The sequence below is a fragment of the Aulonocara sp. 'chitande type north' Nkhata Bay genome, linkage group LG16 (assembly GCF_057382095.1).
Source record: "Aulonocara sp. 'chitande type north' Nkhata Bay isolate Kocher_YH1m ecotype deep benthic linkage group LG16, A_spYH_male_GT1.1, whole genome shotgun sequence".
In the NCBI taxonomy this organism is placed as follows: Eukaryota; Metazoa; Chordata; class Actinopteri; order Cichliformes; family Cichlidae; genus Aulonocara; species Aulonocara sp. 'chitande type north' Nkhata Bay.
This window is the reverse complement of record NC_141359.1, coordinates 13,212,234-13,274,056: the sequence shown is the minus strand read 5'-3', so window position 1 is coordinate 13,274,056 and position 61,823 is coordinate 13,212,234. Positions and strand designations below refer to the sequence as shown.

The following is a 61,823-nucleotide window of genomic DNA, read 5'->3' as shown; positions in this document are numbered from 1 at the left end:
AGTAAGGTACGTTGCTTTTGTGTTTCAGATATGAGAAATAATACGCCTTGCTTTTATTTACAGGTCATTCTCGATAACGCCTAAAATCACACTTGGTTAAATCGAAACAAAGTACAGGTGAGCTCAGATTGGTTTTAGTTCAGTTTTAGTTGACTTTCATTTTGTAATAGCCTGATGGATGGATGAAATGATGGATACTGATTTCCAAAGAATGTTACCAGAAAACCTCTAATATAACCCTGCTTACAGTAGGTCAGCAGCAGTCTTTGACATTTTAAGGCTTTGTCACCAAACTCATCTTGGACCTCTGCTGCCCTCTGCTGACAAACCACCACACTGTGCGCACCTCTGTTTCCCACTGAAGCGGCACACAGTGAACATTAAAGATTGAGGATATAGCTGGAGCTTACCCTGCACACTAAATATTACAGACATGTTTTGGAGATTAAAACACTTCATGTCATGGTAGCATTCCCACCGACTCCTTTGGTCTGTAGTTCTTTGTAGTCCCTCACCTGTCCGCCACATTCACACAGCCACCACAGCATTCTCCACAAATACACATCATCATTTAATGGAACAGGAATTTTCAGTCACACTTAGGAAAATGATTTAATGTTGTTTTTTTTTCCCCCCCCAAAACATCAAAATGCCAAGGAGCCACTGACTCACCAAATTGCTTCCTTAGGAGCTGTTATAATATTAAAAAATAATTTAAAAATAAATAAATAACTCTATTCTTAGGCCAGGAGAAGTACTCAGAAGTATTACACAAATTTAACCTAACCCAGTCTTCAGATGTTTTGAGAATACAGGCACTGTTTTCATGGAATAGAGTGCCACATAATGAGGAATTATGATGATTTTAAAGAAAGAATACAGCATCACTGATACATTACCAGAACACATCAGAGAGTTACTGCTGATGCTGTATTGGACTGCATTATATTTAAAGATGCTTCTGATTACAGGAATACGGCACAACCAGACTGTGTGGGATAATGTACAGGAACATCTGTGCTGCGTATGGGAGAAGTCCCCAAGTCCTGATGGGACACACCTTGGAAGGTGGTTGAGAACAACAGGGCTAAGTTCCTGTGGGACTTCCTGTTCCAGACAGACAACCAGCTGGTGGCCAGCCAACCAGACTGGCTGACACGCAACAGAACACCGCAGTTATGATAGATGTGGCAATCCCAGTGGACAGCAACATCAGGAAGAAGGAGCATGAGAAAACAGAGAAGTACCAGGGGCTGAAAGAACATCTGGAGCAGATGTGGAAGGTAAAGGCCAAAGTGGCCCCAGTGGTAATAGGAACATTAGGAGCTGTAACCAGCAGAGTACAGGCACAACATCAGAAGAGCGCAGTCCCAGGAATAGCTAACATACAGCACGGAACCCTCAAACTCCCAGGCCTCTGTCATCGCCGTGTCTGCATCGTTTCTCTCCATTCTCTCCCCGTATCCGAAATGTACAATACATAGATTTAATATATTTAATAATTTATATTTATTCATTTAATAATTCACAATACAAAATTGAGATATTAAAGGTTTTTCAAGAGATCCCTAAAGTGAACAAAGTTGCTTGAATAACCTCAGAGTCCCTTGATGCTTGCTTAATGACAGCTTTCTCTGTTTCTCAATCATCAAGTTTTAAGTTTATGCACAAGAAAACCTTGAGCAGGTTTAGCTGAAACACAACCAAGCTATATGGCACACAGCCCAAACAGCACATGATGTGGCTGTGTGCACTCCACACAGCGTGTGCAGAGATGAGTTCTTGGCTAATTGTGACAAACCAACCACAAGAAGGCAACAGAAACTAAAGAATACAACATGACGGTTGCATGCATCACCTATGATAATGCTGCTGAATCTTTTAAAGACAGAGGAAAACAAAGTCATAAAAATACAAGGCAATAGCAGTGCCGTTGAGAAGGAGATAAAATGACTATGCTGAGAGACTCCTGAGTATCCTAGATAATTCGTTTTTTTCATTCAGCAGTGATTTGGGGAATTTTTCAAAGATAGATAGAGCAAGTATAAAGCTGTTCTGTGTCTTTGTGCAGCCAGATGCATTCTTTGGATGCACCTCACGCTCTACTTAGCTTTGTGTAAAGTAAGATGACGGTTAAACTTGAAAACTCAGTGTACACACCCTGGTATTATATAATACTATGCTGATAAGAAATATGCTGATAAGCCTTTGGCCAGACAGTTACAGCACCACAGTCAGGGACATCTGTGCTTTTACAACTACTGCAAAGCATAAAGGACTAAAAAGAAGACACACAGAGCCACGGAACTGTAATGGGTTTTTAAATTTCCTAGTGAAATGTGGGTCTATAGTAAGTAATCTATACTTTCTTCTTCTTCTTATGTTTTTTTGTTTTGTTTTGTTTTGTTTTCTTTTTCATTCCATAAATTGTTTTCTCTAACCCTCCAAACCCACAGGGCAGCGCTTTACTATGGGTAGGCGGAGTCTGCAGGGAGTGGGCCTGCCCGGCGCTTTTTAATCCAGATGCTCTCCGCCGTGCACCCTGCGTCCGGCAACGAGCTGACACAACCAAGAGGTGAAAGAAGACACACCACCCAGCAACATGACTGCACCCAGCAACACCTACGATGTTATAGTGGTCGGCGCGGGCATATCAGGTAGGCTGCACGTCAGAAAACTTTAGTTTTGTGTTCAGGCTCCGCGGACGAGCTGAGCAAATAAACCGATTAAAGCCAAAGCTCCGAGCAGAGCTGGTAGCGGTCAGATGCGCTTTGTGGAAGGTTAACTACACAACTGTGGCCGTGAGCGAGTGTGTGAGAAGACGCGGCACATCCTGTATCCACAGCTGACTGTGTGCAGAGCTGACAATGATGGAGGTTTTTTTTTTATTCGTATTGTTTTTCTTCTTCACGGTGTTCTTCCGTGAGGCTGCCTCCCCTCCCCTCCAGCAGCTAGTCAACCTCTGTATCACCGCAGCAACAGCAGAGCAAGTTGAGTAACAGCTAATCAACCAACGCATACTTTGTGTTACATAAGAGGACGTGAGCTGGAGGGGTTCGCGTAAATGATTGTTGCTCGCATCCATAAGGCTGACATGTGTCTTGGCCCGTGTTGTTGGATTGTACAGATAAAAGCAGCTGGTTTGTGTTCGCTCTATGATCCAGGTGGAGACTGGCCGTGATGCTGAGGAGGAGTCCAGCAGCCATGTGAAAAATGACGCGATGTGTGGATTACAAACGTTGCATTTGACGCAATAGGTGTAATATTGCACACTTGCATTTTAAGTACAAGTTGGCAATCCCCCCCCCCCCCCCCCCCCCAGTAGTAATAAATAATAATAACAATGATAATAATGCATAGGAGGGGAGGGAAATGCACTGGGCGCCTTCTGGTACTAAACACTCCTTAGAAAACAGGCTGTGTGCTGTTCTTACCTAACAAGGGAAACCTTTACTATGAGGATAGTGAATGTTCTCAATCCTAGAATGCAAATCTTTGTACATAGTGTCATTTGGTAGGGATGTGCTGATACATCAGCTGAATATCAGTGTTGAGTCAAAAAATGATTTTATGTCCAGTATTTCTGCTTATGTATGTATGATAAATAGTCTGCAGTCAGCAGGATTTACAAAGAGGTTATGTATAAAGTAAGGAAATCCGTATCTTTATGACTCTGTCTTCTACATTATAACCGATCCAGACCTTACCTAACTGTTACGTTATAGGTTTTGCAATTTCTGCTGCCTTTTTGGCCAGACCTCTCTTGAAAACAACATTTTTAATGTCAGTGAAACATTTACATTCATAAATAAATTATCTAAAAAAGTCGCTTTGCCCAAAACTGCTTGTAGCTGTCACTTTGTGACAGAAATGTTCTTTCTGGCTCAGACTGGCTTGATACCAAATCACTTCTTGCAAATGATCACTTTTTGGCATAGCACTGGTATTGGCCAAAATATCTGCAAATATGATGGTGTATTGTAGCCAGTATTTATCTGGTGTTGCACGTCAGTTTTGCACTGCCTGAATAGTTCAAAGTTGGGCTGGGTGTAGGGTTATTTCCATTGGACAAAAATGGAAAATAAAATCCACAAAAACATTCAAGATTGGGAAAGAAAGAAAGAAAAATAAAGGGAATGGACTGCCACTTTCTAGTACCGCAGGTTTTTTTGTTTTGTTTTTGTTTTTTGACTGTCTTGCCCGGTCACACTAGGAAAAATTGGTGATTGTTCTTTTTTTTTTTTTTTTTGCTTTTGAGTGGTTGAGGTGGCCAGATGATCACCCAGAGTTTGAGCCTACTGTACAACACCCTCAACTTCAGCAGGACCACTTTCCATATCAAGGCGATTGGAAACAGGTTGCCTTTCACCAAGTGAGCTGTTTCCAATTGTCCAACTTGGACTGAGTGCAGTCCCTCTCAGGTAGACTGGCAAAGGTTCGCAAACAATTACCCTTTAATTTATAAATGCAGGCAGATTGCCAACACATTGTGATCCATGTGCAGTGATGAATGCTACAGCGTGTTTCTGTGCAGTGGTGGACTCGACTCAGTCGGTTATATTCTGGTCATTTTTGAGATATTACCACAAACAGATTGCATGTAGTTGTCAGCTTAAACCATTCAGTGGAAAACTGGTCGCAGACTTTCTCCCAGTCTTTGATGTTTTCTCGCCATCGTGACATTTTGAAGATGGCAGTTGACTGCGAGTGGTTTTAAACCAGGTCCTGTCTTAAATTTAAAACATTTGAATTCATTAAGTCTGGTAAGAATAATGAGCTCTGAATCAAAGACGCTGATTGACATACTGTATGTCAGCGGTCCCCAACCTTTTTTGCGCCGCGGACCGGTTTATGCCCGACAATATTTTCACGGACCGGCCTTTAAGGTGTCGCGGATAAATACAACAAAATAAAACTAGTACCGGTACCGAAAAAAGAAGATTTATTCATAACACACGTGAAAAGACCCAGGAAAACCGAGTTAACGATAAAAGCGATAACAAAATAACGCTGAAAACCTGAGCCTCAACTCTCGCGGCCCGGTACCAAACGACTCACGGACCGGTACCGGTCCGAGGCCCGGGGGTTGGGGACCGCTGCTGTATGTGGTGTAACGTCAAAACTTTGAATCCCTGTTGTTCCCGGCTGTTTCGATGCAGCTACACAACTTTCAGACACACACTCCTGCAAATGAGCAGTCAGGTTGGCAGGTGCAAAACTTCAGGGCAGGATTTTAGCATCTGTGGCGTTGGTGCGGTGACTGAAGTTGTTTTTCCCGATGTGAGTGAACCTCTGTCCTTTCTGTTCCCCATGCCTGACCGCTGCCTCACTCTCTGTTAGTCTGACCGTTCCATCGACTGCCTGCCTGCCTGCCTGCATGTCTGCATGTCTGCTGTCAGGCACTAAAGAATTTAGGTCAGTGTCAGTTCAAATACCAGTCACACAGACAAAAACAAATGCTACAGAGAAAATGCAACAACACCAGAAGACCCTGCTGGCTTCCCCCTGCTCTGACTTTCCTCACTTTCCCACATTAGGTTCTTGTAATTACACCGTTTGTTTGTACTGCTGCCCTTTGCAGGGTTACAATGAGGGCCACATATAACAATCACTGTCCAATCAAAGCACATATGAAACAGGAGGAAGAGGGAGTGCTCTTTCTGCCCCTTCAGCACCTCTCCACTAAGATGTGTGTCTCTCTAATTTGCTTGCAAATGCAATTGTCTGTTTTCTGCCAGCCAGGACCACGGACCTGGTGCGTTCGTGGCCCTCAAGGTGCAGCCAACACTTTCTGAGAAAACATTAAATGCTTGTGACAGCCTGTTATCAAACCAGCAGCCGAGAGGATGCCAAGGAAAAGGAGTGGAGGAAAGGAGAAGGGGGAGGAGGAGGGTCAGATAAGCAGAAATAACAGGGAAGGGACGATTTCCTCATGTTTTGCCTGAGCAGCTGTGAAAGTGGACAAGAATATGTCAGGATTAGGGAAGCGAGAAAGGGAATAAAGTGCAAACTGGGAACTTGAGTTGGTTGTGAAACAGCAAAGAGGATGGAAGTGGTAAAACAGACAGTTCAAAAGTAAGTGGTTCACAGGGCCTGTATCTCCCAAGCTAACTTAAAGCTGTCATGCAGTGCAGCATAGTTTCCCCCATTAAACTGCACAGTAGAGGATTTAGAAACTTTGGCTGCACTTTGTGGTGATGAACTCTGCTGGACTTTTACCCGGAGAACTGGCTGTAAAGTTAAATGACTGTAAAATCCCAAGATAAAATTACACATGTGAGCACATTAGGGCAGGCAAGGGTCCAAGTAACATACATGTCATAATCAGACAAAGAACCAACATGCTTCCTGCACGTGTCTATAGCGTAGTTTCACAAATAGTCCTTTCTTGGTGTGTGACTGTTTATGTGTGCTTCGAGAAGGGAATATAATCATTCCCATTCAGTGCAGTTTTCCATGTTGTGTATACTTTAAGAACATTTTAAGCTAACAAAGCGCAAAACATAGAAAGCTTTTCAACCAAAGTGCTTGTCTGTGTTTAGAGGGTGTGTTGTGCTTTTATACTTGTTAGAAGTGAATGCAGGTCAGACATTGGTTTACCCAGCCGACGTGAATCGTTTTGGTTCACTCGGTGCACCATTTGTCATCGAGTGACAATGTTGTATTTGTGCCAATAGAGGGGATGCATGCTCTATTACCTCTACTGAGGCACATCCTTACTTTCTTAAATGATGTGTGAAATGCTACATGGAATTTGTGATGATAAATATAGAGTAAATAATCAGCTGCCTCGCCAGTGACTCCCTCGTCTTAGGAAGAAGCTAACGTCATCTGTGGTTGGGAAACACGAGATGGCAAGGACCACAGCTCAGGGTTAGCTTAGGGTTCTGTACAATCATCCCCTGTGAGTCGCCATTAACTAAAAATGGAGGAATGGGTTAAGGTGCATCTATTAAGTATTGCCATCCACCCATTGTGATAAGCACTGTGTGGCCCAAATACAAAAAAACAGCAGCAGTGAGAGAAGTTATATCCCTCTTGGTGAGTAGGTTAGCAGGAGAGCCAGGTTCACATCTAACAATGAATGATTTAGCCTACTGTGATGAATAATGAATAAAGCAGATTCATCCGAGTGAACATACAGTATATCAGCTGAACAGTATTAAGTTATCATATTATTATCAATAAATTTATTATTGATTTACTGTCACAAATTGAATAGATCGGATAAGGAGCCTCATATTTAATGATGCAGGCTTTATTTGAATGATAGTTTGACTGTAGCATTGTGGTTGTATAATAACTACAGTTCCCTCTCTAATACAAATAGAAATGATTCAGCTGAAATTAGGGCTGCCACGATTAGTCGACTAGTCACGATTACGTCGACTGTCAAAATCGTCGACGACTGATTTAATAGTCGACACATTGTTTGAAGCTTTGTAAGATCACAAAAGAGGCAGGAATAAGTAGTGGGACTTAAGAGTGTAATAACGGACTGAAACAGAAGATGGCAGCACTGCATGTACAAGGATGCCAGCTGCCGTTAAACCCCAAAGAAGAAGAAGTAGCTCTGTCCCAGAATTCATAGCGCAGCCCAGCTCAGTTTCCAACAATGGCGGCAGCTAGTTAGTTTTACTATTACTCTTATTATTCTTTCTGGGTCACAAAATAAACGTTTAACATGTTTTTAGGCGAGAATGTAGCTGTGTAAACCTCACATATCTGCTCAGTTTATCAAGACACCACATATTTTCAAAAGTTTTCAGAGACGTCTGTTACCCACCAGCTCGATAGCTAGCCGGGGGCAAGGCTCACTAGAGCCCGTGAGAACACCGGACTCCCGGCAAATCGTTTTCAAACCCACCGCCGTTTTTCACTACTCAGGTTAAACATATATAAGTCACTTAGATAACTTCAAAATGTCATTGTTTGGCTTTTTTTTTAGTATTTTATTTGTTCCTGAGTAAATCAGTTTGGCTGAGATCAACGTTATAGTTTTTACACAGCTGAAAAAAGTCAAGCAGACAACTGATTATCAGAAGTGTGAGATACTCGAGAATATACTGCGGTGTCCCGTTATATTTTAGATAGCAAGGAGTTTATTAAACTTCACCGAAACAATCTGCAAATTTCATTAAAATTTAATAAAGTATCATCTTGTCTTTATTTTTAGTTAGCACATACCTTAAACACTTAAAGCTGTAAGCTAATGATAGTTATATAAGAGCAGATGCATGCTGGTGCAATAAGCTGTACGTTTTATGTCCAATGGATGCATGATCTGATTAGTCGACTAATCGCAAAAATAATCGGTGACTAGTCGACTATCAAAATAATCATTTGTGGCAGCCCTAGCTGAAATGTATGTCTGTGTTTATGGGTGTGTTGTTTTCATTTAGCCTTTGCGAGACACACTCTAGTTCTCACAGGTTTGTTGTTCTGTACAAGTTTATCATAGTTAACTAACACTAAACTGAAAACAAGGTTTAAGTTAAATTAAAAAATAACTGGGAAACACTTTTGTAATCTTTGAAAACTAGCTAAAATTAAAATATAGAGGAAACATCCTTAGTTTTGGCATCTGTTAGTTTGGTGAAGGTTTTATTGTAACTTACCCGATGAGGCATTGATGGATGGTTTACTGAGGCTCTCAATGTCTACATGACTCTGGGTCAACCACTTTCATAAAGTTCTGTTTTTATTGTAATATCTGTGCTGATTTTTTCAAAATGTGGCCTCTGACATATGACCTCCATACAATAATGATTCAAAATATGATTTTTCTGCTTTACTCAGCACAGTACTTCCTATAGAATTATATTCCATTGGTGACAGTGGAGTTGATGCATGCTGATGTGCATGCATATCTGTGAGCTTAAATTGAGAAACACCCCCACTTTCTTAAATTATTTATTTTATGCTAAATTTTGTGATCATAGATAAATATCAGTGGGCCATAGCAGCACATGAACCAGTTCTCCTTCTCCTCATAGGGCCTGGTTAGAATGGCCTTCTTGATTGCAGTGATCTTCCAGACATTTGGTATCTTGCATGATATTGTACTTGGAGTCTGTTTGAGCACAAGACAAGACACTTTCAGTTAGGGCTGGGCCATATTATACCGTTCACGGTAATACCGGCATAATGTTAAGCAACGATAGGAAAATGAAATATCGCGATAGAATATGAGAAAAACGCGCATGCACAGTGCCTTTGTTTTCATACGCACATGGCCGATGACAGATGAACCAGAATTGGTTTGTAAAAATGGTGCAACTTCAGTGATGTGGAACTGGTTTGGTGTTTGTCCGTCAGATACACGACAAAGCGCATTTTTTTGCAGAACATGCAAGCGGCCGTCGTTATTGTCGTATTTGTCGGACTAAGATGCTCTTAAATCTGGGAGTAATCTGGGTGCTAAACTCCGTATGCTTCAGGTCAAACAACACTGCAGCATCACTGAGAGTTAAAAACTGTCTAAATTCTTTCATCTTTAATAAAACGATCAGCATTGCTGCTTTACCAGGTGTAACTATGAAGTTTAACTTCCAGGCATCCATGAAAACAAAATTTATTACATTTAACGGAGTTAGAAGTTAGCAGGAAGCTAGCGGAAGTTAGCTCGCTAGTTTCGCTAGTTACCTAAGCATGATATAGCATGTTCTGACTGAGAGATTTCTGAAAAAATTCAAACGTACAGCTCTGCTATCACTTCCAACATAAATGAAGACAGGAAACTAAACAGCAGTGACGTTTGTAGGGTTACTGAAGTTGGGCTAGCTGGTATATAATGATGTGCTCCGTGATCGCTAGCGACACACAGTGTTGCCAACTTAGCGACTTTGTCGCTATATTTAGCGAATTTTCAGAAAAAGACGTGAAAGCGCTTATCGCTTTTACTCTCAACAAGCAGCGGGTGCTGTAACGCAGTCAGTTCTTCTTTTACTCTTTTACTCTTATGCTGTTTTGTGGATCACAAGGTTTAAAACTACTTATAAACACACACACACAAAGTAACTCCACCAGAGTGCCTATTTCGGGTCACTTTTGCCGGTCCAAGCCCGGGTAAAGGAGTAGGGTTGGAATTGTGACATTAAAAAACAATAATTACTAAAAGAAATTTAATTTGTAGTTCTAAATAAACTCTAAATGCATTTAGGACGTTTTTTACTCACTTTATGTCTCTTCCACGATGTTATTTCTCTCAACAACAACATAGGTTACAATTAGATTAGCATGACCAATTATGCAAATTGGGCGATGACGTCATTTAGCGACTTCTAGCGACTTTTAGGACAGCCAATAGCGATTTTCCTTACTGAGGAGTTGGCAACACTGGCGATACAGCTATGTTAGCATAACATAAACAGTGAAGCTGGAGGAGGAACACTAACACTTTTCCACATATAAAAGTTAACGTTAAGGTTCCTGATAGTTAGAGACAAATGCAGTCGCATGGCAGGATGCTGTAAACGGACCAAACTTCAGTCAGGAGAACAACTGAGATTATCCATCCACAATACAAGGTTAGTCATTAATATACTGCAACAACATGGGAATAGAGCAGCTGCCAGAGAATTCAACATTAATGAATCAATGGTACAGAAGTGGAGGAAGCAAGAAGAATGAGTTTAATAAAGTTTGATTTATCTGACTGCTTTGTTTCACTTAATGTGCCTTATAATCCCGTGCACCTTATGGTCCGAAAAATACGCACTGCACACTGCAGTTTAATGTTGCAAAGCACCTCTTTTTAACTTCAGTGGCTATTATACATGGTTATGCTCAGGATATGTCAGCCCATTTCTACTGGAAATGCCTTTTGGTTAAACTCTCAGCAAGGAATTTGCATTTGCACTGTTACATTTTTATAAAGCTTTAATGTACATAAAAACCAGCTTCTTGTTTAAGTGAAAATAAATGGAAGGTTGTCTTTTTGCGCTAGTAATGTTGTGGAGTTGTATTTTGTCTCGCATCAATTATATCGTCAGTTATATCGTTATCGCAAATTTTCAAATATATATCGTGATAAATATTTTTGGCCATATCGCCCTGCTCTACTTTCAAGTAAGAATGCTGAATGATGTGGTCATCCTGCCAGCAGGTAAAAATTCAAATTCAAATTTTATTTGTCACACACACACAACCATACACAGTATGACATGGGGGTGAAATGCTTGTAGCTGTACAATGCCCGACCATTAAATGACAGAAGAAAAGTTTTACAATATTTACAATTTACAGGTAACACGAGAGGTAACACGAGATGGAAAGTTTCCATTGCACTGCATTGCACTAAAGGCATTACCAGATACAATTTAGTTAAAGGATTTTAGTAAGTGCAATCCTGGTGATGGCAGAGGATGGCATCTTTCCGGAGGACGTAAGTGATAACTTATGTTCTCTGTAAAGATAACTGTGACATGAGTGAGAGCTGAGCTTTAAATTCACCAAAAGTCTCTAAATTCTACGTCCTACGTCCACCAATGAGATAACAGTGATATAAAAAAGATAAAACTCTTGTATATAAGAGTCAGTGCTCCCCAGGGTGGCTGTGGCTACAATGTAGCTTGCCATCACCAGTGTGTGAATGTGTGTGTGAATGGGTGGATGACTGGATATGTAAAGCGCTTTGGGGTCCTTAGGGACTAGTAAAGCGCTATATAAATACAGGCCATTTACCATTTACCATAAATTCCTAATTGCAGATGGTGAACTTTTAGCAAGAAGACCTGAAATACCTAATGTAAAATCACTCGAAGATAACCAAAATTCACCTGTTTCATGATGTTACAGTGTTGCAGCAAGTTACATTAAAATTAAAACAGTTGGGTTAGAGACAGTAAATTGTGAAGTAGAAGAAAAACAAACAAAAAACCCAAATGAAGTATATCAAAACTGTGATAGACTTTCACTTTTTACATTTTTACTGACCCTGATATCCTAAGTATTCAGTTAAATTAAATTAAATGTTATTTTATAGCACCAATCACAACATCAGTCACCTCAAGGCGCTTAGTATTAAAGACCCTACAATAATTCAGCAAAACCCCATCAATCAAACAACCCCCTATGACCAAACACTAAGTTGAGAGTGGGAAGGAAAAACTCCCTTTCAACAGGAAGAAACCTCCAGCAGAACCAGGCTCAGGGAGGAGCACCCATCTGCTGCGACCGGTTAGAGGTCATCCAGATCTTTGTCTTTAAGACATTCCTGCAGTTTAACTAATTGGTGCTTATCATTTGGCTTCATGGAAAAATAAAGCTGGATATCATCTGCATAGCAGTAAAAATCATGCTGTGCCTTCTAATGATACCCCGGACCCTGTTTTCTTCCCACTGTTGCTAAGTGCTTGCTCATAGGGTGCTGTCTGATTGCTGGGGTTTTCCCTCTAATATTGCAGGATCTTTATTCTACAATTTAAAGCCCCTTGAGGCAACTGCTGTTGTCAATCGGTGCTCTAGAAATAAAACTAAATTGAATTTAAGTGGTGCGTTCAATCTCATAAATACATTTCTAGGACTCATTGCACCTGCTGTGTTCTAAATATATCCGTCAACGTATGTGAACAGTCCATATGTGAATAAATCCTCACCTTCTCTTGCAATTTAGCTTCATTATGGCTTCAATCCTAGATAACCACTTTCTCTGTCCAGCTGTGCAAACAACAGAGCCTGTGGTGTGTGCGGTCTGATTCAATCATTCGTTGGACAACATGTAATAAGTGCATTTCTGCATGCCTGCGCCTCTGTGTTTGCCTTGTGTGTGGCAGCTAAAGTCATGAGAAATGTCAGGTGTGTTAATGTTACAAATGCTGACGTTGGCTGTGTGAAAAGTGCATTCAGCTGATTGATGTTTGCACACCTGGAAAGCCCTTTTCTCTGTTTGTGATATATTTTAATTGAAGGATTTAGGGTAGGCTTATGAGGTCCTCTGTTTTTTTGTTCACTGCTTGACTGACAAAATTATCTGTCTGCCTGATGGTATATTTAACGATTGCGTGAAAGGAAATTTACAACTTTAAAATGATTTGCTATCCTTTTGAGGGCACTGCCCCTTTAAGGAAGTTGCTATAGATAGAATCACATGGGAAACTGATACAACTCACATGTCTGTATTGCACATGCACAGCTACAACACTGCCTTCCAGCCAGTTCTAACTCAGCGTAGAATGAAGACAGCAGCTGTAAAGCTCAGTTGTTTACATATTATATCTTTGGTGTTTAGCTCATTAAAACGTTCATTGCTGATTTATGGTGGGTTGTGTTCCAGACTGTTTCTTGGCAGGGAGTAGTCATTTCCTGGAATTGGTCAAGTAGAGGGCTGGTTACTGATCCTAGAGTGGAAACTAAACATGAAGAAGGCTATTTTAATTATTGCACACCAAACTTTCAAAGCATATTAAACCTGCTCTGACCTTTGTAGCAATGAAACATCAAATTAAGACCACCTGCTTTATGAACCAGGTAATGGGTACCAGCAATGTTCCCTCTAATTTTTCATGTGTCTGAGCGAACACACAAACTCCCTGAGCGGTCCCTTGGACTACTGTGAGCAACAGCAGACGTGTGCACTGTGGTCACACCAGCATCGAATCCATCCAAGTTACATGGTTTATTAAAATAATCAAATTACAGCATTTGCATTTATGTTAGACTACTTTTAATTAACTGCTTTAGCCCACTTACAATGAAAATTTAAAAAAAATCTAGTCATTGACCTGTGTAGTATGTTCACACTATTGGAAGTAAAAATAACTTGAACTCCAAAACACAACTTAATTTTTCTTTTTTTATATATATATATATATATATAAAGCTCTGACTTGTATTATGAGTCTGTGGTCTGGGAGCGAGTCCTGTAACTCTCTGTCTGCAAAATACAGTATATAATGACCAATGTTGGGCAATTAATTATATAGTTACTTCTTCAAAAAAGTAACTGAGTTTTGTAAACAAAGTTTTTTGCAGCTGTTTACCTAAAAATGCAGCCAAGACGTTTTTTTAAAATAAACATTTCAAACTATTTACAGAACAATCAGCTGTTCTGCATCAAATTTGATGCCACACAAATTATTTGTGCCACTCCAAAAAATTATTTCTGTCCACTATGAGATAAAGGAGAACAACAGCCTGATACCTGCAGGCCTGACAACAGGAGATGTGTCACTCCTGTAACACCTGTAACATTCAGCAGTCGCCTCATTGTTCTGACACACACAACCTATTGACTACACTACACACTAACTACACAAGATTTGCACTAAACATGGCGAACCTCTCACATCTCAAAACACCGCGTCACTCCTAAAACTTCCCCCTTCCTAAACAACTAAATACCATGTTGCCATATCATCTTTTGATTGGTCGACATGGTACATTTTTCGACGAATAGGAAAGGGTTGGTTTTTTTGGTTTCAACTTTGCTCACAGGCGGAGAGCGTTTTCCTTATAAAACACCATTTTTACTGTTTCTTCCCTCAGTAAATATAAACAACGATAGTATTCAGGAAGAAAACCAAACATTGCAGATATTTTTATCATAACTCTGGTTTTACGTGGCCTATCAACTCAATTTACAAACTGGTATAAAGTCCACACTTTTTCCATCAATTGCTCCGTCTGTCCTGCTCACATCTCCAATGGTTGTACACGTTGTCATTAATGTGGCTTCACTCCACATCAGCCGCTTTGCTAGCTAAAACACCGGTGTCGGCACATAAGGACGCTGTCATAGCCTGTCAACGACGTTGATTAGCTGCGTATATACGAATGTGAATCGCATCATTGGCTGGACTATGGGATAAGGTGGCATCGTTCTAATCCCATACGGGAGCAGCCAGTCACTTACTGACTAACACTGCAAAACAGAATTGTTAAAGTTTTAATTTCAATTCAGGTTAGATTTTTTTTCTGTGCGCAGAGACCGTGCCAGCAGTGTGCAATTGCGCACGCGCGCAGCTTAGAGGGAACATTGGCTGTATCCCAATTCAGGGTCTGCACCCTTAAAGTACGCAGCTTTAACGGTCCACAAGGGCCACGTACTCAAAGACCATTAAGGCCGGAAGTGCGAGGCTTGTGAAATGGGACGGTCTAGCCTCCGTCGCGCTGCCCAGGTTGCCTAGCAACCATGATACTAACATCTGGAAACGTTTCATACAGCATTGTTTGACAGAAATGAAGGAGAAAATCTTTTGTTCATTTGTTTGTTTCTTTCTACATGAGCTTTGATCATTCTCTGTAAGATTAAGCTCAGCTATTGAACAGCGTATATTTTAAAGTAAAGGCTTTAAAACCAAGTTAGTACAAACGTCACTAATGTCACATAACTTTGCCGACATGTGGCCAACAGTAATGTTTTAATGTTCTTCGTTAGTAAACATTTGCACATAAATAAGTGACATAATATTCAGTACTTACTTAAAGTTTACTCTTCGGGTGCCCCTCATCCACTGTTTTTTTTTCCGGCAACATTATCCACACCCACCGCCGCGCTATGCATTCTGGGATATGTTGGGTCACGAAGTCTACACGTCCTTAAAATTCAGGGAAATGAAGGACGCATTTGAGGGCCGCATTTCGAGCAGCCTTTGGATTGGGACAGCCTTTGTCGCGTTGCTGTGACGTAATCGGCCTTAAAATGCGGCCTTTAAGGCTGCAGACCCTGAATTGGCTGTGTCCCAATTCAGGGTCTACACGCTTGAAGTACGCGCACTACGCGTACTACGTACGGTGCGTACTATAAGTACGAGAAGTGCGGAAGTGAGAGGCTTGTGAAATGGGACGGTCTTGCCTTCGTCGCGCTGTTCAGGTTGCCTAGCAACCATGATACTAACCGGGAGAAATGTTTCATACAGCTTTGTTTGACAGAAATGAAGGAGAGAGAAAAAAAAGTTTTTTTGGTCATTCATTTTTGTCATGACATCACTTTGATTAGTTGAGTATCTGAGGCTGAGACCACAGGACTGTAAAACACGATTGTTGGGCTTCACTTCTGTACTGAACAGTCATTTCAAGATTAGTTAGTAAATAACAATTAGCTAATGTTGTTCATGAGACTAAAATCATCTCACTGTGGTAATGTAAATATAAAATGACCAATATTATAGTATTGTCAGATTATCATGAGATATATCTCTATCTATCTATATATAGATATGCTTTAAAACCAAGTTAACACTGAAAGTACAAACATCACTAATATCACACAACTTTGCCGACATGTGGCCAACAGTAATGTTTTAATGTTCTTCGTTATTAAACATTTGCACATAAATAAGTGACATCATATTCAGTACTTACTTTTGACAGTTCACTCTTCGGCCGCTCCCTTCTGCCGTGTTTTGCGGCAAAATTATCCACACCCACCGCCGCGCTATGAATTGTGGGATATATGGGACCACGAAGCATGCACCGGACCACGCTTGATATTTGGGGAAATCGACGGTGCATTTGGAGTATGCATTTGAAGTACACTTCGAATTGGGACAGCCGTCGTCGCGTGGCGGTGACGTAATCGCACTTAAAATGCGTACTTCAAGCGTGCAGACCCTGAATTGGGACACAGCCATTGGGTACCAGACCTCTAGGGTTCTCTTGGTATCTGACACTTGCAGTGGATCTTTTAGGGCCTGTGGGTGGGGCCTCCGTGAATCTGATCAGTGATATGAATTATGCTTAATTAGCTCAAGATATGGGTGGACTGCACACTTTAGACTCTTTGAGTTCAGGAAGCTGTTTCTGAGGCGCTTCATCAAAATTTAAATGAAAAAAAAGTCGTTCACTTAATGCATAATAAAAATATAATATGTAGAATTTGGGAGTTTTGAGTGGAAAAGAAACTTTTTTTACAACAGTTCTCATTTTTTGAGATACACTAGTACACACATTTTTTGGGTGGTTGCAAATGTAAATTTCCAATAATGTTAGTAACAGTCAGTTAAATGGTAAATGGACTGACATGTATTAAGCACCTTTCTACTCAATCTGAGCACTCAAAGCTCTAATTTTCATCATTATAAAAATCAGGACCTAGGTAACCCTAGGTCCAGTTATCCTCATCACCTGTTTCCTGACAACACACACAAAAGAGAATATTCTTGTGTGTAAATTTCAAGCTATTCTGTAATTGCTTGTCAGTATTGCTCCTCAGTTTGTTGCTCGTAAAAACCAAATTAGTGTCTGCATGTTGAGAACATGAGATTGGGAAAATGTAATTGCAGCACATCTTGTAATTGTCTCCCCCTGCGGATCAATATGTAGCCTCATTGGGCTCCTATTCAAGTGTCTCACTTGTCACTCAGACACTATTGGATTTTTTGTTTGTGTTCCTGTGAAAAGAACATTGTCTGGGCGCAGACACACTGAGACACATGGAGAAAATCAAATGTCACACACTGACGGTGTGATTTGTCTCTCTGAAGAACATGTTCTTCAATATTCTTAGAAAGCAGGTTCTAATTTTCAATTTAGGGCATAACATTTTTTTTAAAGAAAAATATTTTACTCAACATTAAACAACATCTCAGATTTATCCCTTTAAAAACAACTACACCCCTCATGTGTAAAAGATGACATAATTTTGTTAACACCAGTAGTGAGAAGATAAATACTTTTATCTGTTTATGGCATTGTAAGATACAAACTAACTGCTAGTCATTGTTATTTAGCAATAAGATTGGACAGCTGGATGTAGCCACCATAATGTCACCAACATGTTTATGAACTTCTGATTTATGATTCCAGTTTGGCCTTTTTTTCTCATTGCTATATTGTTTTTTTTCCAGCGTGTATGATCATATTTTGCTAACTGTAATTACTGCTAGCATATAAAAAAGTAATAATAGAAATTCATTCATCACAAAAACTCACAAACTGGAGCACTGACTCTCTAAATAGTTGGTAGAAGAGTTGGTACAGTTAACGACACAGTAAGTTTGGATCGTTTCTACTTGTATCTCGTTTTGAATCACCCCGAATGTGCATATTGATTTGTCATATTGTTTTAAACCCTCATTTGTGTTTTACCCGTGCATTCTTTGCTGGTGTTTCTCAGGCTCTTCTTTTTTCTGACGGCATGCTGTATTTTTTGTTCACCCTCTGCAAGTGCATCAAAATAACTTTTGTTTTTCTCTATCTGGCATTTGGGTTCTCTTTTTGCTAAAAATATCAGAGCAGGTAATGTTATGTGCAAAATAATTGCATTACAAATGCTCCAAAAAGCACCAACAACACAAACATGGTTGACTGGTCTAGTTACGTGAATACAGTGAACTGTGGTGAAGCCTAGCAGGCAAACAGCGGCCTATTTGTCCGTACTCGTTTTTGGAGTGGGCATTTGAGCGACTGCAAATGAGACATGCAGTTGCAGCTAGAATGAAACAGCTAGTGTGTCTCTTGATTTTTATAGCTAAAAGCTAATCTGCTTACAAAATTGCTATGATTAGGGATGTTCCAATACCAGAAATTTAGCAGATGATACTAACGCACATAGAATCACATACTTACTTCTCTACACCCAATTTAATACCATGGTTTAAAAAAATACAAACAAACAACAAAAACAGAGTGATTATCCCATCTCTGACACAGTGATGGCAGACCAGTTATTTAAAATTTTACCATTATAGTTTGTTGACATGACACAGACTAAAATGTTAGGATGGTTGCAGAGTAGCCTTGTAACGTTACTATGAGGTATGATGATCATTACATAATGTTAGCCTAAGCTTTTGTATAACAGTAGCCATTGCAAAACATAGCTGATTTTGCAGTATGATAAATTGCACAGTATTTCCATACCTGACTCTTATACCTTTTTTTAATCAAGGAGTCAGGGTGGCGCCATCACAATAGCTGCACTTTTTTTAAATATTTCCACGTGTAGGTTTTGCTGTGCCATTTGTACTTTTTCCTGTCCTTCTGCAAGTCCTTCTTCTTCTCCAGCGAGTAAGAGTTGACACAAACTGCAGTTGTCTTGGCCAATTCCAATTTCTGACTTATTTATCTATGTATGTCTGAATTTTGCAGATTATAATTTTTATTCTAAGAACTATAACTGAGAGCATATACATACAAGTAAAACGAAAATGTTCTTCAATGCCTATTAGTATTATCATGATAAAAAAGTTACTAAACTAAATTTCTCACAAATTACAGCATGTTATAGGCTACACAGATAATTAACTGAAATGAGATTTTACCTTACTAAAAAAGCAGAGCTTGTGGTTACCTCTGAGCAATGAATAGCTTATCTTCAGCCACTTTGTCTTTGTTAGCGTCTTTAAAATGTCCACATTCAGCTGGGTCAAGGTGATTTAATGGGGTTCCCAGTCAAAATATCTTTGTGGAATGCCCCACCAAACTTGGATTTCACACTTGGAAAGTCAGAGCAGATTTACATACCACAAGTTAGCAATCCAAGATGCTGGCACTGGATGTAAAAAGTAGTAAAACTGTAAACTTTTAACCTGTACTGCAACTGTTGTGGGGTTTTTATTGACTTACTAAATAAGCCATCTCAGTGCACTGAGTACTTTCTATCAGTCTGTCCATGAATGTGTTTTTTAGCCGCTTTGCTAAGAACCGAAACAAAACAAATTTTCCCCAGCTTCTTCTGGATCGCACTAACTTAGGAGCGACATCACTCCAGAGTTCTGACATGTGAGTTCCAAGATATCTGGAACACAACACAAGTGTCTGAATAGGTTTGTTGTTCTGTACGAACTGTACGGTTTATTGTAGGATCTACTGTACAATATAAAGCGTCTGCTGTTGTGATTTGGCGCTATATAAATAAAATTGAATTGAATTGAATTGAACGTTTTCAGGGTGGCCCCCTTATGGTTTACTTTGGCAAACGTTGTGTCTTCACTCACTTTAAAGACCATCCACACTAATGATGCATCTCTTACACGAACACGAGGTATAGTTCTGAAAAAACAAAACAACTAGGTGCTGTCACATTTTTAGAATTTTGGTATACTAAGCATCAGTACTAGTGACATCTCTAGTGTGAATCTTCTTATCTAACTGTCAGCTAGACAAGAAGACAGGCGATAGACTGAAAAGACAAAAAAAACAGTGCCATTTAGGAGTTGTTAGTTGATTCTGAGCTGAATGTCTGTCAGCTCTCATCTGGTGTAGTTGAGGGCTGTTAATGTGATTGGGACTATTAAAACTACGAAACACTGGGGGGGGAAACATGGCAAGAGCAATTAGAAGTGAAAAGACAAATGGCAGGTGGTAAGCCAGAGGTGGAATGAGGGAAAGTCAGATGATAGAAAACAGCAAGCAGCAGAAAAGAGATAAAAGCAGGAACAGGAAATGGCCAAAGGAGTGCAGTTTTGAAACATTCACTACAGTCACAATCACACGCTAGATGGACAAATATCCATTACTGCCACCCATTACTGATAAAAAGGATGTTATGTGTTGAAGATTACAGGTTTAGTGTAGGTAGAGCAGCTATTATGGCACAGGAATCGTATTAGTTCTCAGCCAGATTATTTAATTCTTGGAATGAATTAAATAATCAGAGACAAGAAGCAGAAGCTGAAGCTGCCTGGTTTACATGGCCACACCTATTCCTGGTCATAACCCATATCCTGATTTTGTCATGTTTTGTCATGTCATGGAAAAATGATGTTAAATTAAACAGAGAGAAGCTCATGTCCACACTTAATAAACAGGGCATGACTGTGGCAAATCATAGGCAACCAGGCAGACTTTGTCTTTTGTAGGGTAGACCTGGGTTACAAATGGGCTTGCAGGTGAGCAATAGGTGGGCCCCTTATGAGAAAGCAGATTGGATATGTAGAAGGGTGTCACCTGACATTGAAGTGAGCTGCTCTGCAGGGATTGTGGCTGAGCTTAGTTGTGGCAGCTTTCTGCAGTACCTGGATTTTTGTTTTGAATGAGTGTGAATTGTACTGGGAACGTTTACTTTCAGAAACCGTGGGAGACAGGCTGATATCTTTATACACACACACACACACACACACACACAGTATACAAATACGGTTTGCTCCTGCCAAGTGACCAAATCTTAACAATTACTGTTGTCAGGGAAACTGTGCCTGCCACTGTCTCTTTTTCCAGCACAGAGGGCAGAGGGATGAAAAGAAACGTGTGTGCTCCTCATAGCTGTGCAAAAAGCTTTGGAAACTTACTCCACTCTATCAAATAAGGTCCAACCCATAAACAAGTAGTCTCAAAACTTACGTTAGACTCTGTGTCCAATAAAAATATAATGTAACAGTTAGTTGTTTTTTTCCCCCCCCTTTCAAATGTCTCAGAGACACCAAGCAATTAGGTCAACCAGAACCCTAAGGTGCTGTGGTGGAGAGGAGAAAGGCAGTGGTGGGAAATCAGGGGAGAAAAACATATACAGGGATTTTCTGGGAGACAAAAACAGGAGTACAGAGATGGGGAAAGGAATCCAACTGCACTGGAGCGCACAGCAGAGGAACCAATTCACACTGCATTATAGCTCTAAATTGCGCTGCCTTATGTTTGTTCACATGCTTTGTATACATGTATATATATATATATATATGTATATATATATATATATATATGTATATATATATATATATATATATATATATATATATATATATATTAGTGCTGTCAATAGATTAAAAAAAATTAACTAACTAATCTCACAATTTTCTGTTATTAATTGCGATTAATCTCAATTACTTTATTAATAGCCTGGCTCCAATTACATTTTTTTATTCTTTATATTTTAAGTAATTATCGTTGTTCACCGAAGTCCAGTGGTCTCCGGTGAGAGCGACATTCCTTACTTGCACAAGCTTGCTGGACTGCTGAGCCCTCTGGTCCCCATACAAAGTGTGCAGTCTCGACACAATGGTTCCTCTCGAGGGCAGATTGTAACACTCATCTCCTGATGCAGCACGAATGACTTCTCTCAGTCCATCATCTTCTACTATGCTAACTGGTCGGCAGTTTTTAGCTATCCAAACAACCAAGGAATTGGTTACCTTTTCTCTCACATTTTTTGTTATTCGTCCACAAGCACCATACTCCTGAAGTGTAGACTGGCGAGGTCCCGTAGAGGTGGATTCAGTTGGGTGTTTTGCTCTCAGGTGATACGCCAGTGATGAACTGCTTCTGTGGTACTTGAATTCAGCGTTACAAATTGTGCATCTTACTCTCGTTTTGTCCAACAAGCCATCAGGCAACTTCTTAAAGAGAAACTTTCCACCCAAAAGTCCGCCCTCGTCCATGCTTGCGTGTGTTAGCTAGTGTTAGCTAGATAGTAGCATGGTGTCACTTCTTCTTCTTCTTCTTCTAATCATTTCTGTCAGGCCAAACGCCAGCATAGCACACTGTTGCCCCCTCCTCCAGAGGTGCTCATGAATTTAAAGGTCTTAGATTACAGGAAATTAATAAAAAAACAAAATCAGCGTTAAATTTTTTTAATGCATTAAACATTTCGCGTTGATCTTAACAATTAACGCGATAATTTTGACAGCACTAATATATATATATATATATATATATATGTGTAAAAAAAAAACTAAAAAAAAACACCCAGCATGCCCCTGCGGGCAGTCTATCCTTCAAGCTCGGGTCCTCTACCAGAGGCCTGGGAGCTTGAGGGTCCTGCGCAGTATCTTAGCTGTTCCCAGGACTGCGCTCTTCTGGACAGAGATCTCCAATGTTGTTCCCGGGATCTGCTGGAGCCACTCGCCTAGCTTGGGAGTCACCGCACCTAGTGCTCCGATTACGACGGGGACCACCGTTAACTTCACCCTCCACATCCTCTCGAGCTCTTCTCTGAGCCCTTGGTATTTCTCCAGCTTCTCGTGTTCCTTCTTTCTGATGTTGCTGTCATTCGGAACCGCTACATCGATCACTACAGCCGTCTTCTTCTGTTTGTCTACCACCACTATGTCCGGTTGGTTAGCCACCACCATTTTGTCCGTCTGTATCTGGAAGTCCCACAGGATCTTAGCTCGGTCATTCTCCACCACCCTTGGGGGCGTCTCCCATTTTGACCTCAGAACTTCCAGGACATATTCGGCACAGATGTTTCTGTATACTATGCCGGCCACTTGGTTATGGCGTTCCACGTATGCCCTGCCTGCTAGCATCTTGCAGCCTGCTGTTATGTGCTGGATTGTCTCTGGGGCATCTTTACACAGCCTGGCACCTGGGGTCTTGCCTGGTGTGATGTCAGTGGCTTCTATCTCCTCCTTTGGCCAGCCTATTACCCCAGCAGGGTACCTGATGACGGGCAGGGCGTAGGTGTTGATGGCCCGGATCTTGTTCTTACCGTTCAGCTGACTGCTCAGGACTTGCCTGACCCTCTGCAGGTACTTGGTGGTTTCAGCTTTCCTAGCGGCCTCTTCATGGTTCCCATTCGCCTGCGGGATCCCCAGGTACTTGTAACTGTCCTCTATGTCTGCAATGTTGCCTTCTGGTAGTTCGATCCCCTCCGTTCTGACTACCTTCCCTCTCTTTGTTACCATCTGAGTACACTTCTCCAGCCCGAACGACATTCCGATGTCATTGCTGTATATCCTGGTGGTGTGGATCAGTGAATTGATGTCTCGTTCACTCTTGGTATACAGCTTGATGTCATCCATCAAGCTGTATGGACAACTGCTCCATTCCGTAGTTGGTATCCGTAGCCAGTCTTGTCAATTATCTCACTGAGGGGGTTCAGGCCTATGCAGAACAGCAGTGGGGACAGAGCATCTCCTTGGTAGATCCCGCACTTGATGGTGACTTGTGCTATGGGCTTGGAGTTGGCCTCTAGTGTTGTACGCCACATCCCCATTGAGTTCCTGATGAAGGCTCTTAGGGTCCTGTTGATCTTGTACAATTCTAGGTATTCCAGTATCCAGCTGTGGGGCATTGAGTCATAGGCCTTCTTGTAATCAATCCAGGCAGTGCACAGGTTGGTCAGCCTGGTCTTGCAGTCTCGGCTGACTGTTCTGTCTACCAGTAGCTGGTGTTTTGCGCCTCTGGTATTCTTGCCCATCCCTTTCTGTGCCCCGCTCATGTATTGACCCATGTGCCTGTTCATCTTAGCCGCTATGATGCCTGACAGGAGCTTCCACGTGGTGCTGAGGCAGGTTATTGGTCGGTAGTTGGAGGGTACCGGTCCCTTCTGGGGGTCCTTGAGCATCAGGACTGTCCGGCCTTCGGTTAGCCATTCCGGGTGTCTCTTGTCAACTAGCAGCTGGTTCATATGTGCTGCCAGGCACTCGTAGAGTGCAGTCAGCTTCTTCAGCCAGTAGGCGTGAACCATGTCAGGGCCTGGTGCTGTCCAACTCTTCATACTGGAGACCCTTTCTTGGATATCTGCCACGGTGATGGTTACTGGACCCTGTTCGTGGAGGTCGCTGTGGTCTGCCCTCAGATCCACTAGCCACTGAGCATTACCGTTATGGGTTGCGTCCTTCTCCCATATGCTCTTCCAGTATTGTTCTGCCTCCAGCCTTGGTGGTGCTGTTCTCATATTGTTCCCCTGCCACTGAGAGTACACCTTGGCTGGTTCTGTGGAGAACAGCTGGTTTATTCTCTTGCCTTCTATCTCTCTGGTGTACCTCCTCAAGCGGCTGGCCAAGGCTGTGAGCCGTTGCTTGGCAGTTTCCAAGGCCTCAGGTATGGACAGCTTCCTGTACTTCTTAGGCACCTTCCTCATCGTGCCTTTCTGCAACTCCGATAGTTGGCTAACCTCCCTCCGTGCTACCTTGATCTTAGCCTCTAGCCTCCTTCTCCATGGAGGGTACTGCCCCTTGTGGCTGTTCAACTTGTAGCCAAGCATCTCACTGATCACTGCTGCCGTATTGTAGATCAGCTTGTTAGTGTCGGTAATCGTGGCTGTAGGTATCGTCCGTAGTGTGTGTGTGTATATATATATATATATATATATATATATATATATATATATATATATATATATATATATATATATATGTGTATTAGGGGTGCAACGATACAGAAAATTCACGGTTCGGTTTGGTTCGATACTTTAGTGTCACGGTTCGATATTTTTTTGATACAAAAAAAAATGTTCATGCCTTTTTAATTTGTCATTTGTTAAATTTTCACAGCACATTCCGCACCACATCTCTGCGTTCATCATTTGTTTGAAGCCAGCTCACCTCCTGCAACTACTTTTCCGAGAATACGCGCCTCTTTTGTGGTTCGGACTCCTTCTGACATTTCTTTGGAGGTGGAGGAACATCACAGTAATTTCTTAAAGGAGCTTGCTTCTTCGACATCTTTAAGAGTTCTAAACAAATGTCTGTCCTCCTGAAAATCTTATGTACGCAAACACGCATTGCAACTTCTTATCTTGTGCATGTTTTTTATTTTGACAGCGATTCACTTGTCATGTTTGCATAGTAAGCTAACGATTGATAAGACGATGTCAGAGGAATTGGTGCGCAAATTATCATCACTCACCAATCAATGCTGTCGCTCTCTATACACAGTTCACGCGATTGCAAAGTGAAAGCAAAAAACAAGCGCAAATTCAAACGCGATTTCAATATGTCACATATTGACAGTGGCTCACCGATGCCAATGACATAATTACCCAGCTACATTACCGAAAGAATGCAAAAGCATTGACATATATTTTTCCTTCCTACGATAGGCCGACGGGCAGGGCAGAGATAGATTTTGGTAGCCCGACTGGAAAAATCGCTAGCCCGGGGACGTCGGGCTAGCGATTTTGCGAGCCCTGTATCTAATTGAGGAATCACTCATCTTTGGAAAAGAGAGTTTATTACAGAGAAATGTCTCTTTCCAAAAATAAAAGCTATACTATACGCTTCTTCTGGGCTATATTCTCAGCAGCATATTAAACATATCAGGTCCCCATAAGGAGAATCACGTGCTAACGGCTGTCTAAATGACTCGGGTAAAGTTTGTAGCACGCGTGCTTGTTGTTTTTGTCTGCTTCCACTTGTCTTTGCACTAGGATGATGTCGGTGTAAATGTGCAGTCATATTTGTTGTGTTCCCACTAGTGCTGTCAGCGTAAATCTCGTTGAAATGACGTTAATGCCACAACACGGCAAATCTCTGTTAACGAGCTACCGTGGATCGCCCCGTGCATGGGGCTGGACGGCCAACACGTTAACGAGCTAACTGCGCTAACACACTAGCTCCCACCCATGTAATTGACCATTGCGTGGCACATCCAACATACTGTTTTACTTTAGTCCATGACGCGCTTACCTTTAGGGTCATATGTCACATGAAAACCAAAATAGTTCCAAACGCCACATCTGAATGAGGGTGGGGGAGGTTCAATTTGCCATGTTGCAAGGAGAGCTTAACTTCTGTCTCGCTAGCTTGCCCTGCGCTCAGTGAATCTGCGTTCGACTACTCCGCCTAGGCTGCACTGTTGAGTGCAGATCCACTGAGCGCTCAACACAGACAGCATTGTCAGAAGGAAAGTTGATAAAATAAATTAAAAATTTTGTATTGTTCGATACATATGCGTACCGAACCGAAAGCACTGTATCGAACGGTTCAATATCGATACGAGTATCGTTGCACCCCTAATATACATATATATATTATATATATACTTGCCTCATTCACACAAGCACTCTTTTTTCTACGTAAGCACTTTCTATCTAACACTCACAGTCAGAGCAACTTGATGAAGGATATTTGGTATGCAGACTGGAGCAGACTTGGATCGAATTGGAAATTAAGACACCCCCACCCCCACCCCTTCCACCTTCTATTTGGAAGATCACCTACCTTCCAATTAGTAGGTGGCCTGCTCTACCTCCTGAGCTACAGTCACCCCAAAGCTGAAGTGTTCTTGCACCCTCTTTCCAGTGTCCTCAAAATCATTCACCCTTCTCAATCACAAAGGATGTTCCAGCACCTAAAAACACCTCAAAGAGGCAAGGACAGGTGAGATAAGTGTGTCTGGAAGAGCTAAGAGCGAGGGAAGCATCCCTCAAAAGGACAGGATCTCTTAAGACTAATACTATAGAAGCAAGGATTTCTCATTTTCTCTCCTGTGTTCTTCAGTCTTGTTCATGGATGTCTCCTGCACATTTTCACTAAGACAGAAAGAAGAGATGAGATGGCAGGAAGCGAGGAGGCAAGTTAACATAATTAAATGCACCCAGGTGTCCCAGGGAGCGATCCATAATATAATACTTCTACTTATACTACTCCTCCTCTCTTGTCTGGTCCCTCGTTAAATACATCTGCACAAAGGATGAGAAGCACCGCTGAACTGACACCAGCTGTTCCTCAGATGTCAGGAAGATTGCACTTCAAGGCAACTACATCTGTTTGATAAATATCAAGCTCGTCTTCTATTGCTCATTACCAGCTATATGTGGCCATAAGTGAAGGTGGTAATGTCCATTGACCTGTAAATCCGCAGTTTCAGCCGTCACTTTCAGCTTTACACCGGAACAGCTGCACCATTCATCCTCTGCATCTAGAAATTCAGAACCAGAGACCAAGTTTTATTCAGAAACATTGTTAGCTTATCTCCATAAAAATGCCATTGTACATTGATTTAAGGTCAAAATTCGTCTTTCTTTAAAATGTAGAAAGCAGTTCAGATTTTAGCTTAATTTTTTGTGAGCTTCTAATATTTTTATTGTATTATTATTTGCCACCACCAACATAATTTCCAGACCTGACTTCTGACCTTTTGAATGTAAAACATAACAAACTACTGCAGTAAGTATTGCAAAAAGACAGAAATTCAGAAACATTTTCTATCTGTATAAACAGACAGAAAGAGCAAATGCATGAAGCAGTAGTGAAGAAAAAAAGTAATTGTATGATTGGTTTTGATTTCTGACTGAGATTCTTGGATGGTTTCTATTTTATTTTCTTTCTTTTTCTTGCCTCCCTGGCTTTTTGGTCCATGAAGTAGCTCGGCCTGAGTGTGTTCATTTTCTTTATTGTTGTTGGGGGAATGGAAGTAAACATAAGGGGAAAACTTTTGAAGTGATGATCACTTTTTGATCTATTAGTTGCGTTTGTACCATGTTTTTTAATTGAAGAAAAGGGGGGATAAAAAGTGAAGCCTTGATTTGGATAAATAAGCTTTCTGATCAAAGGACTAGTCCAACGGGAAGCTACTTTTGCAGCGATTGCTGTAGGCATAAACAAGAGATGCAGACAGATGCTCTTTGTTTTCCAAGACAGAGAGTGACCTTTTGAGCCGAGTGTAGGTTAATAGCATCAATTTAATGGAGATTTGTGAGCCTCCTCCTGGTCAAGTCTAATGCTTTCTGCAAAGCCTGACAGGCTGAGCGCTTTTGTACATAGAGAGGAGGCTGACGCTGGGTAATGCAAAATAAACTCTGTTTAAACTAATGTAAACCTTTCCAGATCAAATAGGGCTTAGTCAGATTTGGCAGGAAAGAATATAGGGGTGAAGATGGCGAGGCCAGAAGGGAATTTAGGGCGAAAGCCAGGAAAACATTTGCACAGATGTGGGTACCTGCTGACAGTAGAGACATTTTGCTCTGTGCTGTTTTCTATTACAAGTTACCCCCTGCTTCTCTGCTCCTCATTTATCAGTGTCTGCTGATGAACATGCAATGAATATAACATGCAGTATGTAGGCTTTTGTGTGATTTTTGGCATGCTCATTTTTGTTTTATTAAAGAGTGCCTGTTTTTCTCTTTAACATTTTTTTCTGTTAGACTCCAGTAGCTTTGCACAGTTCAACAAAGTTCTCAGCTCATCCTCAAGAATAAAACACGCTATTACCTTTAAGCCTTACTTTGTTCCAAATTGGCTGCCCCTCACAATCAAAAGCCGGTCATCCGCCATTTGTTCACTGCCACTTCCTTTAGTCTCTTCCAGTTAAAAGGGAGTTCTTCCCCCACACTGTCACCAACTACTTGCTCATAGGCGATTCTTCATCTTTTTATTCACAGTGCCATGGTGGATTGACATCTGAAAGTACTTTTCCACACTGCCAGTTAGGGCTGGGCCATATTATACCGTTCACGGTAATACCGGTATAATGTTAAGCAACGATAGGAAAATGAAATATCGCGATAGAATATGAGTAAAACGCGCATGCGCAGTGCCTTTGTTTTCATACACACATGGCCGATTGTTGAGTGAAACAGATGAACCAGAATTGGTTTGTAAAAATGGTGCAACTTCAGTGATGTGGAACTGGTTTGGTGTTTGTCCGTCAGATACACAACAAAGCACATTTTTTTGCAGAACATGCAAGCGGCCGTCGTTATTGTCGTATTTGTCGGACTAAGATGCTCTTAAATCTGGGAGTAATCTGGGTGCTAAACTCCGTATGCTTCAGGTCAAACGAACACTGCAGCATCACTGAGAGTTAAAAACTATCTAAATTCTTTCATCTTTAATAAAACGATCAGCATTGCTGCTTTACCAGGTGTAACTATGAAGTTTAACTTCCAGGCATCCATGAAAACAAAAGTTATTACATTTAACGGAGTTAGAAGTTAGCAGGAAGCTAGTGGAAGTTAGCTCGCTAGTTTCGCTAGTTACCTAAGCATGATATTGCATGTTCTGACTGAGAGATTTCTGAAAAAAATCAAACGTACAGTTCTGCTATCACTTCCAACATAAATGAAGACAGGAAACTAAACAGCAGTGACGTTTGTAGGGTTACGGAAGTTGGGCTAGCTGGTATATAATGATGTGCTACGTGATCGCTAGCGACACAGCTATGTTAGCATAACATAAACAGTGAAGCTGGAGGACGAACACTATACACTTTTCCACTTATAAAAGTTAACGTTAAGGTTCCTGATAGTTAGAGACAAATGCAGTCGCATGGCAGGATGCTGTAAACGGACCAAACTTCAGTCAGGAGAACAACTGAGATAATCCATCCACAATACGAGGTTAGTCATTAATATACTGCAACAACATGGGAATAGAGCAGCTGCCAGATAATTCAAAATTAATGAATCAATGGTACAGAAGTGGAGGAAGCAAGAAGAATGAGTTTAATAAAGTTTGATTTATCTGACTGCTTTTTTCGCTTAATGTGCCTTATAATCCCGTGCACCTTATGGTCCGAAAAATACGTACTGCACACTGCAGTTTAATGTTGCAAAGCACCTCTTTTTAACTTCAGTGGATATTATACATGGTTATGCTCAGGATATGTCAGCCCATTTCTACTGGAAATGCCTTTTGGTTAAACTTTCAGCAAGGAATTTGCATTTGCACTGTTACATTTTTATAAAGCTTTAATGTACATAAAAACCAGCTTCTTCTTTAAGTGAAAATAAATGGAAGGTTGTCTTTTTGCGCTAGTAATGTTGTGGAGTTGTATTTTGTCTCGCATCAATTATATCGTCAGTTATATCGTTATCGCAAATTTTCAAATATATATTGTGATAAATATTTTTGGCCATATCGCCCTGCTGTACTGCCAGTAATGCATCCCCAAACCATGGCAGAGCCTCCACCACCTCGCTCCAGACTCTGATGTCCACATTGACAATGATTTGAAGCAACATTTTCAAATTTGAATTGACTCTCAGTCTAGCTGTTTAATTTGGTGTACCTTTTCTCCCAGTTTCCCCTTCTAAAGAACAGCTTCTTAACAATATTCTGTGTGTTTAGCAGCCCTGTAGATCAGCGCTTCAGAGTCATATGCTGCCCTCTAATTCTCTGCATGTGTGTGTGTTCATGCCTAGATTCATTTAGTAGTCTTATTGAATTAAAGTATAACTAGGAGTGCCAGAGGTCAGTGTATGAAAAGCTGTTTTTCTTCAGTATACTCTGCGGTTGCTAAACCAATGAGTACTCAGTGCTTTTTTTGTTAGCTCTTCCTCCCCACATGATCAGCAGGTTGGCTGGTTTGTGATTCCCCAACAGCCCCCACCCATCCTTCCCCCTCCATTTTTCCCAGAGCTCTCTCAGTTCATTTGAAAAGCAAATGTTATGTAATTGTATTTAAGAGTTGCATGCCTACCTAAAAGCTAATCAGTGTAAATGCACAACGGAAAACAATTAAAGTGGGAATAGCTGTTGATGGTATAACAATGTCCTAACTAGCATTAGGATTTTTGGAAGCCCTTTTTGTCATTAATTTTAAAAGACCTTTAAAATCCCTGTGTGCCTTTTGCTATTGCTTTTTTTACAAGTACAGAAAGCACATATATTGCTTGAATCCTTATGTTTAAGTCCTGTTGGTGTCTCTGTCCTTCTGCAGGTTTGAGTGCTGCAAAGCTGTTGAAAGCCAGTGGGCTCGATCCTGTAGTGTTGGAAGCCAGAGACCGGGTTGGTGGTCGTACCTTCACTGTGCAGGTAAAGCAAAGAGTGTCAATACTACTGTAGGAGCGGCTCATAAAAGAGACAATCAGTAACAGTAATATAAATACTTCCCAGCCTTTTTAATTTTACAACCAAGATAGTGTATCTATTGCTTTTAATGGGCATACAGAAAAAAAATGACATTTACATTCAAGTCATTTATGAGCGTAGAAGTACAAGCATAGATCAGTTAGCCTTTTCAGAAATATGTGTGACATTTCTTTCTTTTTTGTCATGATCTAATTGCGAGTATGTGTCTTTTAGAATAAGGAGGCAAAGTGGGTTGATCTAGGCGGTGCCTACATTGGACCGACACAGAACCGCATCCTCCGTCTGGCCAAAGAGTACGGCATAAAGACCTACAAAGTCAACGAGCAGGAGAACTTGGTGCATTATGTTAATGTGAGTGTGTTTTTTTTATTGCAGATAATTTTCTACTCCAAGCTTTCTTGGTTTATGTCATCTCTGTGTACTCAATGACAGATGTTTACTCATGACATGTTCCAGATGTATTCTTCACTTTAAGTGATGGAGTAAATGATGACAGTTTTCAGAAGATGATGCACCATATCTTGAGTCTGACCCATTATCCAATAGAAAGGAAATCCAAGTCTCTGCTACTTTTCTGGCATCACGCAGTAGGCATGGCAACAAGGATCTTTATCAACATTTTTCAATTGCCACTTTCTGCCGCTGGCACTTTTCCTGTCAGCTTGACTTTTTTATATTTACTGACCAAAGTTGCAACGTTAATACATTGCATGAGCTAACAGAGCTAGCCTCTTTGCCATCAGCAGTAGAGTTTGAAGCATTTTTTGGGAATCTTTTTGTTTGCACTAACAACGAAGTAATAACTTGTCACGTCATCATCATTGTTAACTTTAGTTCACTTGACTGTAATCAAAAAAATTAGCCAACCCCCCCCCCCACACGGTCAGACAGAACATATAGCAGTGGAGGAGCTTGTTAATGATCTCAAGACTGGGACCAGTTACCAAGAACACCAATGGTAACACACTGGTTATAACACCAGACCTCAGTCCTGTAGAAAATGTGCTGTAGGCGGCTTTAAAACCTAAAGCATTTAGAGATTTTCTGTAAAGAGGGCCAAAACCCTCCTGAGATGTGTGCAAACCTAATGACCAACTACAAGGAATATCTTTTTTTTTACTCTTAGTTTTAGTTTTTTTGGACAGTGGTTTGGGGGAAAAAAATGAAATATGTGGAGCAGAGCCATCTGGCTAACAGGAAGAGCTACGTGAGGATGCCCTTCATGGACTATAACTCCACATTCAACTCTATAATTCCAGACATCCTTATCGCCAAACCGACCTCCTTCAGATGCCCCTTTCCCTCTTATTCCTAGGTTAAAGCTCGGTAAACACCCTGGTAAAGAAGACCCAACAGCGGCTGCACTTCCTCCATGTCCTGAGGAAGAAAAACCTGGACTAGAAGCTACTGCTGGGCTTCTACTGCTCCTCAGTGGAGAGCATGCTCTGTGTACACAGGGCCCACAACTGAGATCAGAAAGGCTGTGCAGAGGGTAATTAATACTGCCAAAAAAAGGCTGTCCTCTGCCACACCTGGAGGCCATCGCCAGATTCTCCTGTCTCAGACAAACCAGGGCCATCACAGGTGACCCTGCCCACCTCCTGTTTGACTCGCCAAACTCACTAACAGCTTCTTCCCCTGGGCCATTTGGACTATTAACAAACAATACGCCACAAAAAACTCCACTCCTGCCCACCCAGCCACTAATCTGAGCCATGGTCTGAGTAACCCTCATCACTCAGGCCACTCACACACAGACTTTCCAACTTTTGCTCTAATGTATGTCTTTTGTCTCTTGTTTGTATATATTAGTCTTGATTTTATATATTTCTCATGTTTGTTATTTATTCCTGCTGTCTTACTATTTAAATTTTATTCCTGCAAAATTGGCATGGGGCACCCACAATTTTGTTGTACATGTACAAATACAATACGGGACTTTTCTATTCTATTCTGGCTGCATTTTCAGCCCTAAAGTTTGCCGTTTAAATCACTATTGCCCATATATCTCCCCTATATTGCTTTCCAGATTACTTAAAGAAGACTGAGGTACTATGAAAAAGAAAACCAAATGTTCCTGTGGTTTCCTATATGTCTACAGAACAGCCACCACTCCTCCCTTCTTTAGCATTAGTGACTGGAGATGTTAATCTTTGCCAGAGGGATTTTAGTAATGCAGTTTCTCTTTTCTGAGTGGTTGAAAGGCAAACAAAGAGGAAAGGAAGAAAGAGACACTCAGGCTATATTTCTTTGTTCTTGTTATTCTGTGCTCAATATCTCATTAGTGAGGCTGCACCACTGTCCTTAACAGAGTTGTGTTCTTCTACCTGATTTAATTTTCCATTGCTACTATGTCCCCTGGTGAAACTACCCCTATTGTAAATCACTGGGCTGAGTAACGTGGCTGGGAGCTTTCTCTGTGTGTGTGGATGGAGAGTGCCTATGTTGGCTATCTTCAGTCACTGAATTATAACTTCAAAGCCAGTCCAATCCGGTCGTTAAGTCTGACGTCACTAGCCGTGTCTGGGCCTAAACTCCGCTGCAGGTCCATATATCAAACGATCACTATGGCATTACTGAGAGTTGAAAAACTGTCTAAAGTCTTTCATCTTTAATAAAATGATCAGCGTTCTGCTCTACCAGGTGTAACAATTGAGTTTAACATCCAGGCATCCATGAAAACGGAATTTATGACATTTAACTGAGTTAGAAGTTAGCAGGAAGTTAGCTCGCTAGCTTCTATCTAAATACAATATAGCATGCCCTGACTGCGGGGTTTTGGAAACAAATTAAAACGTACAATTCTGTTATCACTTCCAACACAAATGAAGACAGAAAACTAAACAGCAGTGACATTAGTAGGGTTACTGAAGTTTGGCTAGCTGTAGCTAATGATGTGCTACGTGACCGCTAGCGACACAGCTATGTTAGCATAATATAAACAAGCTAACTTTTTTTCCACTCGATAAAAGTTAACGTGAGTGTTCTCGGTGATCAGGAACAAATGTAATCGCATGGCAGGATGCTGTAAAAGGACCAAACTTCAGCCAGGAGAACAACTGAGATAATCCATCCACAATACGAGGTTAGTCATTCATATACTGCTGCATGGGCTGGGCTGTAGTTACATCCTAAGGTTTTAAAAACTGAGCTTAAATAAATGATTAGCAGTAATAAAAGCCAAGGGAGGTCAACAGTGATCAGTGACTGTTTTAGGAGCTTTTTTTGTCATGAACCGAAGTTCCGAGCGCAGGCAGGACCCAGTAGCAGAACACACACACTAGGGTAGGAGCGAATAAAGAAAGTAATTTTTATTGCAACTAAAGGTGTCCCGTGAGGGTAGCCTGAAAAACAACGTATGGAACCAGAAGAAACCGAGGGACCGCGCAGGGAACGCCGAGAGCGGGGCTGTGAGAGGCTGTAAAACAAAAAGAGAGACAGATTACTGGGGTGCGGAAAAAAGGCAGCATACGAGGGAAGGTGGAGTGTGCGTCTCACGGTGATAGCCGGGCCGAGTGAACCAGAGGGGGGTGGAGCTCCAAAAGGGGTCGAGACGGCGAAGCTGATGGTGAACCAAATCTCAGGCGGACAGGTGGACAGGCAGGTGGCTCGAAAACAAAAACACGCCGAGTTGTGATCTGGGTACACAGGGAAAAAACAGTGTTAGGTCCGATGGAGAGTTTGTCATAAGAGTTCTTTTCCCGCAGGCGTACGTTCCCGCTGAGAGGCGACTACGGACTGGCGTGGAGCAGCAGGTAGGGCAGGATTAAATAGTCCACCTGGTGATCGCCTGGGATGGGATGCAGGTGTGGGGTTAGCAGCCACGCTCGTGGGCGTGGACATCCCAGCAGCACCCCGGACGCCGGGCCGCGGACCATGACATTTTTGAAATTAAATAGAAGAAAATACATAACATTAAACATGTTAACAACACAAAAGCCATATTAAACGCAGACTACTTTAGGCCTGGAAGTAGGATTCGTCACGTCATCACTTAACGACCGGGTGGATTATTATTACTTCTGCCCTCTAGGTGTGTGCACAACAAAATGCACATATGAAACACTACAATATATCCCCCCCTCCACCAACACACACACACACACACACACACACACGCACACGCACATACACACACTAAAACATATGGTATTAACAGATTATCAGATTAACAGATACCGTGACCATGTATAGTACATAACACTCCACATAGATTTCTTTACTTTTCTGCACTCATTCCTGGCCGAAGAATTATAAAATATTATTATTTCTATTATATTAGTAAAAAATATTTAGTGATAGCTGACGGTGACGAGTGTTCGATGGTTCTTTCTGTTTTTTTAAAAGAACCATTACTTTAGCAAAAGAGACAATAAACCACTATGAAAACACCTCATTACATGTATAACTGCATTGATGATTGAAATTGTGGATAAATCAGCAAAAGCAAATAAATAAGTAAAGTAAAAGTAATTATTCTACAGAAAAATGTTCCTTGTCAGTGTTTTATGGACCACAACTAATAGTGGAAATGTTTAAGGCTAAGGTAATTTCAAACTCATTTAAAGCTTTTACTCTGTTTAATCTACAGTAATGCATGGCATTCTACAAAACCACAGAAACATAGGCCTACATTTGATCTTTTAAAAAGAAAGAGGAGCTAGCTACCTTTAGCAGCAGTTTGCCTCGCATGCTGGTCTCCCACTAGTCTTCCACCAAATACCAGACATTTATCTACATTACACACAGGAAACGTGCTACATTTTCCAATGCAAGCCGTTTCCAAGGCAAACAGAGCTTCCAGCGACAGGCTGGAATGACAGAATGCTGTTTGAGATGAAAGGAGAGAGATTGCTTTCACCTTGGCACGTTTTAATTGATGCCAGTTTTTAGATTTGACTTGGAAAGCACTGCTTCCCTCGCTTTTCCAATTCTAGCCTTAAAGTGAATTTTATGGTATGCCACATATGCCATGCTTCCTTCCTCTAACCGAGAGAGATTGTTGCTACACTATGCATAGCTCACTGAAGGTGCAGATTTAAACACCATGGAGTAGGTGTTCATTTGCAGGATTAGAGTACACTGGAGTGGCAGCTGATGATATTGCTCTAGTATTTATTTGTCAGAAAGTTATTTTTAAAGGAGCACGTTATTTAGCATTTAGTAAACCTGTGTTCTTTCAAACTTGCACAGCTGCTGCTAAAAAATACAGTCTGTGCAGAATAATACTCTAGATAAGGGGTCGGCAACCCTAGGCACGCGTGCCACAGTTGGCACGCGAAGGGTTAACTGATGGCACGGCCATAGCTGGACTGGCCATCTTGCATAATGGGCATTTGCTCGGTGGCCCGATGATTTTTTATTTTTTTTGTAACGGTATAAACAATGAAAGGTGTTGGATTGGCCAGATGCTGGCCGGTGTGTAAAAATAGCTCAGTTGTTTGGTGGTGGCATCGTGGAGCTTCCACAGATTCAGTAAAATTAACAAGTGGTGGAGGCTGCACGTGGATGAGGGAGATCGGAGGCAGGACGAGGAGAGACCCAAGGCGGCCGCCGGTCCGAGCGTCAGGTGAACTGAACTTCAGGTAAGAAGTTATGACCTGCAGTCTATCTGGGTCAGATATAAACCAAGCTTAGGTGGAGTTTATTTTCATTATGCTGACTTTTTACAGTCAGTTACAATAACTCGTACTGCGTACTAGCTAGCATGATGGAGTTTCTATACAGCTGGGTGGGTGCTATGATGTTACTGATAGTGAACTTTATTTTATTCATAAGGTTAATTAGTAGAGTTGCCAACCGTCCCGTACAAACGGAATCGTCCCGCATTCAGAAATATTATTACGAGTTTCGTGTTGAGCTGCCCGATGCGCCGCCCGGCGTAGGAGGAACTAAGTCTAAGTCTAAGTTGAGCTGAGAAGGAACACAGTTTGTCCTGTACTTCAGCTAGAATGAAAAAAGACACAAAGGTGGAGTTATTCTGTGTCTTTGCTGCACAGCTGCCTCTTCTTCTCTCATTCTCTCCCCCTCTCTCTCCTGTTGCTACTTCAATCATGAAACTGATCAATGATCAGCTGATCGGCTTTTCTCTCTTGTTTATCGCCTACTTTGCGCCAGAAAGAGGAAACCGCCGGATGTCGCGCTAAACAGCACGTTTAAGCTTCATCAGCTGTTGTTAGAATTTATTTAATATTAATTTTTAGTATCAGCTGATGTTTGCTGGAGCCACAGCTGTAAAGCTGCTGGTCATGATGTCGATTTGGATATGTGGTGAGAGGAAAACATGAAGATGAAACCAGGAGATGTCCTTACTGAATCATCAGAGCTGAACAGGTGATGGAGAAACAGGTTTACCTTTTAGGTGACATGAATGAGTTGAAGGGAAGTTATGAACTGTTTCTGAGAGACAAATAACACCAGGATCCTTTTCTAAGTAGCTGACAGCTGGTAACTGTGCAGGGGCGGGTCTAGCAAAGTTTTGCCAGGGGGGCAGGTAGGGCATTAACAGGGAAAGGGGGGCACAAAGAAATACTTTTCTTTGTTCTTCTCATTTAAAATGTCTGGCTGTTATTAAATAATTATCTGAAGCTTACAACCAAAGTTTTTATCTGATGTAAAATGTATAGAAATCATACATATACCAACAAGATTTTACATCACTGTCACAACAGCATTTGTTTTCATTCAAAGGCTTTATGGCTTTAATACCTTTTTTTGTCCCAGTCCAGCCCTGGGCACGACACGCAGTAAATTAATCTGAGAAGGTGCATCAAAAAATAAATGGCCGCACCAGCGGTGCACATAGCAAATCAGCTTGCATAGACACATTAGTTGTGCCGCTTCTTAATGACAGTATCTTAACTAACAACCCCAAGTACTAGATTCAACTTGTAATTGGCTAAAAATAACTTAGCCTACTGGTGAGAGGGACGTTGTTAGCTTTCCACATTCCGACACTTCAAAAGCTTCAGGAGCTGTCCGCTCAGCACAGCATCAGCACCACGGAGATACATGGATACACAATGCACTTTTGGGCCTTTCAGGTGTATGGACCAATGTTTTATTTTCTGATCAAACCAGAAAGCTTTAATGAGCAGCTAGATTTGTCTCGCATTAACTGGCTGAGTTAATGCCAGTTAATGCAACATCGAAGCAGCTGGAATCCACAGCTGTGCATTTTCACCTGCTGGACATCACTACCTGACAAGTTTAACTGTCTTCAGAACATTGCAGAGGCCTTATTGACAGTATTTGGCTCTACATATCTGTGTGAGCAGATTTTCTCTCACATGAGTGTCCTCAGGTAGCCGTCTGAATGCTGGACACTCGGAGACCTGTGTCTCTGAGTGGGAGACCAGAGATCACATTAACATGTGTGTCTCTGTATTAACAGACATGCCATATTGGCCCAGTTTATTTTTCCTTATCATTGTTGTGAGGCACGGTGGTTAGCACTGTTGCCGCACAGCAAGAAGGTCCTGAGTTCAATTCCACCATCAGGCCGGGGTCTTTCTGTGTGGAGTTTGCATGTTCTCCCCGTGTTCGCGTGGGTTCTCTCCGGGTACTCCGGCTTCCTCCCACCGTCCAAAGACATGCAGCTTGTGGGGATAGGTTAACTGGATAATCCAAATTGCCACTAGGTGTGAATGTGCGAGTGAATGTGAGTGTGAATGGTTGTCTGTCTCTGTGTGTTAGCCCTGCGACAGACTGGCGACCTGTCCAGGGTGTACCCCGCCTTTCGCCCTATGAAAGCTGGGATAGGCTCCAGCGCCCCCCGCGACCCTGAAAAGGATAAGCGGAAGCGAATGGATGGATGGATTCTTGTGAGGAGACCATAAATAGCATTTGTATTTTCTGTTGTACAGTTCATTTGGTGTTATGGATAAAAAGTGTCTTTTTTTTGTTTCAAAATAGCTGATAACTATTCGCTGATAGCTGCCAACATCTGCGAACAAATATAATTCTACAAAGTGGTTCTATGTAGTGTGTAACTGTTCATATAGAGCGTTATTAAATTTACTGCTAATGCAATCATATGGCGAAATGACCTCTGAGGAAATTTTAAATGGCACTCGCCATCAGAATGGTTGCCTACCCCTGCTCTAGATCTCACTTGGCTGCATTTAAAAAAGCCACCCTGTGTTTTCCTTGTTGAATTTAAAACATCCAGGCACAGGAAAAGACGAGAAGTCTTCTGTGCTATGATTACTTGGGTAACATATTGATCAAGAACACTGTGTGCTCTCTGTGGTTTTTGTTTAGTCCATTTATTTAGCGACTGATTGACAATGAAGCATGGTTTCGTGATCTTCACCACCCTGTCCCTAGCACTGATGTATTATTGACTTAACCTACTTACAACAGCGCTGCGAAATATCACCAGCATAACACAGACAGCAGTTAGAAAACACATTTCTCTATTTCTGCTGTTGTGGCATGTTATGTGAACCCTAAATGAATCCATTCTGGTGTATGGGAGCTCCCATGTGACTGTGTCTCCCTAGCTACTATCTCTGTAAGATCCACTCGAAGACTCAGACTCACACACGCCACTCGTAGCTTCCTGGCTGGTTTCCATGGCAGCATGCCTCATCAAAAGCAGCTCCCACCTATCACTGTCAGGCAGTGTGTATGTGCTCTGTGTGTGCACATGTTTGTGCTTTTGTGTATGCATATTCTAGTGTTACTGCTCTCACAGCTTACACTGATATACACGTTCACACACCAACAAGTGTTACAGTGGTCCAAGATGGAAGTTAAGAGTCTTGCTCCTTCTCTTCTCTCCATTTTTGCATCTCCTCGTAGCTGTAACTAATGCCTTTTTAAAGCGCTAAAAATGGGATGGGATGCTCACATTATTTCCCTTTTACCAGCTGGTGGACTGAGCTTACCATTAAGCTGTGATGGAAGTGGCTACTATGGCTTTGGCTACCCTGTTATGGGTGTGGCGAAAAGACCCAAATGAAAGGCTCTCAAGCCAGAACTTCCATCCATCCATTCGCTTCCGCTTATCCTTTTCAGGGTCACGGGGTCGCTGGAGCCTATCCCAGCTGTTCAAGGTAGAACTTATTAAGCAGAAAGAAACAACCTATATTAAGGTGAAGTAAAGGAAGTCTTAGAATGCTATAATAATTACAGTGATAAGCAAACTCAAAACTCTAGTAGCTATTCAAATGGGGCCTTTCAGAGAAAATGTCAGGGTTTTGGAAACCATTAGATATTGTAAAACTGTTTGCATTTTATGTTGGCCAATAATGAATGCCCTGCAAGATAGAAATACAAGAAATCTTTAGACTGGCTTCAGAGGTGGTGTTTTGATATGATTTATTATCTTACACCTGAGAACCAATCCCTGCATCGGCAGTTCACAGCAATCAGTCTTTATTACCTATATTTTTATCGTGTGTGTGTTAGTGTTTTACTACACCTTTTTGTTTGTCAGTAGCTTTGAATTACAAAAGAAGAAATTCAAAAGAATAAACTCATAGTTTCACATGGTGACACAAGTCAATAAGACTTTATATGAACAGTAAGCAGTGATCTAACCCATTTGACACCCTCTACATTTCTTCACAGAACAAAAGCTAGAGTAATTGTAAATCAGCATGTGTCCCAAGCCATTGTGTAATTACAGCTAGCTTTCAAGCAAGCCATGTAGCTAATCAGCTTTTCTATGGCAGATTGTAATCCAAAAGGCCAGTACTGCTTTCCCTTATCAGCAAACCACCGCCTAACAGGCAAATGCAGCTCTCAGCACTGGATTCATTAATGAGGGATCACTATCAGAGACGGGGAAACAGACTTTGATTAAATACTGTGCTTGCTTATCAGAGATTGAGAAAGAGTCCGGGATTGTCCCTTGGATCCTGCAGCACTTTGGATGCTGTGCATGTTTGCACGTTCACAAGACCAGTGAGGGAAACGGCCGTACCAGCTGTGTCTGTTTAGCTTGCTTTTAGAGAATGCCAAGTGCTGCACATTCACTAAGAAGCCACCAGCTTGTGAGAGCTGGCAAAAAGCAGAGGGAACAGCCATCTGATACACCAGTTTGTCATTTTTAGACACACTTTGACATATTCAGATATATTATTTGGAGTTGCATTATTTTGCAACCAAATCAAATCTGTTTTTCTGGTGTTTTTTGGCAAATATGAGACGAGCCTTTATATTCTTTTTGGTCAACAGTGGGTTTTGCTATGAAACTCTCCCATCGAGACCATTTTTGCCTTATGTAGTTCTTACTGGATAAATCATGAACACCTTAACTGAGGCAGGTGAGGCCTGCAGTTCTTGAGATGTTGTTCTGGGTGCTTTTGTGACCTCCTGGACGAGTCATTGATGCACTCCTGGAGTCATTTTGGTCACTGGCCACTCCTAGAAAGTTTTCTCAATTTTTGAATAACAGCTCTCCACTTGGTTTAGTCTTAGAAAAGGTTTTCCAGACTGATGGATGTTATTGGCTTTGTCTTTCAGCTGTTTTTTTGCGTTTCTATAGATCAAGGCATGACGTGTTGCTTAGCTTACTTCACTTTGTCAGACAGGTTATATTTAAGTGATTTCTGGATTAGTGTGGCTAGTTGAAAGTGAACTTTTCAAAGGTCAGCTTTCCAAAAAATGTGGCTGATCAAAGTATATTCACAATTTAACAAGGGAGGGCAACTACTTTTTCAAATAGGACATGGTAGGTTTGTGTAGCTTTTTTCCCTTATTAAATGAAATGATTAGTTAATCTAATCATTTAATAATTTACTAAATTTTAAAACTAAATGTAGTTTAAAAAATAAGAAATCAAGAAGAGCAAACATTTTTCCCAGTACTGTATATTACGTTGGGCAATAAAATATTTATTGATCATAGATGTTTGTTTAGAAGTCAGATAAGAGCGTACAATGTAATTTGGATAAAAGTCTAAGGGCAGTGATTAGCGATTTCTGAGATTAATTGAAATCTTTATCTTTATATGGTTGTAATAAAATCCTCCTACTCTGAAGTACAGTCACCTTTGTCGTCAAGCAGTCTTCGTTTGGTCCTCTGATTGAGGACACTTCCCTGCTCGCTGATGTGGAAACAGATGTTGCCATGCTTCATCTCCCCCTCCTCTTCTCTCCTCCCTCTGTATTCTCTTGGCCGTGGTCACCATGGAGACAGACCTGTTGTTCTGTGCACAGAAGCAGAGACAGTATGCTGCAATGAGACACATCATCATCATCATCCCTCTCTGTCTATCACTGAATTCTGTGTAGCAGTGAAGAACAGACTGTGAATACTAAAAAACAAAGGTGCTGTCGCCTTGCAGTCACACACACACACACACACACACACACACACACACACACACACACACACACACACACACACACACACACACACACACACACACACTTTAAAAACAAACAAACAGGTGATCATTTTATTTCAGTAAATGGCTAAATCTAGTAATATCACAAATGATTGTGCAGCTGCTTTTACATGTTTTAAGCAGTGAAAGTCACACAACACTTTGCTGTGCTATTTTTATTCAACAGAAGTCTTCTCTTTCATTGTTTTTGAGGAGTCTGATCTGAGAAATGTGTGAACTTATTATTGATCTAAGGTTCTCAAAGAATGTTCAATTGTTTTCTGTGGCTCTCCAGTGAAAATGACAGAATTTGTTGATACCGAATTTGCCATGCCGTGGGACAGTATGAGAACAATTTGCCTTTCTTTTTTTTTCTTAATTTTGTACATTTTTCCTTTGCAACCGTCCATCTAAATTTCAGAACCCTTGCTATAGATAATATAATTAAAAGTCTTATTTCTTATAATTACCCCTTAGGAAACACTTTATTGTGCTTACCCATTTACTTTTTTATGCTAATCTAACAGATTTGTTTTTTCTTAGCATAATCATACTTTTTGGTGATGCCACTACAGTTGAGTCTTGTAGTTTAAGAGGTTACACATTTCTGTTTCTGTAATATTTATGCATCAATAATGATTTTCAATGATACTGAGAGAGTTTTGCAAGGAGAAACAAAGAAATATTGCTATATTTGACATTAGACTAGCTCAGTAACGGATTTACCTTTAACCGTGACAAGAAGATTTTAGGGCTACATAACAGCTGGACAGTTACAGCTGCATTGTTGGACAATGAAATGAACAACTAAACACTTTTGATATTTGTTTTGTTTTTTTCCTTTATTACAGTGGTATCACCTTACACAACACAATAAGTTAAGAGAATGTAAATAATAGGAGCCATTATTAATTCAATACAGCTGCAGACAGCTGCAGTGTCTCTGAGCTAGCAGCTCTGTGAGGCTGAGGGAATTTCAACAGTTTGTGTTTAGTGGGACTTGAAATAAATGTCCTTGTCAAGCTAAATGCCATATTACGGGAGAGATTATTTGAGGTTACATCAACACGTAGCTAAGAGACCATTGCTAGAAAGCAACAAAAATTCATCTCTAGTTACAATTGTGTTTTGGAAACCAAAACACAAATAAGTGACCTTGATAGTTTTGAAACCACTGCATCTACCCCTGACTGTCACCTCTGTGTTTGTATGTCTTTGTGTGTGATTGAGAAATGCAGAAATAAACTAGACCAGGCATAAAAATTATGGCTTTAGATTATGGCTACTCTTATCACATTTAATGATTCAGTATCTCTGATTCAGTTGTAAACATTGCACAAGCTATTACTCCACTTTCTCCACCACTCTTCAAACTGCTTTCACGGTCAGTTAGAGGTCAACTGAAACAAATCTTTAATGGCAAATGCTGAAATGTTGTTCTTTGAATGCTGCCATCATTAAGCACAGCTTTTATAAGCAATGGTTATTTGATGATTGAAGAATATTGTTTTGGTGATGATGGCCGCAATCATGTGTCCAACAGGGAAAGTCTTACCCGTTCAAAGGCTCCTTGCCTCCCATGTGGAACCCCATCGCTTTGATGGACTTCAACAACCTCTTTAGAACAATGGATAAGATGGGCGAGGAGGTAAAGCAGTTCTCACTATTAATGAGTATTCTTATTAATAAGCATTCTAGATTGGTTTACTGGACAGGTTGCACACCTGCTACATGCCTGACTCATGCTGAACACCCTCCTGCATTTCAGATTCCCAGAGACGCTCCCTGGAGAGCTCCCCATGCTGAGGAGTGGGACAAGATGACCATGCAGGAACTCTTTGAAAAACTCTGCTGGACCAGGTAACATGTTCAAAATGTTTCCCGTTTGTGCAGAGAATAGGTCTAGCTATTCATCCTGTTATCTCTGAACGTTTATATCCAGGGTAAAGTTGTATTGCTAAATCTAAAGCTAATGCTAAAGTTATAAGCTAATGGTAGCTAGCTCAGTTAGCAAGGTATCTCATAGGGTGCATGGATGCAGCATTCTGCACAATTCCACTCACCAGAGCTGGAAGTAGAATTAACCAAAGAGCACATCATGCTATTTCCAATAAAATGATCTAAAAGGCTCCAACACCACAGTCACAGTTAAGAGGTCCAGTTCAGTGACTCAAACTTGCAGAGGTGGAAATGGTTACAGCTTCCTGTGTCAGCACTAATAAGAATAAGAATTCTCATCCCTGCAAAAACTTTGAAAACGGATGCTGAAGGTTGTAGCTGTTTCATAGAGGTTTTTGGTGGAGAAGCTTCAGTATATGATGCACTGTGAGTGAGAATGTTTTTGATAATCTAATTACTGTGTAAATTTAAAATATGCAGCTTGTAAAAAGTAAATTACATTTTTGTAACAACATAGAAATAACAGTCCTTCACTAATTAAAAGATTGTACCGCTCCTGTGTTTGAATTACTGCTCAAATGTAGATTATGTGCAAGTCTCTGCTGGAAAAGTAGGACAAGCAAGCAGAAATCCCTGACATGGTGATTTATTTGTGCTTTGTTCACACTCTTACAGAATATAAAAATTGTGACTGGGGTACCTGCAGTATTTAAAGACTTCTTACCTTCCATGTAATCCCTCCCAGAACTGCTCGTCGCTTCGCCACACTGTTTGTCAACGTAAACGTGACCTCTGAACCCCACGAGGTGTCGGCTCTCTGGTTCCTCTGGTACGTCAAACAGTGCGGAGGGACAATGAGGATCTTCTCCACCACCAATGGAGGACAGGTATGTCTGCCCAAAATTATACCTACTGATTCAGAACAACAGACTGAAAGAATTCGTTTTTTTATATATCTGTCTGAACAAACAGAATATTCTCTCGGCGTGCCAAGAAGTGGACTTGCGTTCTCTGCCTCTCACACAGATTCATTCAGTGATTCAGAGGAGCAGTGTGAACGTCAGAGGGAGATCCCTCACAGCCCAGTCTCCTTAGTCTGGCCTGAATAAGATGCTGTCCACACAAAAGATGTTTTCTTGGAATACTCAGGGCGTCTTTTCTGCTGCCGTTCCTCAAGCTGAGGGCCTTGTTCCCATAGCCACAAAGGCTTTGGTAAACAAATGACAAACAGTAGTGCAGTCGGCTCCTTCCTGTTTGCTCCACATTTAAAGCTTGCACGCCTTGTGGATGGTGCATACATAGGGGTGTTTGAAGTATTTACACATAGTCATCTTAAACATATGGATATGCTATTGGTATGCATTGCTTCGAGTGCAGCTGCACTCCTCCTGCAAAACTGCAAATGTGTCTTTAATCAAACAAGACAAGAAGAGGCTCACCTCGTTTCACCGCCCAGGACTGATTCAGGTGTAGCTCGTGCTTTCACAGCGACTGCTTGACAAATTCATCCAAATGCCACAGAGGAATGCACACAATGTGTTTCTGGTCAGGGATGAGAGAGATGTTGACACTAACCACATGGAAATGGTTTTGTGTATCGGAGCTTTGACAGCCCAAACCTCTCTACCTCCTCACTGTCATCTTCATCATTTAACATTTGCTGGCCTGGCTTTATGAACGTGTTTCTTTTGAATTAAGATGCAGAAATTTGTAGTGAAGGAAATGAAGGCGGACTGAGGATAACCGGTGTGTATCACCAGGATAAATCAGGGGATTTTATCGGCTTCATTCCAAACTGGGAGTTTATTAGCCTTGCTGAGGGGTACCCAGAGGGGGATCAGAGTCACTTCTACCCAATATAAATAGAAACCAGTGTTGCTGCATCTGCTCTCCCTGTTGGTGCTCACTGAACTCTGCTCTCTTTGTGTCTCAAGGAGAGGAAGTTTGTAGGGGGTGCGAATCAGGTGAGTCAGTGCATGGCGAGGGAGCTGGGAGACCGAGTGAAGCTGCAGTCTCCAGTCTACAGGATCGACCAGACCGGAGACATGGTTGTGGTGGAGACCGTGGACAAGCAGACCTACAAGGTGAGTTGAGTATATCACCAGTATTTCCTTTGAAGTACTATTCTTTAAGGACACTTTTTATGTCTTTCCTTACATATTCTGCTTTAGTCAGAAATATAATATTGAGCTGGAAATGAGCATTTGAAGTCGATTAATGTTTATTAACTGTATCTAGCACCAGATGATCTCAGAGATTACAACAAGATGGAGAGAAACCTAAGTATTCCACCTTTGAGCAGATCTTGGCCACAGTGAGAATAAAGTAAAGAGAGGAAAATAGAGGAAATGCGCTCAGGGAATCTCTGACCACAGAACAGTTTCCACTTTGCCTCAGTCTGTTTAAAATGAGCTTTGGCCCAGAAATGATGGCGGTGTTTCACCATCATGTTCACATGATAGAGCTTTAACCTGTATTTGTGAACAGTACAGTGTTCATAGACAGTGATTTCCAGAAGTGTTCCCGAGCCCTCCCAGTGATTTCATGACAATCATGCCTGCTTTAGTGCAGTGATGCAGCAGGGCCCAAAGGTCACGGGCATCCATTATTGATTTTCAGCCTTATCCTTTGCACACAGAAATTCCTCCAGATTCTTGGAATGTTTTGATGATATTATTCTTTTCAGTTTGATGTTGAGGAACATTTTTCTGAAATTGCTCCACAGTTTGTAGACACAGTTTTGGGGGTTTTTGCAGAGCATCTCTGAGATGCTCTTTTTATCGCTGGTCGTGTCACTTTGAGACATGTCACTGCCATCAAATTCAAAGTGAGCTTTTTGTTTCTGTAAATGATAATAGTAGATTTCTGATATTTTTCTGTATAAGTGAATAAAAGATGGCTTTCTGAGATCGGCAAGTCACTGCATTCTGTTTTCATTTACAGTTTACACAATGTTACAACTTTCTGAAACTGGGTTTGTAGACACAATTGATTAGTTCAGTCCAGTGGTTCCCAACCTTCAAATGGCCCACAAAACAAATAGTCAGAATGACTTTGCTTATATGGATACATCACCGTTAACGAGCTGATAAGATAATGAATAATGACGCTGCTGTTATGTTTCAGTAGATTGTGAATGCAGGACTTTCCTTTTCCCGTTTTCCTGTTACTGCAGCCATGTTTCAAATAACTGTTATAGTGTTTGTTTGATTTTATTATGTATTAGGAAATGAAACAGATACTATATTTATACACTAGGTAATGTGAGATAATGCAGTCTGAATATGAAACATCCATGTATCTGTAAAACAGTAACTGCTTCACAGTGTTACTCACAAACTTCACTGGCACTGCTGCTCTTTGGCTGCCATCTACTGGCTGCTTGGAAAAAAGCAGTTAAAATGTACATGATCTGTGTTACTTTGTTGATTAGGTTGAATGTTTTCATTTATGGTCAGATGTTCCATTGTAATGAATTATGGGACAGCATTTTCTCCCCTCTTTTCATAAAGGATAGTCCAGTGTATCCTATATTAAAGGAAGCACTGAAGCCTCTTTCCTTAGTATTTGGAGAATTGCAACATCTCTTACTATGGCTGATGACTACCATGCAGATACTTCTGGGTCACATCTTTCAGTTATAAACAGACTATTGGTACGCACTGTGTACTGTCTCTGTCTCTGTGTTAGGCCAAGTATGTGATCGTGGCCACACCACCTGCTTTGAATCTGAAGATGCACTTCAACCCTGAGCTGCCCCCGCTGAGGAACCAGCTGATCAACCGTGTTCCCATGGGCTCTGTCATAAAGTGCATGGTCTACTACAGAGAGAACTTCTGGAGGAAAAAGGGTACGCAGGAAGTGAAAACACAGAGAGAGCGAATGCTGTTCAAGATGATGCCATTTCTAACGTTTTATTGTGTTACCAGGTTACTGCGGCAGCATGGTGATAGAGGAGGAGGGTGCTCCCATCGGTCTCACCCTGGATGACACAAAGCCTGATGGGACTGTACCTTGTATTATGGGGTTGGTACAGAGCTTCAAACAGTTCTCTGTAATTGTGTATATTTTGTATTATGATTAGGGATGGGTATCGTTTAGGTTTTATCCGATACCAGTACCAAACCGGTACTTTTGAAACGGTGCCGGTGCTTAAACGGTGCTCGAACCGGTGCTTAAAGAATGAAGAACACACACTTTGTCCAAAAACCTCTCATGTTTAGCTGTTTCCCTCTTTTTCTTTGGTCATTTTAGCCTTTTTGGCCAGGGTGAAGGGAGTATCTGCCATCAAACAAGAAGACAGCCTCATGTAACTACGACGGTGTTTGCTAGTTCACCTTAAATGTGTTAATGTAATAACGTGGTTAGCGTACTCAACGTAAATTACACATGAACAACATTAAGCTACTCACGCAGAGAAGAACGGCTGCTGCTGCCATCATTATCCGTCATCATTTCTGCTACACTGGCAGGGCTAGGGGCCAGGACTCTCCTCTTCGGGTTCTTGGGGGATGTTGCTAACTCCGGGTCCGATAACAACCCGCAGTAGATGTGCTCGGTGTGAGGTCTTGCAGCAAGCTATCAAATACGGCGCATTTCTCGACTTTAAAAAAATGCTATGCGTCGCCAGGTGTTTCATCAGATTCGAGGTGTTACCTCCTTTGCACAGTATCACCTTAAAGCACTTGTTGCAGGCTGCTGAGTTTGCATCTTTTGCTGTGAAGTACAGCCAGACTTTTGACCGCTTCGCCTTGGGCATTTTAATCTGTAGCTCTGCTCTAAAAGAACGTACGTACCTGGGCCCGCCTACTACGCTTGGAAAGGTAAAATGATTGGCTAGAATCCAAAGTGTATCACATCTCAGGGGAAATAAAGCACCGAAATGCTAAGTGATATCAGCAGCCCCAAAGAAGTATACAATGCTGCACCATGCTTTAGTCAGGTTGAAATACACATTTCGTTCACTAGTGATTATCAGAGGGTTACTGACTGGCCTGTAGGCTTGTGTCTCAGCTTTACCATCTGACTCTGACCTAGTATTCTCGCATGAGCTCCTACAAGAATTTCCATACAGTGTAGGACTTGTGCTTGAATGGAGCTAAACACAAGTGATAAAGTCATCCAACCAGCCACACATGCTCATGTAGTGTTTTCTCTTTTCACTCTCCCCCCCAGATTCATCCTTGCCCACAAGTGCAGAAAGCTCTCAAGCCTGTCCAAGGAAGAAAGGTAGACACCAGTGGACAGAGATGGAAAAAAACTCTCACGAGCTGTGAGATCAGTTTAATCCCAACTCCTGTGTTGTTGTGTTTAGGTTGAGGAGGATCTGTGAGATCTACTCCAAAGTGCTGGGCACAGATGAGGCTTTGCATGTGAGTTTGGGTGCAGAGTGGTACACAGTCATGTGGATACTGTGGAATCACTTGACTGACTGCTCATGTGCCTGCTTGTTTCCTGCAGCCGGTGCACTATGAGGAGAAGAACTGGTGTGAAGAGGAGTACTCTGGAGGCTGCTACACAGCCTATTTCCCCCCAGGAATCCTTACTCAGTTTGGCAGGTGAGTCTCTCTCACACGTGTACACCCACAAAAAAATAAACATAAATATGAAAGTGTGATCTTTTCATTTCAATTAACTTAATTTATTTGAATGTGTCAGCTCCTGGATATTAATGGCTAATGTATGTTTCAGCAGGATTTGTGATTATTTCTGCAAATTAGCGTCACTTCTCCTCCATGAAATGAACCTGCCTTCCTGTGCACGGTTTCAGAGGGGACTCACTGAGATCACAACACTTTGTGTTGGATTATTATGTTTACCACACAAGCAATACTGTGAACTCATATTTCATCTGAATGGTGTTATTGCAGTGTTTTTTGCGGCATTTCATGGGTTTTATTGGAGTGTGAACAAATGAATGCATTTTCAGTACAGCAGGACGTGTCCCCAGGATTTGCCCATTTGCTCTATAGCTGTACACACACATAAAACACAATCCAGTGTGTCTGATGCATTGCGGCTGCTTTCATTTATTAGTCGAAGCTGCTTGTTGTACAGATCCTGGTGCATATGTTCACTATTAGAGTTTTGTTAACCTCCATATGAAAAACTGAAACTCCTTGTTAATCGTCATGTGAACCATATTTCATGTCTAAATGTCCTCACCAGATGTGCAAATGTGTTCTCACTCACAATGAAAAGTAAGCTGGAGTTGGAAACCTAACATTGTGCTTTTTTATACAGAGTAACTGTTTCACATACCGGGTGGTCCTGCAAGAAATAGAGTTAAAGAAAAAGTCCTTTCTTTGGTTCTTTTACGTTGAGCACAGTGGGGGTGGGAAGATTAATCCAAAGGAAATTCACTTTGTGTTATATAATCCCATATTGCACTTATTCAGGTGAGATAATATTCTTAAATGAAGTGAATCAGTACAATGCTGGTGCATACATTAAAAATAAAACGTGTTTAAAACCTGTAAACCAGTTTAACCTCTGAAGCCTCTCCTGTTTCTCTCTTTTTTGCTCTTCAGAGTGCTGAGAGAGCCGGTGGGCAAGTTGTACTTTGCAGGCACAGAGACGGCCACCGAATGGAGTGGCTACATGGAGGGGGCCGTACAAGCTGGAGAGAGAGCAGCCAGAGAGGTCAGAGAGCATTTAAGTACCTGCTTTTCACTGCTACGTGTTAGCAAATACCAGTTCTTACCAGTTTAAACACCCTTAGAGGCAGGTTACTTATATATACCAGGTGGAAACCACTTAAATCATGCAGCTGGCACACCTATTAGTCACACCTCAGCCTGCTCCTGGTGTTGTGGATGCTCAGCCAGCAGTGCTGGGGGTCAGCTGATATCAAATCATGACATCCTCGCCTTTTCTCCCCTCTCATTTATGTCTGAGCACAGCTGACTGAAACAAAATGGTCCTCCCCACTCAGTCTTCTAAATCTCTCTTTAAGACACTCGCCTGCTGCTTGCACTTTATGTCCTTCTTCCAAGGCATTAACATTAGGTTTGGTTTCCTAAGATACTCCCCCATGTGTTCATGTTCCTCCATGTTTCTTAGCTCTGGCTCTGCTGCAGAGTAGGTCAGTTACAGTAAAGGCCAGTCAAGCCTGAGTAGATTATCTGAGTGCATTAAACATAAACATACACTTATTCTTCTTTTTATTACTTAAGTTAAGTTGATGTGTCGTGTCGTGTTGTATGTAGTGCCAACGTGGGACAGTTCCCCAATTTCATTGTGCTATTGTACTATGTATGACTGTGCAATGATAATAAAGAGTTATCTTATTAACATCACCCAAACTCAAAAATGTGTATCATGTTTAAAATTTAGACTGTTAGACTGTATTTTGATCCTTTTGAAGTCTTTGACTGACACCACCAATGTCTTTTCGCAGGTCATGTGTGCGATGGGTAAACTCCAACCTAATCAGATCTGGCAACCTGAGCCTGAGAACGATGTAAGAGAAGTCCTTATGCACCAAATTACAAGTTGGCCTTTGATTAAAAAAATGAACAATCAGTGGAGAAACACTCTGAAGTCTCTCGTCATGAATCCAAAACACTTTTTACCATAAATGACACTGTGAAAAAGATCATCTTGTAATAAATGAGAAAAAAACTACCAGGCAAGACCATAATGTTTCTTGGGGTTGTAAACCAAGAGAGGTCATTTTCTCCCTCGCTTTCTATACAATCATTTTCAAGCAGAAGAGTTGCCCCCTGCTGGTCATGTAAAAAAATGCAGGTTTAAGACACCTATGCATTGTTTACACATTTTGGACCCAAGATTACATAAGTTGTATATTGCCAAATCATCTATCAAGTATCTAGTTAATATCATGCACATGAAAAAGGCAGATATCTGATATCATCATTCCCTCCGTCCTGCAGGAAATCCGGGCACTCCCGTTTGTTACCACCTTCTGGGAGAGAAACCTGCCTTCGGTTGATGGTTTCCTCAAATTCTTAGGAGTCTCCACATTCCTGTCTGCTGCCGCCGCAGCTGGCTTGGTGGCCTACAAGAAGGGCATCATCCCCCGGAGTTAAACCACCCTGTCGTCTCACTCCTCCACATCTCAAGGGAACACGTCTCAATAGACACTTGTGTACTTCTAGTGCTTTATGGGCCCAAACTACAGAGTAGTGACCTACATAGGGTATACATTGTTTTTTGAGAAACACCGTGATGTGAGAAGGACTGCTCAGCTCATGCAAAAACACTAACACACTGTTACTCTGTCCACAAACGAAAGAGAGAATGAAGCAGGTGAGAAGGGCTGACTGAAAGGTGTTTGAGAGGAGGGACGAAAGCCTAACTTCAGTTTAAAACATGCAGACTCAGATTGTGAAACCAATGAAGGAAAAAAGATCAGAATCAGTTCGTAAGGGGAAACCTTCTCTGTCACTATTACTATCCCATACAATGCCAATGAAATCCACTGTGTCGATTATATGTGAGTTTATAAAAGTCGCCATGCTTACTGTGTGTATGAGCCTCGTCTGTGTCGCATGCTTCGGTGAGCATGCGTTCGTGAGCGTGTGGTCATCAAAGTTTCTGTACAAAGTTGCGAGCGCGTGTGCATGAGTTTCCACTGTGTGTCTAATTACCGCTGCCTATTTTAGGTGCCAATTTATTCTGGCCAAGCAGCCATAGCTGTTTGACGAAATCCAGTGACTTCAGAAGAGAAAAGAGTCAGTATAGTGACACTGTCCACATAGAAAATCAGAGAGGAGGTTCAAGGACAAGTGGGGCTTTTTCTGTCAGCAAATCCCATGAAAACACAAATGAATAGTGAATTTTAGCATTGTCTTTGTAGCTAAAGCCAGATGTGAGTCGCAACCCTAAAGTGAGTTGGTACCGCGTGAAATGGGTTTTGTTGTTTCTCTTAAATTTAAATTTTATTTACATCCCAAAGCCCAAATTATGTGCCCTAATATGAATCCTAATATGTAGCCTAATAATGTCATATTAGGGCACCAAATGTGTATTATTCCCAATGAGCGATCTGTGCAGTTGAAGGCTGGCTCCAAAAGCAGGTAATTCCTCACAGACTCCTATGTTAAGATGTCTAGGTTTCCACCTGAAAAGGCATCTTTAAAGCCTGGGGCAGTCTTTGTAGCTAATTGTCTCCTTCATGGTGACTCCTTTCATATAAATCCTCTGTTTAAACTATAGTAAGTCTTAGGTATCAGCAAACACGGGCTACCAAATATGGCCACCAAAAATTAAGACGGTGCCAGTCTAAGTACTGAACCCATAAATTTAATTGGTAATCCATAAACTAATGGTGACAATAATGATTATTATAAATAATTATTAAACACTTCTCAGTTATAGTTACTTGTTGTTTTAACTCTTTACCTGCTTGTATAAATCGACCAGGAGTGACCTTGAATGCTTCAGGCTTATAGAACAAAACGACTGGTGTGCATCATAAGTTAGTGCGGGTGGTCTCTCCCTGTGCAGCTAGACTTAGAAAAACCCAGAAACTGTTCTGATTGTCTTCAAACCACAACTTTATTGATATATGCTGAGGTGTCAAAACTCATCATCAAGGCTACAAAGGGGATGTCGTCAGTGTCTCTTTATGGAGTAAAGAGTTAAAGTTTATCCAGACTGAACACAGAGCAGGTACAGATGTTCAACAAATAGTTATGTTTTCTATATTTTTAATCTTCAAGTATACCAAATTTTTCATATCCATAGATAAAAGTGTGCACGTTTTATTAATAAGAGCTCAGAAGTGGGGCTAGAAGGTGAATGCAGCTTAGCTTTTTGTGACTTCTCAAACAATCTAGTTTTTTCCTGTAGTTTCTCTTCAACAGGAACTCTAGGCTCACGTACATAAGCCAGGAAGTGGTAAGACAGACCAGTTCACTGTTAGAATTTGTGGGATTTGTTGACAGACAAAAAGAAAAACTCATCCTAAGAATGAGAAGAGTCAGCCTTATTCTTTTAATGGAAATGTAGTGGTGTCCAGCTGCTAGTGTGGTAATCTATCGGTCAGTATGACGGAAGCATTTGAATGTATTTTCCTCACACTAGATAACACATGCATGGTGGTTTTGCTAAGGTAATCACATTTTTCACTTGTGTATTTTTACCTTTTCACATTCTCACTTCAGATAAACACGATCCCACCAGCTCTAAGGCGTCCTTGTAACAACTGTTTTGATTTGTTTAGGAAAAAGGAAACTGTCTTTTAGAGAAACTTTAAAGAAATGACATTCTTGCTGAAAAACTGACTCGCTGCAACAAAGGTTTAAGTACTGGCTGCTCAGCAAGCAGTGTCATCAGCAATCATTTGTCCGGGTAAAATCATTTGTCGGGGGTGTAGATGTGAAAGCCAACCTGCTGCACAGTCCTCTGTGTGCAGCTCTTTATGCCCACTACAAGAATCATGCTGTTCTTGTCCCAAAGATGTTTGTGAGTGTAGTTTATCTGTTGTGCCTTAATGGAAATTGTAACGTTTTTGTCATTTTATCGCAAGTGCCTGTGACTCTGACACTCTCAGCCCTCATCCCTCTTTCCCTCCCCCGCCTGCTCCGGAGGTGAGAGGTCAGATGGACCAGGTCATCGGTTCAAGGCATCATCTGCGCTCATTAACAGGGGTCAGCATTGTGTTCAAGTGTATCCGAAAACCTTTCATTTTAAAAGTTCCCCTTACCTGAGTTATGTCCTCACTGCAAACTTGACTCAGGTAAAGCCGGGTGTAAAAACACAGCATCAGAGCTCAGACTGTTGAGGTGATCCCTCTGCTTATCTCTGTGTCCGTGTGTGCTTCGTGTTGTCCCTGCAGCGCTTCTTCCCTCGTTGTGGTGTCCCTCTCCCGTCTGACCCTCAGTCCCAGTGCAGGTTTTATGTGCAGTTCTAGAAGTAATGATTGAATAATAATGTCACTTTTTGAACCATCACTAAAAGTGTTTGAGTTTATGGTTGGCTGAACAAACAAAGCCAGCAAATTCCATCCACCCTGTCGAAAAACAACAACAACAAACTACAGCACTCACAACAAACCATCAGCAGACGTGATGCAGCGTTATTCATTATGGGGTTTTTCTGGAGATACCCCCCCTTCCTTTGTCCCTCTGTGCATATGAGCCTTCTTAACTATTCCTGTGACCTGCTCTTTGATGTCTTTGATTCCTCATACAAAGCTGGTGATATTTAACAAAATGTGAAATAAATCTTTTACTCGCCTTAACCTGATTTATTCTGGTGTCGTGTGTCATTATGTCGACTCAGAGCAGAGCTACAGCCCAACGGAGTGAAAACAGCGGTGTAATAGTTAAGAAAAATGTGGGGAAAAAATCATTAAAAGCTAGTCCAATGCCCAATGTGCCCAGGAAGAATAAAACTGCAGTTCCAAAAAGGACACTGTGTCATTTGTAAATAAAACCAGAATCCAATGATTTGCAAACAAGAGAACATATATGACATATCAAATGTTTAAGCTGAGTCAGTGTGCCATTTTAAGAAAAATAAAAGCTCATTTTGACTTTGATGGCAGCACCTGGTTTAAAAATAGTTGAGACGGGGCAACAAAAGCCAGGAAAAGTAGGTAGTGCTAAAAAGAAGGTTAGGTTAAACAGCATCAGATCAGTAACACGACTGGAGTGTAAAACGAGCGTTTCAGAGGAGCAGAGCTTCTCAGAAGCAAAGGTGGACGGAGGTTTACCAATCTGCAAAAACCTGCCTGTACAAATTATGGAACAATTCAGAATAATATTCCTCAACATAAAATTGAATGTGGAGAAATCTGTGTGTGCAGGGGACAAGTCTGACAATCAGTATTGGATGTCTGTGAACTGAAGTGAAAACAGATGTGATTCTGTCATGAAATTCACTGTCACATGAAAATCACCGGCTGTGAACACATTTCACTGTACCACCCACAAATACAGGCTGAAGCTCTACCGTGCAGAGAAGAAGCCATACGTGAACATGATCCAGAAACACCACCATCTCTTCTGTGCCAAAGCTCATTTAAAATGAAGTGACGTAAAGTAATCAAACTGAAATTTTAAATTCTTTCATGGAAAACACTGATGACGATGGTAAAATGGCCTGTATTTACAGTGGGGCAAAAAAGTATTTAGTCAGCCACCGATTGTGCAAGTTCCCCCACTTAAAATGATGACAGAGGTCAGTAATTTGCACCAGAGGTACACTTCAACTGTGAGAGACAGAATGTGAAAAAAAAATCCATGAATTTGTAACCCAGTGTTAATTTGGTTATCTGATATTGTGTGATATTCAGTATATATGTATATATCTATATTGGGTGTTATAAAATGTTCTTCAATGATTTTGAGTTGTTTTTTTTACTTGCTATTGGTTTGCGGCTGCTTTACGACAGTCGACTGTGGTAGTACATGTGGGCTATGAGCTCACGTGGCTTGTAGCTGTGCCAGAGAGCAAGCTTGGGTGAGCTAGCGGGGAATATCTCCTTCTGCAGTAGCCTTAAAAAAGACTATTGTTCGTTCTCCTGCCAGGTAAAAATCTGTTTCGTATGTATATGTAACCCAACCAGTGCAGGGGCCTCCCTACACCCCGGACTCTGCGTTGTGTTAAATTGTGTTGGATTGGGGTGCACCGCAGAGAGACCAGTCGGACACAGGTGTTCAATTTGTGGCTCGGACCGCGCCGTTTATTCGGAAGCAGGGGCAAACACCACTCCAACTCTGCTGCTGGCCCTTCGCAAATCACAGCAAACACTCCGTGACTATCAACATTGCAAAATACAACAACACATATACACAGAATACACATTAAGTAACAATAACCGTGCCTTCTACAACATTCCACGGTCTCCGCGATGAATACAACACAAAACTGATGCAGTTCGCCACTGGCAGTGCTTACCTTCGCAAATCACAGCAAACACTGACCCAAGATGGCGCCCGCGCGAACAAGAAATCTAAAGTACGGTGTCCTGCAGAGGACGAATGGCCAAAATTGCTAACATTTACACCATATATGCAGCTCAACAGCGACACCTTGTGACTTATTCCAGTCACTACCTTACATATATCATACTATTCCATGTGTTAGCTATGATGTGATGTGTAGTAATGGTTATTAAGGTGCTAATCGCTAATCGAGGCTAAGCTAGCAAGCTCGACAATTAGCCGCCATGCTAAGCGGACGTTGGTAGCCAAGTTCGTATGTCACTGTAGGGGCTATGAGCTCACGTGGATTGTAGCTGTGCCAGAGAGCAAGCTTGGGTGAGCTAGCGGGGAATATCTCCTTCTGCAGTAGCCTTAAAAAAGACTATTGTTCGTTCTCCTGCCAGACGCCTTACTGCTGTGCTATCTCGCTGGTGCCATTAAAAGGACAAGCGGCTGCCATCCCTTCATCCATCCGGACCTTGATTATTTGGACCGAAGTACTCACACACACGCCCGCACTCAGTGCCATACACTCTCTTTACTTTGCTGCCCAGCTAACATCATTGTTTTTTTTCTTTTCTTTTTGCATTCACAAAGACTATCCAAAGACATTTTGGTTATTGTCAAATAGACACTCTCTGATTACGGACTGAGGAGGTTGTGGTGTTACAACCCCAGGACTGAGAAAAAGGACTCTTTACATAATATATTCACTTGTCTCCTGGTTAGGAGAAGTGATTATTGATGGAAATATTTTTCTTCTTCTTGTCTTCATTTACATTGTATCCCAGAGAAGTTTTAAGTTGTTCAGGTTGAAACATTTGCACTTAGAGTCTGTTAAGTTTCCTTTGATGTATCAGTGTCAAGCTGATGTTTAAGAGGGTATGTTAAGGACAGATGTGCTCCAGTCCATCCAATCCTTTAAAGTGCTGGACACCGATGGTAAATTGCCATCAGACCCTAAATAAATTGTTCTCTGCTGTTATCCATATTGCTTCACTCATTCTTTGGTGAGTAGACGTATTGGTTACAAATCCACATGGTAGGATTTGTAAAGAATTTATTCGTAAATTAGGGTGGAAAATAAGTATTTGGTCACCTCAAACAAGGAAAATCTCTGGCCCTCACAGACCTGTAACGTCTTCTGTATGAAGCTTTTCTGTCCCCCTTCGTTACCTGTATGAATGTCACCAGGCACGTGCAGAGGGGGGCTAGAGGGGCTTGAGCACCCGCCCCTTTCCTGATGGGTGCCCAAAGTGCCATTTTGTTGAGGCAACTTTTTAAAAAAAAAAAAATTTTTTTCTTTAATGTGTGTGTGCGTGAGGAGTCTTGTCTGTGCCCCTCAACAATAATATTTAACTATTAATCACAGTTTTGCTAAATAAAAGGATCTGGCTTGCATCAGTCACATGATCACCAATGATCGCCCTTGACGGCAGAACGCGCTGGTTACGAGCCGGGAACGAGCTCACAAAGTGCACGCGCATTTTTTCCGGTCCGGAGCTGTAGGAGAAACACAAGTTAACTCAGAGACACAGACTGATGCGACAAAATCATTTAGTAGGTGTACAGCGTACACTGTAGTGTATAGCACCCAGGAGTATTAGCTTATTACGTACACGTTGGTAAGCTGTCTTGTTGCAACTCACGAACTGAAACAAACGAGTGTGCTGTGTGTGCAACAGCGCGACAAACATTACCTGTCCTTTTATTAACTGCACAAGTAGTGCTGGTCATAGCTGCTGGCTACCTGTGTAAGGCTGTCATGGGTCTGTAGCTCTGTCACCGTTTTAGGGAACATATTTAGTTTTAAAGTATTTAGAAACATATTTAGTTTTAAAGTAAGTTTCCGGGCTTTTCCTGCCTTTCTGGAGGGATTATATTTCACTAAAAAACTATCTAATATGCATGTCCACATAATTATGCATTATTATAATTATAATATATTAAAAACACACGCTGTATTTTAAAGAACATACATTAAGAAGCAGATTATATTAGATTTATATTTTAAATAAGACAAAATTTGGATTTTACAGCAGTAAGATTATTGTATCTCTACAGTTTAAAAATGTAATAAGCTTTCTCCCTGCACAGAGTGGATAGTGAAACAAATGGAATCATCATAATGACATTATTTCATATTTATTACTTCCCCCTACTCATTGCTTTATTATTGTAGCTCTAGTAATAAATAATAATGTAAGGATTCTGGATCAGCACAGTGATGCCCATAGTATATACAGTATTCTGAAGAAGGTCTAAAATGTCATTGTGTGTGCATGTGTGTGTTTTATTTAGATGGATTTTTAAAAAAAAATATTACTCATGATATAATATTGTCCAGACATGCCTGGTAAGGACATGAGGAGGAAACAGTAGGAGCTGTGTGAGGCTACTAAAGGCAGTGCTATAACATTTTTCTGTCATCACTTTATTATAGATTAAGTGCAAGAGTTGTTAGGTGTGGATAATTAGATTATAGTTTATTGCAATAGCAAGTTGTGCCTTGTTCTCAGATAGACAGCAAGTGGAGAGTGATATATGAAATGATGGGATGGAAGGAAGAAGAGAAGCAAAGAGTGAGTCACAGGCAGAGCCTAAATTATTTCTCACAGTTTTTTGTTGCCTTATGGTTCCAAGTGCTGTCACCAATCTTTGCATTTTGTTATTATTTCATGACACTTGTTTAATCAGCTACCATCTCTCCTATGGACTTTTTAATGTTTTCAGTCTCAGATCAACACAGCCCTGCCCTCCAGCACTATCCACAGCAACCCCTCAACAGCAACATTGTACCCATCAGGTAAAGCATCGGCTACGTTTGCTTTGCCTTGTTGCCCATATTAGATTCTTGATGAATGTGTGTTGTTGTTATTCAGCCTGGTTCAATGTGCCCCTTTTTAACTTTGAGCACCCGTCCCTTTAAACCTCTCTGCACAGCCCTGAATGGCACCTGTTTGAACCCATCATCTGTATAAAAGACACCTGTCCACAGCCTCAAACAGTCAGACTCCAAACTCCGCCATGGCCAAGACCAAAGAGCTTTCGAAGGACACCAGGAAAAGTATTGTAGACCTGCACCAGACTGGGAAGAGTGAATCTACAATAGGCAAGCAGCTTGGTGTGAAAAAATCAACTGTGGGAGCAATCATCAGAAAATGGAAGACATACAAGACCACTGATAATCTCCCTCGATCTGGGGCTCCACGCAAGATCTCATCCCGTGGGGTCAAAATGATCATGAGAACGGTGAGCAAAGCTCCCAGAACCACACGGGGGGACCTGGTGAATGACCTGCAGAGAGCTGGGACCAAAGTAACAAAGGTCACCATCAGTAACACACTACAACGGCAGGGAATCAAATCCCGCAGTGCCAGACGTGTTCCGCTGCTGAAGCCAGTGCATGTCCAGGCCCATCTGAAGTTTGCCAGAGAGCACATGGATGATACAGCAGAGGATTGGGAGAATGTCATGTGGTCAGATGAAACCAAAGTAGAACTTTTTGGTATAAACTCAACTCGTCGTGTTTGGAGGAAGAAGAATACTGAGTTGCATCCCAAGAACACCATACCTACTGTGAAGCATGGGGGTGGAAACATCATGCTATGGGGCTGTTTTTCTGCCAAGGGGACAGGACGACTGATCTGTGTTAAGGACAGAATGAATGGGGCCATGTATCGTGAGATTTTGAGCCAAAACCTCCTTCCATCAGTGAGAACTTTGAAGATGAAACGAGGCTGGGTCTTCCAACACGACAATGATCCAAAACACACCGCCCGGGCAACAAAGGAGTGGCTCCGTAAGAAGCATTTGAAAGTCCTGGAGTGGCCTAGCCAGTCTCCAGACCTCAACCCCATAGAAAATCTGTGGCGGGAGTTGAAAGTCCGTGTTGCTCGGCGACAGCCCCAAAACATCACTGCTCTCGAGAAGATCTGCATGGAGGAATGGGCCAAAATACCAGCTACTGTGTGTGCAAACCTGGTAAAGACCTATAGTAAACGTTTGACCTCTGTTATTGCCAACAAAGGTTATGTTACAAAGTATTGAGTTGTATTTTTGTTATTGACTAAATACTTATTTTCCACCCTGATTCATGGATTTTTTTTTTCACATTCTGTCTCTCACAGTTGAAGTGTACCTCTGGTGCAAATTACTGACCTCTGTCATCATTTTAGGTGGGGGAACTTGCACAATCGGTGGCTGACTAAATACTTTTTTGCCCCACTGTATATAGCGCTTTACTAGTCCCTAAGGACCCCAAAGCGCTTTACATATCCAGTCATCCACCCATTCACACACACATTCACACACTGGTGATGGCAAGCTACA

At 41.4% G+C, this 61,823-nt stretch overlaps 1 protein-coding gene and 1 long non-coding RNA gene across 4 annotated transcripts; one reads left to right on the top strand and one right to left on the bottom strand.

Moving 5' to 3' along the window:
• The first annotated feature begins 2,230 nt into the window (after positions 1-2,230).
• On the top strand, positions 2,231-55,809 carry LOC147311141 (amine oxidase [flavin-containing]-like). Its single transcript, XM_086265470.1, has 16 exons — positions 2,231-2,350; positions 2,457-2,657; positions 31,207-31,301; positions 31,572-31,709; positions 44,240-44,344; positions 44,465-44,556; positions 45,341-45,482; positions 46,530-46,679; positions 48,286-48,445; positions 48,525-48,621; positions 49,771-49,824; positions 49,910-49,967; positions 50,056-50,153; positions 51,126-51,237; positions 51,995-52,057; positions 52,491-55,809. The coding sequence occupies exons 2-16, from the start codon at positions 2,603-2,605 to the stop codon at positions 52,644-52,646; spliced, it is 1,575 nt and encodes a 524-aa protein (XP_086121596.1). The 5' UTR covers positions 2,231-2,350; positions 2,457-2,602; the 3' UTR covers positions 52,647-55,809.
• On the bottom strand, positions 31,395-47,747 carry LOC147311142 (uncharacterized). Of its 3 annotated transcripts, none has more exons than XR_015125271.1 (5): positions 46,035-47,747; positions 45,320-45,507; positions 42,359-42,516; positions 34,857-34,996; positions 31,395-34,776 (listed from the first exon to the last, which is right to left on the bottom strand). It is a non-coding gene; the product is annotated as an uncharacterized LOC147311142 (long non-coding RNA). The 3 variants fall into 3 exon arrangements; XR_015125272.1 differs by having other exon boundaries at positions 45,320-45,504; XR_015125270.1 differs by having other exon boundaries at positions 45,320-47,747.
• Positions 55,810-61,823: the final 6,014 nt, after the last annotated feature.

What these genes read in the sequence shown, in the direction of transcription:
- LOC147311141 (XM_086265470.1), top strand. Translation starts at nt 2,603, where the DNA reads ATGACTGCACCCAGCAACACCTACGATGTTATAGTGGTCGGCGCGGGC. An exon ending in TGGATAAGATGGGCGAGGAG is followed by an intron (nt 44,345 to 44,464) that starts GTAAAGCAGTTC and finishes CCTGCATTTCAG; the next exon opens with ATTCCCAGAGACGCTCCCTG. An exon ending in AACCTGAGCCTGAGAACGAT is followed by an intron (nt 52,058 to 52,490) that starts GTAAGAGAAGTC and finishes TCCGTCCTGCAG; the next exon opens with GAAATCCGGGCACTCCCGTT.